Here is a 65,643-nt window from a genome sequence, read left to right on the forward strand (position 1 = left end):
CCTCATGAATGTCATCATCAATGTTAATTATGACAATCAAGTCATCAACATAAATGACCACTAGCATAATCCTCTTGTTCATATTTCTCACGTAAAATGAGGCATCAACATTTCTAGATATAATTTGGGAATGTTCCAGGAGAACCCATCACCTCTCTATCATATGAGGGTACCAGGGTGAGGTTAGAATTGACGGGGTCAGGGGTCTCATAATTGAGAATTCTCCTAAAAAGATTGGGATCCATGCTTGGGACAGAAGAGTTTTCATTTTCTTCCAAGAGGAAACTAGAAATGTCCAAAGATTTGTGGGTTTTGCATGGGTTTATGATTGTGAGGATGAATAGTGCCTGAGACTTGCACTAGTTTTGATTTCAGTTCTAACTCATCCTGAGTCTTTGTAACCATATCCTTGAGCTCATGAACTTGTTTAAATTCTTATATAGGGTGAGCGTATGCAAAACGTCTGAGTAGGTTGTTTGATTTTTTTATTGTTTGGGTCTTATCATTTTTGGTCTCCTTTGGTTTTGCTTGGGTTTTTCTACTTTACTCAGAGTTAGTCTATGTGCCAACTAAATCAGAATCCTCATCAATCTCATTCCTATAGACTGGTTCATCGGATGCTTCCAAGTTTACCCGTTCTATTTTCTTAGTAGGTTTACTCTTCTTTAAAGATTTCTTTCTTCCATGGCTCTTCTTCTTTTTGGATCCTACTACTGAGGTTGCTTGGGTTTCTGTGTTCATTTCTACAATCGATGTGTTTTGAGCCATGAGTCTCGTTATTACATTTACATATGGGTTGGGGTTCCTTAAGATTATTTTATAAGTTTGGTTTCTCACTCCAATCATGTTAAGGGGCGTGATGGTGGGGCTATTTTACTGATTTGCAATGAATGACCTCATTGCACAATCTTCGATCCAATGATCTATGCCACAACGATTACAGGTTCCAGGCGACATGCTAGAAGAGGCAACTTGAGTGATTATTGTGTGCTTATTGGAACATTGAGAAGCAGACTCAAACTCAACCTCGTACTCTAGATATAATCGACAAATCCCTCAAAACCTATTTGATTAAGCGATGTAATCCTTGGAAGTGGGGATTGAGATCTTAAAAGCAGTGGGAGTAACAACACATTTGGTGCATTGTAAATAAATTCCTTTGGAGATAGGTTGTGTCGGTAGGTTAAGATGTGGCAACAGCAACAAACACCATGGCTTATGGTTTTGGGGGTGCTCGTAAAGTCAATTAGGGCCTATAAGCATTACTAAGATCTTGTAGGCGTGTTCAGCATTATGAAGCTTTATGACCATTGAGTCCACCACAAAAAGTGTAGTTCCATTATATCGTGCCCACGCCACAGGACTAGACACTCACTTATTATATGCCTTTGTTGGTGCATTGAACACCATTGTAGCTCCCTCCTTGCGTACATATGTATGTTCTCAAGAAATTTGTTGACTTTCATTACCGCTTGGAGTGCTTTGATGAAATCTATGTTCATCTCCGCTAAAGTGTTACCTTTAGCTATGGGTTTAATAGTTGTCATGCTATGCCTAATACTTCAAAAGTAACAGATTTGGATTCAAAGGCTCTTACCCCTTTCATCATGAGGTTATCTTCAAGTTGGATGGCATTAGTTATAACTTCATCCCACGTGATGATTCCTCTAATGACTAAGCCCTTATAGATCTCCTCATGTTTTATCCCATGGATGAATTTGCCAGCAACAATTGATTATTCGAAAAGTATTCATGTGGGGTGCAACGAGTGTTTAAATTTAAGCTAGCTAATGAAATCTCTACCCAACTCCTCTCTCTCTCTCTCTCTCTCTCTCTCTCTCTCTCTCTCTCTCTCTCTCTCTCTCTCTCTCTCTCTCTCTCTCTCTCTCTCTCTCTTTGCTTTGTGTAGTTATGAAGGTTCACTACATAATTCCCCTTCAAGCATGAATTTCTTTAGGAACAATCTTATAAGAACTTTGAAGTTCACGCATTCCTCAACCCTAAGAGTTCTATACCATTCCCAACTTTACCATCTAATGTAAGGCTAAAGGCGTTGGTCTGTGATCTCATTTTGTTCTCCTAGGGCCTCACAAACTTGATCCAACACTTCAAGATGTCTCCTAGGGTCTCCATCCTCAGTAAATTTGTGAGTCAACTTGGCTATCTGTGTAGCCCTTCCATAATTTATTTGGTCGCTATCTCTCATTAATAGGTGCCATGCTTTCAACTACACTCTCCTTATTGCTTGTGCAAAGGAAACTAGGTTGGTAGAGTAGATGCTCATGCAATGGATGCAACAAAGGATGCTAGTATCGATGTGCACCATCGATGTGCACCATGTGCTATAGTATGAAGGTGTAGTGGTCTCTATCCTAGCGAGGGTGTAGTGGTATGTATCCTAGCAAGGGTAGATGCTAGCAACATATGGCGGTGGCATGGATCCCATTGGTGCTACTGCTAAGTGAGCATATGGTGGCATTGGTCTGGCTAGCGATGGTGTTATTCTCACCCTAGGATGTGAGTGTGGCATCTGTGTACTAACGTGAAACAAGGAAAATGAAGGTTGTGAAGTGGATGCTTCTCACATGCCTTGGTTAGCAATGGGGAAGCCATATTAGGAGCATAAACTATATGCATAGGGGTGGAAGAAATTGTGGTAGTGGCTACCATGGGCATGCAGCTAAGAGGCAATGATGTTACATTAGTCACACATGCCATAGTTCGTGGTCCATGGCACTAATCACTAGGTCAAGAAATGTGCTAGCATCGTCTCGTGTGGAGAGAACTCTAGGATCTAGGAAGGTGAAGCACATGGTATAGCTAGTTCTTGGATTCTTATATGGCCTTTAAGGATAGAGGGTGTAGTCTTGCTAGGTGAAAGTACAATAGTAGGATCTTATAGACTTACAAGAGGTGTTACATTTCTCTCATTGTGGGTGCTCTAGCCTTAGATGTCCCGATTTTTTCCATAGGTCTTTCGATCATTTCTCTCATTGTGGGGGCTCTAGCCTTAGATGTCCTGACTTGCTCCATAGGTCTTTCGATCCTTTCATGTTTAATGATCCTATATATGCATTCATAGATGCCCCGCAAATGTTCCTCCTTCATCGTGGCTCCAGAGACTATCTGGATAATCTCTTCCCAACTAACATCATACATTTGGATAGTCTCAAAATCTAAAGAGTTTTTGTTGCTATGCCGTACTCCCAGTCTTCTGTGAGTAGATGTTGGTCTAGGATTTGCACGCTTAGTTTTCTCTTGAAAGCATGTGCCGTGTCACCACTCATGTCTTAGCTCTGTTAGGTATTACCTACGTAATCCTAGCTTGGGATTGGTTTAGGTGGATTGAGCTACCTAGGCTACTAATAGTTGTTGTGCCAAACCGTAAAGTCTATTCTTCTTTTGCTCTAGTAGCCTAAATTAGTGCCTCTACTTCTTGCACTTCTTCCAATGTTCTAGCATCAAGCATAAGTAGTTGTGCAGGAGGAGGTGGGTCAATAGGTAGAGTGACAACACGTGCCATTAGAGCTACTTGGATAGGGATATCGACCTGGATGATTTCTTCTTAAAACAATGAGGCTACATCTGGGTGTTGCTCTCTCGATTCAACCTCAACTCCTCCAGTGATGGGCAAGTATGTGTTGTAGAGTGGTTCACATGCAGAGCCGAAGTCGACGAACCTCTAGGATAACTTGCCATATAACCAAACAGGCTGCTGGAAGAACCCAATCTGGATAACACGGTTAGGGCAAGGCTTCGTCTCCCTAGATCTTGAGAACCTTTTGTTGAGTCAAGTTCGCATGAGATGTCACTGGTGGTAGCAAGTCTAGGATCCTTACTATGCTAAATTGGGTTCCGACTAAAGGTCTAGAGCCTAGAGCAGGCTAGTACTAAGTCCCTAGCTCTAACGAATGTGATGTCCTCTAAATTAGACTCTTAAAACACATTCAGATTGTAAGTGCGTGTGACTTAAATGACTAATTTTTATTATTTTTATTATTACATTTTTAACATATTATTATTATTTTTGGGATGTTAAGAATTAAGAAAAATTATTCAAACTACGTTTCACATAGATCTAAACATTTTGGGAAGGGTTGTGTCTGCACTTTTTTGGGAAGGGTTATGCATGCACTTTTGTTGGGGCACCCAAGTGCCAGTTTGGTTATGCAAAATTTTAAATTTTTGGGATGTTATACAAGAAGTACCAATGTGGTCCCCCCACGGGAAAAAATGGATATCTAGAGAGTTTGCATACACTTCCAAATTTTCTTTTTTTGTGGCTACCCACCACGGGTGCAGCAACTTTCTTTTTTTTAATAATTTTTTTATTTTTTACTTTTTATTTTTTTTTCTTTTTTTTACAGCTTCGATTTCGGTTTTACAAATTACCCGAAAAGGGGTGTTATTAGGATTTTTGGATTTTTCTTAGAATCCCTCTTTGACTGAGGACCTAAAAGCTTGCATGTATTAAATGCGACCGGCCAATTCAAGCTAACAACTAGTGGCCTAAATTATAGAGGGATTAAGCCAAGTAATCTATGTTATTAACACTAATGTAAAGATATAAAAACATGCAAAACATAAAAATCAATCTCTTTTGCAAATCCTATCCAAATCATTGTTTTTATCCCAATTTCTCCGAGCAAGGAGTTAAAAATTGGGATCAACCCCATGCCTGGAAACCAATTTTCAAGTCTATTCAACTAAATTGATTCGATTTCATGTCCAAACTACTATTTTCTATGTGAAAAAGAAAACAAAACAAAAACATAAAAATTAACCAAAATAGGAATTGTAAAAATTAAGAGACACACAATTTTAAGGATAACAAGACAAATGAAACATACATTTCTTAAGATAACAATAAAATGCACAAAAAATAAGAACAATGCAGCAAAATAAAAGTTTTCTTTTGGGATCTCATTTCTACTCTATTTTTTAAAGAAAAAAACAGAAAGATAACAGAATTAAACCATTTACAAGGTGGGGCTATCCTGGTAATGGTGCTATTTATGGTAAGCATGGGAAAGGCATTGGAGTCACTCTTATCACGGGGAGTTCACCACACCACACTCGAGAGCACACAATGCTCAAATCAAAAACTAATATACCATAGCTAGCACACAAATGCACATGTAGGGTATGTCACTTACCTCATGATAGCTTAAGCTTGGGATTCTCATAGGTAGCACCATCGATAGAGCATGCAAGAGCTCACATCATCATCATCGCCACCACACACTCCTTGTAGCTCAATCGACGAGCACTCATGTAAAATATACAATACATAACCATTAACAAGCATTCAAAATGCATTGTTATGATGGGGCTATCCCGATAATGGCATCATTTATGGTAAGCCATTGTGCCATGGGAAAGGCATAGGAGTCACTCTTACCACACCACACTCGAGAGCACACAATGCTTCAATTGAGAACTAATATACCATAGCTAGCACACAAATGCATAGGTGGGCTATGTCACTTACCTCGTGATAGCTTGAGCTTGGGATTCTCAGAGGTAGCACCATCGATAGAGCACACGAGAGCTCACATTGTTGTCATCGCCCACACACTCCTTGTAGCTCTTACGAGAAGTTCACCACACCACACTTGAGAGCAAGAACTAATATACCATAGCTAGCACACAAATGCACAAACAAGGCGGCGGGGTATGTCACTTACCTCGTGATAGCTTGAGCTTGGGATTCTCATAGAGGTAGAACCGTCAATAGTGCACACGAGAGCTCACATCATCACCATCACCGCCACACACTCCTCCTAGCCCAATCGCCTCGTAGCTCGGGCTAGAAAGATCAAATCATGCATACAAGCAAGCAAGAGGCAAGAGGGAGACAGTAGAGAGCAAGACAACTCTTAGAATATACATAAGAGAATACAAGAGAATGAGGGGTTGGCCTTTTGCCTTATATCTCCTTCATTTCTAGGGTTTACACCATTTAGGCAGCCAGGTCCTAGCCTTCATTATGCTATCCCGTGGCACACCTTTCATAGACAATTGGAGAGCACTCATGTAAAAAATGCAATACATAACCATTTAAGGGAAATCCGGCCTTTCCAGCACCTATAACCAAATGATGTGAAAGTGAAGAGGTGGTCCACACCTCGATACCTAGTCTCTCCGGTAAGGGTTCACAAATTGCACTCTAAAGACCAAGGAATAATAGAGTCATGCTATAGAAATAGAGCTATTTGTTGCCATTAAAGAAGTGTGCAGTGAAACAGCTAATGTTGTAGCACATGTCAACAATGGGCCTTCTAGGCACATGACCAATCGTAAGGATTGGTATTCCTCCCTAAAGAAGGGTGTACAAAAAGTCTTTTAAATGTTCTTTGGGTTCTAAATATGAAGAGAAATCTCCTTTCTACCTCGGACTTATGGGTTTAGTTCCATAGCATGATGGAAGTAACACCAAAAGCCTTTTCCACACAACAAGAGGCCAATTTTAGGGCCGAGGCTCCTCTTCGTACACACTGATTTTTGTGTGAAAAGATGAGTATAATTGTACTTGGAGGTTCTTTCTATTTTTTCACATCAATAAATGATTACAATAGGAAGATTTTGGGATTTTTTCTTTAAGGAAAAGTCTCAGGCTTTTAGAAAGTTTGAGAAATGGCTTGCATTGGGGGTTAAAACTGAGACACGAAAAACATTGAAGAAATTTAGAATAGACTACGGAGGAGAATTCATATCTGATGAATTCTTAAGTTTTTTGCAAAGAAAGAGGCGTAAAGCAATGGCTCACTACCGCTCACACTTCACAGCAAAAAATGGTGTTACAAGGTGCAAGAATCATGATATTGTTGAGATGGTTGTTGAGATGGTAAGGAGTATAATATGCTTAATGGCATCATGAATCTACCTAGATCCTTTTGGGCTCACAAAGTTAACACAACGTTGTACATTCTTAACAGAAGTGTAACAAAGGCCATCAAAGGAATGACTCCATTACAAGCCTACTTGGGTAAGAAACTTTCAGCTACACACTTAAAAAATTTTTGGGAGTATTATGTACATGTTCCAGATTCTCAAAGGACCAAATTGGATGCCAAAAGCCAAAAATACATCTTCTTGGGTTGTAGGGATATCTTCTCTATGACCCTCAGGCAAAGAAGATCATAGTGAGTCGTGATATGGTATTCCAAGAATGATCATGTTGGATAGAGGAGGAGCTTCCTCTTTCTTCGTCATACAACAGGGAAATCACTAAAGCAACACACCTCCATATATAGCACATGCTTCCTTGCATTCAGATAAAGCACAGCCCACTATGGTCATGGATTTTGAAGATGAAGAAATCATGATGTGCCACAAAAAGGTAAGCCATCACCTAAGTGGTACATGCAACTTTTAGATGGAGCAGAACCTCCAACATCAAGGATGGGTCTAAAGGTGTTTACAGATCTAGAACGTTAGAGAAGCAAAATAAGACTCACAAGAATCTTGATAATTTTGCTCTTATAATAGAGGTACTCAAGCTTTAGGAGCCTACCGCCTTTGTTGAAGCACAAGAGGATCCAAAAAGTGGATGGCAACCATGCAAGAAGAATGTGACTCCATCCCTAAAAAACCACACTTGGAACCTTGTAGATCATCCTCTAAGGCATAAGGCATTTAGTAGGCTTACAACGCAAAATATAGATTTGATGGCACTTTGGAAAAGTATAAGGCATGACTAATCGCGTAAGGTTTTGCACAAGTTGAAGGTTTTGATTTTCATGAAACTTTTGCTCCTATAGCCAAGTTAGCCACAATACGTAACGTTTTTGCATCGGCAATGCAAGGGGGATACTTATTTTCAAAATGGATGTAAAATCTATTTTTCCTTAATGGAAATCTCAAGAAGGAGGTATATGTGGAACAGCCACATGGGTTCATGGTCCCTGATTCCGAAAGCAAAGTTTAGAGGTCATGGAAGGCACTCTAGGGACTAAAAATAGGCCCTAAGGGAATGTTACTAAAGGGTTAATGCCTTTTTTATGAGTATTGGTCTCTTACATAGCCCTTCAGATGCAAATTGGTCTCTTACATGCTCCTTTCGATGTAAATTTGTACGTCTTCTTTGAATAGGGGAAGTATATGGTCATTGTTAACTATGTAGATGACCTCATTTTGACATGGATCACCAAAAAAAGATCTCACAAACACAACAAATTCTTAGTACAAAGTTTGAGATGATAGATCTTAAGTTCATGCATTATTATTGTTTTTAGGGATTGAGATCTGGTACAAGGTAGATATCACTTTTATCTCTTAGCAAAAATATGCATGTGAGATAATCAAGGCATTTAACATGACTAAATGTAAGGAAGTTGGTACCCCATTGGAGGTTGATGTGAAGCTATCAATCGAAAAGACACCTTAGAGCTTGTGAATGAGACCTTATACAGGAAACTGGTAGTCTTATCTTTTTGTGTAATACTATACCAGACATCAATTTTACTGTTGGTGTTTTGAGCAAGCAAGCCTTGGGAGCATCATTAGAAAGAAGTTATGTGGGTGTTGTGATATATCTAAGGTACTCAAGATTACAACATCACCTAAGATCCTTAGTGGCTTTTGTGACTTAGATTGGGTGGGTGATTCTGACACCAGAGGTGCTTAGTAACTAGGTATTGTTTTTCTCTTAGTTCAAGATGCATTTCTTGGATTAGTAAGACACAGCCCACTTTTGCACTCTCCTCAATAAAGGATGAGTATAAAGTTGCATGTGATGCATTATGGCTGAGGAGGATTCTACAAGATATGGAAGTGGTATAGAACTACAATGCTACAATGTGACAACCAATCCAAATAGGCTACATGCAAATATCTACTATTCATGTTCTTGACTTTAATCTTGGTCCTTATTCCCCATGAAAAGTCATTTAATTTGGCCACTTCAAGGTGCTCTAGACTTTTCTTTTGAGATATAATTCTAGTATTTCTTAAGATAATCTCAATCTCTTTAAGGGTTAATCAAGACTTTCTTTTTCTAAAAATATGCTTTCCTTGGAAGAGATTGACTTAATCTAGCCATATTTTATACCACTTGATTTTTTAGAGTCAATTCATTCTAAGTTTTTAACCTAATCTTATACTTAGTCCTACTCACTTAGAAAGGTCAATCCTCTTTCTCTCTCTAGAATTATCCTTCTAAAGTTTTCGCACTCTATAATTCTTTTCACAAATTCTCAAAAGGAATTCTAAATATGAATCCTAAGAATTTCTAATTGAACTAAGGCATTTTCCTCCGTTTTAATGTTATTTTCTCTCTCTATAATCCTAGTATTATTTTCTCTCTCTAAGCCTAGGGCTAACCTTAAATTTTTAAATAATTTATAAACCTTCTAATTACATCCTTCACGCATAATTTAACCTAAGGGTTAATCTCGACTTCAGCTTATATTAAATTAATGCAATTAGACCATCTCTCTTTTGAAATAAATTTGGTCTAAGGTTTCTCCTATAATTTGATAAATTAATAAATTATCCTATATTTAGAAATAGACTATTCAACATAAATTTTTCTAAGGTCTAAGATATTAAAAGGGGTTTCACAACTTTCTAAGGGTTCTACTAATGTATGGACATTAAATTAAGGCAAAAAGGAACAAATGCTAGACCTTAGAGGTCTCTAGGCTAGGAAAAATGTGCAGAGAACATTCAATTATATTATTAATTTAAAATCAATCAAAAATTCTAGTTTTTTAATTAAAAAAAGTAAGAAAATTGTTATTTATGAGCATTTGAATATTGTACCTTGCAAAAAGGAGCTTGGGGATACTCTACGCTGCTTACTAGACAAAACAATCATCGTCTTCCTCCTTCAATGCACCATGAGTTTTCTTGCCCTTCCCAAGATTGTACAAATTCCAAATCCCCACCTCTTACACCTCAATTGACTACCTTAGTACTTGGAGCAATTTTACACTAAAATATGAGCAATGTATACTCTTCTAGCCTCCAAGAAAAATTCATGGATTTCTTCATGAAGAGGGAGTCATTTTATGCACTTAAAAATGTTAGCTACATATCTCACATACACCCTTTGTCATCTCAAATTGGTTTCCCACCATATCTCTAGACAACTCCATTTTAATCTTCATGTATCCATTGATTTTCTCAAGCACACAACCACTTCACATGAATCCACCCATACACCTAGTTAACTAATACATCCATGCATCACTAGAGTCTTCTATTAGTTCACTTTACTTATCTCTACATTAATTATTATATTCCTTCTAAAAATTAACCTTAAGATATTTACACTTACCTTAAACCTAGGACTTTAATCACTTACCCATTCACCCTTGCATTTAATTAAATATGCACACTATTTAACAACCTTTGCCAAGGGTAATGCACATATATCCCCTTGCACACATATTTAATAGCCTTTGCCAAGGATAATGCACACATATCCCCATGCATATTTTTACGAATAATTATCATTACTTAAATTCTGTTTTAAAAAAACCTTTTTAAATATTCTAATCTATTTGTATTAGTTTCTTTCTCTAATTTGCAAGAGCGGGGAGACGGGGGTGCACATGTGACACATAAGAACTCCCAACTTAATTTTTGCACATAACAAACTTAACTACTTTTATTAAATTTTATTTTCTAATTTCTCAACTTCTCAATCTTCCAAACTTCCATTAAATATGCTCATCTTATCAAATGTTTATATTCACTCACTAGAAATATACAACAAAATTTTAATTTCTCAGCTACACTAAGATAAGGGAAGAGGAATCTTACATTATCCACCACTTTAAGATCCAAGATGTCCTTATCTTGTAAATTAGAGATAATCTTTCCTTGACTCTTTCTCTTTCTCCCAAGTAACATCTTAGCTGAAAAACTTTCCCTTGATCAAATATTCCTTTAAGATTCTATTCCTTAGGAGTTTTTCTCTAACATCCAAAATTGTTTACGGTTCCAATTCCACTTAACCTTGAATAGGAAAAGCAATGTGCTCATCATCTTATATATGACTCAGATATAGAACATACTTCTTCAAATAATCTCACATGAAATGCATTGTGGATCTTTAGGTGTGGAGGAAGAAAAAGTTCATAAGCTTGATCTCCAACTCTCGTCGTAATCATATACGGTTCATAATATCTCGGTAATATACTTTTCTAAGGAAAGAGAACTTCTCTTGGGTCACACAAAAAGAATGACCATATCACCTTCATCAAATTCTCTCATAGTTGTTCAGTTTAAATCAGTATATTGCTTTTGTCTATCCTTAGTAGCTTTGATATCATTCTTTATAGTCTACATCTGATAATCCATTTTATCTAACATTTACTTTAACACATCCACTCTGATCCACTTTAGATCAGCACACTATTTTAATCTATCCTAAGAAGCTTTGATATCATTCTTTATATTCTACACCGGATGATCCATGTTATCTAACATTTGCTTCAACACTTTCACTCTAATTAGTGGAATCGGAGCAATTCAATGATATTACACAATTATATCTGTAAAGTGCCTTAAATGGACTCATCCCTATGCTTCAATGATGAGATGCATTATAAGCAAATTCTACCAAATATAGATAATTTATCCATGTTTTGGGTTCCTCCATAGATGCTCAAATATTATCTAGAGAGGTTCGCATAGATTCAAAGAATGCAATCCAAAAGTGAGATGTGAACTTTACATCTCGATCACTAACAACCCTTTTGGGCAATCCATGAAGAGTAAGTATTTCCTTCTAAAAAAACTTTAGCAACATTAAGAGCAAAATAAGCCTTTTTCATTGGAATCAAATAAGAGTCCTTTCTAAAGCAATCTACCATAGCTAAGATGGAATCATATCCTACATTATTCGAAGGTAATCCAATAATAAAATACATGCTTACACACTCCCAGTTCATCTGTAGAATATCTAAAGGATTAAACTTTTTAGGCATTTTAAGCCTATCGACCTTAATCTTGTGGTGGACTAAGCATTGACAAACATGATGTACATCATCCTTTAAGTCCAAGCTAAAAGAAACTCTTCTTTACAGCCACCATGAAAGTCTTCACATAGCTAGGGTGTCCTGCTATAAGAAAGCTATCATGAGCTTCATTTGAAATTCTTCTCTTAAGATCTCTACACAATGAATTATTAAAGTACAGTCATCTATCTAACATCTAATTTGAATCCTTGAAGTTTCTTTACTTTTGGAGCCATCTTACTTTCTTTCTTAAGTAATATAATAACAATGACTAAGAATTTATCTGATCCAATCTTCTCCTTGATCTCAACGGGCAAGGGATTTGAAATTACTGTCATCTCCTTAAGGAAGCCTTCCTTCTATGTGCAATCACCACATTCTCCTTGCTTGATCCGTATTTAGATTTCAAAATCAGACTCTTGAAGTGTTTGTATGTTGCAGTGCAAGAGTCACTTGGATAAGGAGCCCACCCCCACCAACTGTCCAGCCATAAAAGAATTCTATTTTATGGCGTTCCTTTCCAAAGATACAGTAGAAGATTTCGCAACCAACTTGAATTTAAATTAATGAATTGAAATTAACATCACGTCTGTCTACCAAACATGATACTTAAGAGGGAGGTAAATGTACGTACAGTTGAGCAGGTGTGCAGCCTACACTCTCTTTTGACAAACATGTAAACAGTTTCTTGCTGACAATCACTTACCAAGCAAACCATCTTTTCTCAAATTACTTTACATCTTTGAGAGAGTACTGTGTAGCCTCCGAAATTACTGCAAGAGGATGCCAAGAAATTGCTGCAAGAGGATACCAAGATGATATGTTAAGAACGCTTCAAAGGTTCTGTGGTGTAAACTTGTTGAGATTGTGCAGCATGTACATGTTGAAGTTGGCGATAGCTTTACTGCAGTAAGAATCAAAAAAATAAAACCTGCATTGCAACGGAAAGATCGGTGAGAGTTTGAGCAGCATGTGTTAAATTTGACAGAAACTAGTAAGAAAATTAAGAATGGCTTTTACAAGGTCTTGCACGCTACCCAAAAAACACAACACACAAATAAAGGCGAGCACATCTGGAAAAAAGCCTCACTGCATAGGAGGAGCATGAAAGGTTCCGGGCTGAACACAAACATCCCCTAGACAGAGGATGCTGCCCAGATGAAACGGCCAGCTACTACCCCTGTAAGGGAGCTGGCCAGTCCACCTAATTTGGGGAGCTCTCCTACTTCTCCACCTTCAATTGCATTGCAGAAACAGCCCTTCAATTCAGCATCCAGCTTCAGCAGTGTGTCACAGTTTCGAGAGGGGAAAGAAGGGTCTGGGTTGCTCAGGTTTAATCACTTCATTCTTTCAGGAAGTCTTTAGCCCCTTTTGTTTATTTCTTTTATGATATTGCTTCTCTTGTAGTCTCTTTCATTCTTTGAAGAAGCTCTTAGCCCCTTTTATTTATTTCTTTTATGATATTGCTTCTGTTGTAGTCTCTCAACATGTTCTGGCTACCTATATACTCCATGCCAGAGCTTTTGATTTGGCCTTCCTTTGCCTTGGTTTGTAGTTCTTCCAATGCCACCTCTTCCTCCCTAAAATGTTGCACTGGCTACCCCTGAGCTCTTCTCTTTTCTTAATAGAGCTTTGATATTTTGCTTGATAGCTTCCTGGTGAATATGATGAAATATGGACTCGTATAACTGACAAGGAGGTGAAACAATACAGTGTCCTTTCATTAGAGCTGATCACACAGCTTGCAGGGCTGAAATGAAAACAGGAGCTTAATAGCTGCATACGTACCTCAAAACTCATCATGGTAATACTCTTCGTAATCTTCGTAGGCATATGCAGTGCTGTAAAATATGTAACGGTTTTCCAGCATCTCCTCTATTGTCAAGTGTCCATCCTTGTTTTTATCTGCCTGAGATGGCCCCCCCCCCCCCCCCCCCCCCCCAAAAAAAAAAAAAAACAAAAACAAAGCAAAACAAAACAAAAAAAAAAACCAGTCAGTTGAGACATTTCAAGCTAAGCCATTGTGATTACAGATATTTCACCACCACATACAATTCACCTGTGACATTAAGTGCTCTGATTGCTGCTTGGCATAGTAAGCCTCTCCTGGATGCAACCTATCCATGATGGGTACAAGCTCAGCTTCATTCAGAAACCTGAAAAAATTAACATGTCATCAAAACCGAAACTTCTTGAAGCTTTTGTTTGTGGGCCCTTGTTTGCATGGCTATCGAACTACCCTGCCCGGAAGGGGACGTGAGTTCAAACAACAATACCATTTGTATGCTAACCAACCACCCCAAAAAAAAAACAGTCTTGAGTCTTTTGAAAGAGATTCTACGCTAGAACTTGCCCGTCCTTATCTTTATCCAACTCCAAAAACTTGTACTTAGCATGAGCTTCTCTTCTTGCAGCACTATCAAGATTATCGGTTGTAACCAAGGAATCTTCTTCATCATATAGTCTTATCAAATCAAACAAACCCTGTTTAAACTCGGCAAGGCTTATCTTTCCATCATTATCGTGATCACGATCTCTGAAACAAAAAAAAAAAAAACCCAAAGAGTGGAGTTTATAATTAGGTCAAATTTCGAGATCATAATAAAATTCTAAGTTAATAAATACTCATATAGATAGATGGATAAATAGATAGATAGATAGATGGATAGTAGATACACATTCATACACACATGCGTAAATTGAAAGAACATGGAACCGCAGAGTACCACACGCAAAGTGGAGAGAGAGCGCACGCACGGAGGCCAACAACCGGGCGGGTCCCTTCTCACTCGAAGATCCCGTGAACCACCATAAAGGTGGGGGAAGGGCTATTTAGCCCTATATAGAGGAGTCAATTAGACCCCAAACCACGATGTGGGATAATGCACTGCCACATGGCAACGTGAGGAGCGCGAGGACAAGAATTCACCCCCCCCCCCGGCCCGGCGGATGCAAAGCCCAATACCGAGCAGGAGCCGACGAGGCTCTGATACCATGAAAGAAAGCGGAACCGCAGAGTACCACACGCAGAGTGAAGGCTCAACACGCAGACAGAGGCCAACAACCGACCGGGTACCCATCACCCAAAGATCCCGTGAACCACCATAAAGGTGGGGGATGAGGGGAGACCAAGGGCATTTTTTCCCTATATAGAGGCCCACTATGTGGGATAACATACTGCCACATGGCAGCGTGAGAAGCGGAGGGCAAGAATGCGTTCCACCATAAATAAATAGGTAGATGGATAAACCAATGGATAGATGAATAAATAAATAATAAGATGGATGAATCGATGGATAGATAGATATACAGTTATATAGATAAGTAGATAGATAGATAGATTTTGAGGCCTTGCCTAGTTAGGTTGCTATCACAAAAACAAAAAAGAAAGGATTCATTACTTATTGCTTGTATTTTTTGTGACAGTTTTTTGTTTTTCTCCCAATATGACCATTTGAACAAACCCATTGAATTGAAAGGTGTCCTACTTCTCCAAAGAGCAGCCTTAAAAATCAACATGCAAGTGGGCCCATTGTCTCATCTATTATAGACCATAGCCCTTTTGCATTTAAAGAAGTGATGCGTATGACATAAAAGGCACCGGTCTGCCCTTTTGTAGGAGGATCGCTCCTACAACAAAGTGCTTGCATCTGTTTTACCCACTAACTTTTCATTCAGGTTTACTACCTCTAAGCCCATGTTCGCATCTGAATGAGCTTGCACAATATGAAAACTTTATCAAACATTTCGTTCAAATACATATTTTTTTCCCAAGTTTCTTTTAATCATAATTTTTTTGAAGCTTTAAACCTGATGTTTTAAAACCAGTCATCCATGCATCATAGGCCTTTCTCTGCATGTCCTCACACAATGATGTTGACCCTAAGTCCCCATGTCATTCCAAACCTCAGGTTTGTGAAATAAATTTTACATGAAAAAATGAGCTAGAATGTTGCAGCTTGCTTTAGCTATTTTTATTTTTTAATGGAAAATGGGCATAATTTTGTGTATGTTCCACAGGCCCCACAATTGGTACAAAACTATTACAAAATGTTTTGTGGAGTTACGAAACTTACAAAATGTTTCAAAAAGCCTCCTCTAATGAGGGACTTGTGACTGTAACCAGCCTTGATTTTGGTTCCGCGGTGAAAGATTTCCTTCTCTAGGATGTGGTTGATAAGCAAGAACAAATCTATGATGCACACACAAATTTCAAGGAAAGTTCACAACTCCTCTACATTCTTTAAATGCAATCACTTCAATATTAACTCCACCAAGGTCTGTTTGCTTCCTTTTAGCATATGATATCCACAATTGTGCAAAACTTCTGAAAAAAAAAAAGTATGGGTTTCATTGAGGTTTCAAAAGTTTCAAATCCCAAGAGGAAGATTCCGTGCACCTCTACAGGTGTACGTAAATTTTATTACGGCAAGCGGACATGGAAGGTCTCTGAAGAGCCTATGGTAATGTAAGAAACTTTAGAGAAGAGAACAGAAGTTTTACGATGCATGGGTGGTTACTCTACACCATGGGATATGTAATCTACGGACAAGAGAAGCATCAAGGAAATTGTGAGTACTTCCATCATCAAATAAAACATGCACATGAGGCTTGAGCTCCTATAACTTCACCCACTACTCAGATGTGTTAGGAATCTATCAAATTGCAGTAGGCTAAAGTACAAGAAGCATGTACTAGGCAAGCAAATAAGTTCATGTCAGTTGGCTAAAACCATATGCAGGTCCAATCCCGTCAAAGATTAAAGACAAAGCGGAACTAAAAATTGTTGACAAAGATGAAGTGATGGTTCCCGAGCAGATCCTTCTGCACCGCTTCAACTTTCAAGCATGGCTCCGGCCGAAGATAAAGACAGCTCCTCACGAAATTTCATGACCGAGGGACTCACGAAGCAGTTTGGCTTCACAAAGAATTCTTCTACAACTATCCAGCTTTATTGACAGATTATCTAGAGGCTATGCAGCTTCCGTCAAGTTCAACAGAAGGGGATGTCACGTGCATCCCGCACTTGGATGCCACGTGGACATATCTGTTCAGCACATGCAGGACCTAGAGTGGAAAACTGGTCCCATGTGAGCCCCAGTCCGAGACGAGTCAGCCAAGGTTCCACTCTAAGCGTCCGAGGTCAGGTGTACAAGTCCCATACATGGTCTTGGTCAAGTGTGCATTGTCCTGCACATGAAACATTGTTGACAAAGTGATGGTTCCCAAGCAGATCCTTCTCCACCGCTTCAAGCACGGCTCCAGCCGAAGACAAAGACAGTTCCTCACGAAATTTCATGATCGAGGGACTCACAAAACGGTTTGGCTTCACAAAGAATTCTTCTACAACTATCCAGCTTTATTGACGGACTATTTAGAGGCTATGTAGCTTCCGTCAAGTTCACCAGAAGGGTATGTCGCGTGCATCCCGCACTTGGATGCCACGTGGACGTATTTGTGCAGCACGTGCAAGACCTAGAGTGGAAAACTGGTCCGTGAGCCCCAGTCTGAGACGAGTCAAACAAGGTTCCACTCTAAGCGTCGAAGGTTAGGTGTACAAGTCCCATACATGGTCTTGGTCATGTGTGCATTGTCCTGCACATGAAGCAGTGCCAGTCCGTACTTTGAGTCTCCCTTTGGAATGATGTCAAGTGTTCCAGGTGTTCCGCTTGCAACCAGATACCAGGCACTTGGGTCTTAGGAAGCATGTAGTTGCATGTAGGAGAAGGGGGCAGCCCTTTGCGCTACCCCAGAAAGGGATTGGCATCCTTGGACTAGGAGACTCGGTAGGCCTTAAGCCATCAAGAGTCATATCAGAAGATCTACATATTTGCGTTATTTTCTCATCATTCTTATAAAGCAAATACACCATTTGTGGTGGGGGCCCTACAAAGGGTATTCGGGCCCTTATATTGTGTCCGACTGTCTCTCTCTCTCAGGACGGGCTCACCCAAGGTTATGTTGCCCTTGCATTGATGGAGCGAGTGTCATCAGGCTCACTTCCAAGCGCCTCACACCAAAGGATGGCTATTTGACACATTAGTCACCCCAGCTATGATGTATGCAACACCGGTATGGGCCCCTAACCTCTCCACATATGATTGGCGTCGGATGGAAAGACCGCAGATCCTCATGATCTCTAGGATGATTCGCAGCAAACCATCAGTACCACATGAGATCGTGAGAGCAGAGCTTACAATGCCCCCCATGATGGTAGAGGCACTATTTCGAACCATAGCCTACATCAGACACATCAGAGGCATGGGTCCAAAGAGACTACCCCGCTTGGCCATGGAGTCCTCACAGAGTATTGCTACAGAGGGCCATCACCCATCATGATATGCTACAGTAGATGAGTGGTTCTCAGCACATGGGCTTGACATGGATAGATTACCACCCTTCCAGTATGATGATGACTCCCATACTTTACACTCTCCTGAGAGGAGAGGAATAGAGTTCTGAGACAGGATTTGATCTAGATGCACAACAGGGAGACTTGGTCGGGTCCCCTTCCCACCAAGATGTAGTACTACAGAGATCATTTCCTTAGATTCACAGAGGATGGATTCGTTAGACGCCCAGGCTATATGGATGTACACATGTCTCACGCTATGAGGGTGACTATTGGTCAAATCAGAGTTTCCTCTCACACTCTGGAGATCGAGGCAAGGAGAGCAACACGGACCCCTAGAGAGGTGTAACATGCAGCGGAAGTATTCGTAATTAACAATCCTATCACACAAGTCTCACACCGCCTTCTGTATCCTGAGTTTCGTGAGTTTAGCCATCCACTTTTATGCCGTATGGGGTGCCGAATTACTCACTAAAGGGCCCCCTGTCCCGTTACCGGAATAGTATTTGCTTTATTACTTTGAAGAGAATGACTTTGGACTGACGATAAGCCAAACGCAAGATCTCGGAGAACCAAGAGTCAGGCTGAATTGTGTACACAGTTGTAGAAGCACCAATAATGACCAATCTCGAGCCTATGCACTGTTCCCAATGGAATGAGGGAAGGCTGCAAATCTGAGGCTGAGGTATGGGACTGTTTCTAGGCTGTGTTATGCATCATGAATGAATGAGAATGCTGAGTTTTACCTTCACCAAAGTGGCTGGAGCAAAACGATGAGTTGTATGCAGGCTGAATGCTGCTAGTTGCTGAAAACGCAAGGAAGATGAAGCATGTATGCTGGCCGGCTGCTGTGTATGCTGAAAAACGTAAGGTTGATGGAGCACTGAGGCTGGCCGGCTACAAGGGATGCTGCGTTTTGCTGATGCATGGCTGAGACTGTAAGCGATGATGCTCCAAGGCTGAGGACTACAACGCTTGATGCTTTGATTGTTGAATTATGTGATGATGGATGGAATGTTGCAAAAGCAAGGCTATTTATACTAACTATGGGCTGGTCGGTTGGCATTTAATGCTGGCCGACTGTAACACAAAGTGCTACACGACTTGTTCATGATAGATCATGGTATTAAATGCTAAAAAATATGGGAAAAATGCCAGATAAATGCTAATAAATATCCTAAAAATACCCTATGTGCAATGGATGAATGATATGCAATATGCAGAGTGCTTTCTAATGCAAACCCTAAGGTTTCTACTGACTCTACATGCATGAATGATTCTCTCCAAGTGGGTTAGCGGACTTGACTGACTCACTCACTCACTCACTATGGTTGAGGAATGACCTACGTAGCTCGTGCCTGATATATCCTGGAATGAGGATTACAATGGGATCACGGTGTACGACAAATATCATCCTAAAGGGTACTAATATTGTACAATGCTGCACTGATATATCCTGGAATGAGGATTACAATGGGATCACGGTGTACGACAAATATCATCCTAAAGGGTACTAATATTGTACTAATATTGTACAATGATGATGAGCCATCTTGTCACCATGCACTACAGTGCAGAGTGCATGTGACAAGAGGACAGAGTACGCAAATTATGCCACAGTGAGGTAGAGACAAAGGTGCATTACACATGCAGATGCCCTGTATATTATGAGATCAGAGAGAGATACCACTACTTGAGAGAGGGTTTTGGCCCACTTAGCCGGGTGATGGAGTATCCTGATCAGAGATGCTTAGGCCTTTTCCTCCTTGAGCTACACCAACATAGAGAGAGGCTTCTACGAGTGCAGAGCTAGAGATCCCAGCCACAGATCACCAGCTTCTTCAAGCCTATCAACGAGCCACATCCCCCTCCCCCTGTATCATCTACCTCCCGACGAGGGCTCACACTTTAGAGAGCCTCAGAGATCAGAGCTACCAGGAGATCGCAACTACCCGGACGCAAACCACCACTACTCCATCAGGCCCAGTCTGCCCAGATCCAAGCACGATACCACAAAGCTATGGAGGAGAGAGTCCAAAGGCTACACCAAGGCACAACAAATGTGAGAGTACTCCTCGCCCCATGCCCCATGTATGATGTACTACACCTCACCATCTCCACTAGGTGGAATTGGTAGTATACCACCTATCATGATTGTACATCTGTAGCATGCTAGACAGTGACTACATAGTGAGCTGCATACGACTTAGAAAATCGCTTTACATTTCAGTTTTTCTTTCCATGATACTCAGGACATGGACTTGTATACAGATTTGTCTCATAGGCCAATCTGGCCTTCCATAGACGTTAATATATCTTTTCTTTTCTTCTTCTTCTTCTTCTTCTTCTTCTCTCTCTCTCTCCACATATCTATCTATCTTGTGCGTTATCTTCATCATGAAAGATTGCTGAATTCTGTCCATTGAAGAACCGATTCTATTCAACAAGCTTCCGCATGTTATACTTCCTCCCTGAGGGAGACTTGGGCAATTGTTGCATTGATTTCTTCGATCGGCCTCTTCTTCAACTAATAGATTTGCATGGTTCTTCTCTTGCTCTTTCTAAAGCTTTTTAAAACATTGTGACTCCTTGTGTCCCAAATGTTGACAGTATCTGCACTTTATCTTTTTGTTGGATCTCCAAATTCTATGCTCCAGCAAATGCCTTATCATCCTCGAGGTTGCTTGCAATGATTTCTTCAATCGGCCTCTCCTTCTACTAATAGATTTGCATGGTTCTTCTCTTGTTCTTTCTCAAGCTTTTTAAAACATTGTGACTCCTTGTGTCCCAAATGTTGACAATATCTGCACTTTATCTTTTTGTTGGATCTCCAATTCTGTGCTCCAGCAAATGCCTTATCGTCCTCGAGGCTGTTTGGCCATCTTTGATTCTCCAATCTATTTCAATAAGCATTGCTACCATGTCCTCAAATGTCATTAAAGCTAGGCGCAATACTTCGAGGGATGGTTGGAATCGAGTAATATCTTGCATACTTTTTGTAAGAATAGCCATTTTATCTTCATCATCATGCTCACACTTCAAGCTAGTGAGCTGCTGAACTAATGAGTAGAACTTTGCAAGATGGTCAATTAAGAGTAATTGCATCTTGGTCTACCATGTCAGAATCCCAGTTCCTGAGAACTTGTCCATAAGGTAGATGCTTGGTGAAGTGGCCCGATCCATTTTGTAGAGTGTACAAGAGCTATAAGCAGAGCAAGTGGGAAAAGACTTTGCAGGTTAGCTCATAGCGAGATGAAGCAAAGGAGAAGCATTAGAAGGTGTCCATGGAAGAGATTCTCAGGGCTATCCTTTGTGCTGGAGAAGCCCTTCTCTGCAGCAAGGGTAAACAAGGTGGGGCAATGGTGGCGTGTAGGAAACTCTAAGCGGAGGTGGCTGAGCAAGGTGGGCGGAGCGGGCTGAACAACTGGCAGTTATGGAGCGCTTGGCACTAGTGCCGCCAACAAAACGGGCAGCAGCGGTGCGCCCAGCACTAGTGCCGTCTAGAAATGGTGGTGAAGAGGAGGTAAGCGTGGCTCTGTACCACTTGTGGGCTGTTAGGGTTAGCAGAGCATTTTCTATGGAGGCTTAAAAGGATACATGGTGATGAGTGTAGTAGAGAGAGAGAGAGAGAAATGAAATGAAATGTTATATTAACGTCTTCAAAAGGCCATAATGACCTATGAGACCAAAAGTTACATCATGGTGGATCTGATACAATGTCTGGATAAAAAAACCCAGAAAATGAAAAATAAAGATGATACTACTGGCACCTAGAAAATGAAACTGGAACTGGAAGGTACACTATGGAGGTACCTCCATCTCATAATATGTGCCGCATCGGACACTGGCGGATCTCCTCAATATCCTCTGTGGTCAGCACCCTGACTGGGTGTCTCGCATGCCTCGCAAGAATAATCCGAATCTGCCGCTGCAACCTCCGTCTATGCTGGGATGCCCTCCTCCGTGGTCGTGGGCGTCTGGACCACCCAAGCTCAATCGCACGATCAATCAGTGTACCCCTGGTGTGGGCGGTATCCATGTCCTGCTGCTGCTGTGGTCCATCTGGCGCAGTGATGGCCGGACTAAAGAAGTCTGTAATATGCCTCTGAGTCTGGCTCTCTGTGCGCCTAAGCAGGCTATCTCTATGTCTCCGCAGCTCAAGCAAGAACAATCCCAAACACCTCTGGTCCTGGTACCCCATGACTCTGGAAAGTGGTCCAAAACCCTCTCTGAATAAACAGTGGAAACGACCACGTATCTCATAGTATGCAGTACAATGGCATATATAATGCAGCTCTGTCTCTGGCTCCCCATGGCATACTCGGCATATCCTGGCCTCAGCTGGTATACCTCTATATCGGCCAATCTCAATCTCAAGCTGGTGTGAGGATGTGCGAATCTGACCAATAGCACATCGTACTGCATGAGACAAGTGTACATCCATGTAACTGGGTCTGATCACAAAACCATCTGCTGTGAGCTGAAGAAAATGTTCTCTGTAGAAAGCCATCTTCGTGCCCAGCTCCTCAGTCGGCTGTATCCATGTCCTCCTAATGTCCAGCTGAACTAAATCCTGACGGATGAGTCTGGTAATCTCTGTCCGTGTAAGAGTGAGAGAGGGTGCCTCCAGAGAATACTGGAAGGGAGGCAATCTGTCCATGCTAAAACCATGTGCCTGGAACCAAGAGAGAGAATGTGTGCTATGACAAACTAAAATGAGAGGGGCTCAATGATTGCACGATTCAATGGTACTTTGATTAAGGATATTGAAGCTTCAAAGCGTACAATGCTTTTATAAGGTCTTAGAGCCTTATCTTTTGACACACCACACACTAGGGCAATGACACACGGCAAGTCCCCATGACATCATTGCTTATCACATACACACTTAAGTGGCTTCAAGAGGTTGCTCACACACTCTTACATACTTACTCACATAAGTGAGTGTTCACACTCATACAAGGGCTTTTTCACACACGTGAGACTCTGAATACCCAAGACTTAGGGCATCGCTTACCCACTTGCTTGAGTCATTGGTTCATAATTCTGAGGAAGACTCGATCCCCTTTTGAGAACTTGATGGTTACATCTGATTGGGCCATGGTGGGAGGCAAGTAGAGGAAGCATAAAAGAGATTAAGCAAGATCAAACATGAACTAAAGCAGGATGCACGAGAGGCTACATCTTGTCAAGCTTATTATTTACATTAAGGCGGGGTCCTTTAAATAGGGGAGGCACCCTTTAAAAAACTAGGCACGTGCTACCACCACACATGCCACATGTCCACCAACACAGTTACAAGTGTCCCCTAAGGTGTCACTGTAACGTGCAGAAGCTTGATGGGTAGAATCGATAACTTCAATGGACAGAATTCAGCAATCTTTCATGACGAAGATGGAGAAGAGGTGGAAGTGGATGCGAAGACCTATCCATGGTCTAGCCACCTTATCCCTCCTCAGCGACGTGGAGTTCTTCAAGACAGTGATGCTTTCTTGCCGAAAGCATTGCCAAAGAAGCATCATGGAAGTTCCTAGAGGAACTCATTAGCTACAACCACCAAAGGGGGGGAGCCGCAATTGTATCTCCCACTTGAAGGAAGAGGGAATCAATGGTGAAGCCTCTCTTTTGGTGGGAGACATTCGGCTATGTGCATGGCTGCCTCCAAAAGGTGTCTTTGAGGCTCTTAGCACATGATTGCTCTTCGGGTGCATGTGAGAGCAACTGGAGTTCCTTTTCACTTATACACACAAGGATACACAATCGCTTGAGCACGCGACAATTAGAGCAGCTAGTGTATTGCCGTGCTAACTTGCGCATGGAGCATGAAGATGGAATCGGCAAGGCAAGTATAAGGCTTGTCAAGTTGCATGTTGAAGACCTGCGAGCTCCCCGAACCTCCGCCTCTGTCGTCCGTGTCGCCCCCCCTCCTTCCTCCCCCGTTATTCGCCCCTGCTTTTGCCCGCCCCTCTTCCTCCCACTGCGCGGCTGCTGTCTCAAGTCTGCGCCCCATCCCCTCCTGCTCTCCTTGTTCGCCTCCCCTCCTCTCTCAGCTCCCCTCCTTCCTCTGCCTCCTCCATTCTACGCAGCCTTTGATGTGATGCCCTTCCCCAGCCCTTCTTCGCCTGCCGCCTCCCCTCCTTCCTCTGCCTCCTCCATTCTACGCAGCCTTTGCTGCGCTGCCCTTCCCCCGCCCTTCTTCACCTGGGTTTTTCTTCTTATTATTATTCTTTTTCTCTTCTCTTTTCTCTTTTCTCTTTTCTCTTTCTTTCTTCTTCTTCTTCTTCTTCTTTTTATTTTCTTTCTTTCTTCTTTTTTCTTCCTTTTTATTTTATTTTATTTTTTTCTTTTTCTTTTTTTGCCCTTTTCCACCCTCCCTTCCTTTCCTCCACCTCCTTGCCTGCCTCTTCCCCTTGGTTCGGATTGCTCCTCATCTGGGTTCAAGTCGGCCTTTTTCTTCGATTAGCATCATGGCTAATCAATCTCCCTCGGCCGGGCGAACCACTGTTTTTTTTGAAAAGCTGAGCTCGCGGTCCTCTACGCCGAAATAGAGAAAGACTCCAAAACGACCCTCATTGCCAGAATCTTTGGATCTCACATGTCCCATCTCCAAGCAGCGGCTCTACCCTCCTCTGACCTCGCTCCACACTTTCGAGATGTCAAGTTGCTTGGAAGAGGTTTCTTCCAAGTGGATTTTGATTCTGAGGACGCAGCCTAAGAGGTTTTGAAGGGCAGCCCTTTGCCATTGGGCCCGAGGAAGATATTCTTTCTTCCCTACTCCAGCTATTTTGACCTTGTTGAGGAAGACCGGAACCGTTTCCCGATTACTCTCAGATTCCCAGGTCTTCCTCACGCATTTTGGCCTATGTTAGAGGCCATCGGGTCTGCCTTTGGGCTGGTTCTTCAAGTGCCCCCCCTCCACGCCTTGCCGACATCTTCTGCCCAGGTGGTCACTGCCTCGGCAGATGCTGTCCCCAGGGTCATGGTTCTTGCCCGTGACATTGAGCTCTTTGAGGACTATGTTTTGCTTCCGGGCCCTTGTGGCCCTTTGAAGCAACGTATGGAGATTGCAGGTAAACCCGATCAGTCAGGTTTGTCACCAACAGGGTCACTTTGCTCGAGATTGCCCTCGGGCTCGGGGTCGCAGGAGGCCTCGTAAGCGTGCTTCTCATGCGCCACCTCCCTTGGTTCCTTCCCGTCCTTCGGTCCGCCACATGTGATTGATGGGAAGGCCTCCTCGGATCATGTACAGATAGATGATGTTTCTCGTCAGAGGGATGTGTCAACTGATGCATCTTTGCAGAGAAATGATATCTCAGATCAAGATGATTTTGTTGAGTCCTCTCTACTTGGAGGGGGCGATATGCAGGATGTTCAGCGCAATGGGGATCATGTATTGTAGGATTTTCAGCATGATGCCATTGCCCGATGCCCCGCAGGGCGAAAAGGTTTCTCGTACATATGCAGGTACTGTGCAGGGCCTCGGACAAGGACATGTCAATGGACTTTGCCCCGTGGATTTTCCCGTCCTCCAACATTATGAGAGGCGTCCTCAGGCTGCCCATCGTCTTCTTAGATCGGGGGTCAAACCCACTTCTCTTCCATGAGAATCGTCTCATGGAATGTTCAAGGCCTTGGAGGGCTTCCCACCCGTAGTAGGAAGTGCCTTCTAAAGGACCAGCTTCACCCTACTGTTACAGGAGGGTCTATGGATGTACTTTTGTTGCAGGAACACAAATTGGATAGATCTCAGTGTGGCAAAACTGGTAAGATGCCTTCTGGCCACACCTTCTAGTCCTTGCCAGTTGGGACTAGAAGGGGTGTTTGCATTTCAATGGCAGCATCTGTTATGCCTCATGTTATTGGGCACGGTGTTATCATCCCTACTAGAGCGCAGTGGATCTTGATCATGCATGAGGGTCAGAAATTGGGAATCTTGAATATCTATGCACCTAATGTGAGAGGTGAAAGGGTGGCCTTTTGGGACACCATTACAAATGTCATTCCCCAAGCTGATCATTGGATAGTGGGAGGAGACTTTAATATGGTTGAGTAACCTTCTGACAAGAAGGATGGACGCGAAGGGGGTTTACACCCTTTGGAGCGAGCCTCATGGGAGAGGTTCACGCTTTCCTTTTTTGGCAGGGATTGCTAGACCGAGGATGACTTCCAGAGAAGGCCAAATTCCTTATCTTTCTCTTGGCATAACCGCAAGAGCGGGGATGAGAGCATCTTTGCACGTCTGGACAAGTTTTATGTGGATGATTGGTCCTTGGACAAAGGAGGCACCATTGCTATTATGCCTAGCACCACCAAATCCGATCATTGCCCCGTCGTTTTGTGTCTCATGGAGGTTGGGGCTCGCTCGGCCTCTCCCCGTGTCCGTACCCCTTACTCTCTTTATCTAGATGCTGACATCTCCCTTGAGATCAAAGAGATATGTAGATCTTGTGACGGTCCTGATCCTCGTCATAATATTGCGCTAGCTCTTGAGAGGACCAGCCATCATTATCATAGCACTGCCTTGTCCAAGAAGGAGGAGGCTCTGGACAAGGGGAGAGCTATTAGGCATAGGATTGCTGCTCTTCAGAGGGAACACGAAAAGCATCCACATGCGTCTTGGATTACAGACCTCTTGACCACAGTTAGCGCAAAGCTGCAGTTGGCCATGGACAGGAGGGCTGAGTTCGCGTTTCATGCGAACGAGGCTTTTTGGACTCAGATGGGTGGCAGATACAACAAAGAGTTTTTTTCAACACACAAGCCTTCCCATAGCAGGGGTTCTGTGAGGTACTTGCAAGATTCACAGGGTGAGGTTCAGATTGAGCCTGATAAGGTGAGGGGTATTGCTTCAGATTTTTATCGGTCTTTGTTGACTGCAGAGGTGCCCTCTCCTCAGAGAGATGTGGCACGGCAAAAAGTTTGGGAGTGCATGCCCAGGCCCATTACAGATGCTGTGTGTTCTTCCCTAGATGCCCCTTTCTCGAAGGATGAATTTCTTCACGCACTGCATGCTCTTTCCAGTGGTTCATGCCCAGGGGATGATGGTCTTTCTCCCGCCTTCTTTATTCTTTTTTGGGATCGTATTGGAGATGCTATCACTGTTGCCCTTTAGGAAATGTGGTTGTCGGGTATGATGCTGCTATACCTCACGGAGGGGCTGATTCACCTTATCCCCAATAGCAGGGACAAGACTGACATCAAGCAATGGAGGCCCATCACCCTCCTTGGATCTGCATATAAAATCTTAGCTAAAGCCTTGAGTATAAGGTTGCAGCGGATTCTCTAAAGGACTATCCATGATACACAGAATGGACTCCTCCAAGGAAGGAGTATATTTGGTAACATCTTTTCTTTCTGGGAAGCTGTCAAGTGGGCAAAGTCTAGTCAACAGCCTCTTACCATTATTTTGCTTGATTTTGAAAAAGCTTAAGACAGAGTGGATTGCGATTTTTTCGAGGGCACTATGGCACACATGGGGTTTTCCCAAAATTGGATCAGAGGGTGTCCTGTCTATACAGGGAGGCTCATAGCACTGTTTTAGCTTGGGGGGGGTGCGGTGAGTGTTTTCAAATTTCCCGTTCAGTGAGGCAGGGCTCTCCCCTCGCCCCTTTACTGTACCTCATTGTAGCTGAGGCTATGAGCAAGTTTCTTCGGGCTGTGTAATTTGTAAATTGTAGGTGAATGTGGATGCATTTAAGCTGACAGGAGACACTCTTGAGAGTGTCCATAGAGAGCAGGATGATGAGGCCAAGATCTATGCAGAGATCTATAGAGAGCTCGAGGCGGTTGATCAATGACTTACTAGTACTCATCATGGGCGTGCCTCTAGTGGCAGAGGAGTACGAGTAGGCTCCCGCGGATACACCTTTCATCACGGTTCGAGGGGGATGGTGCAAACCTACATGCGGCGCGGTTCCAGTAGCTCTTCAGCCGCTCTTGAAGATGAGGATGCTCCCCTTGGCTTCTCACATGAGATCAGAGAGCCCAGTTTGACGAGGGCGGCGACCTCCTTAGCGATGGTGACTTCAGCGAGGGCTGAGAAGTGACCTCTTCTCTTATAGATGATCTTAGGGAGAGTTTCGATAGTGATGCAGCGATGCCTTCTCCATCTAGGTCCTAGGATTTAGATTTTAGCCTCCACTCTCTTATCCATTTTTTTGTACTCACTTTTTTGTACTTGCGCCTAGCGCGCACTGCACCACTCATACGGTCTAGCTGGCGGCCGCCCTTAGTACTATGCTTTGTAATTTTGTTTGTAGCTTGTTTTTAATGGAATTTTGGCTTGTGACAACATGTGAGCTCTCTATCCTTTCAAATTGATGATCTATAAATTTATAATTGTTTTTTTAAATCGTACTTTACCGTATCATATTCCAAAATTTCGTACAACACGGTAAATTCCCATACAATATCACACCGTTTCATATTGTACGACCGTACACCAACAACTATGCACATTGGGCTGGCTAGGGCAGCCCATGGGCCATAGATGTGGCCCATAAAGACCCTCAGCATGTGAGGCCAGCCCTTATAGGGCATAGGCCTGATGGCCAGCCTATAAGAGGCAAGAGGCCAGCCAGCCAGCCCCTAAGGGGGCAAGGACTCGCTGTCGGCCAAGCCTAAATGGCCTGGGCAGCCAGTCGGCCTGCCCCAATGGCCTAGCCAGCCAGTCGGCCAGCCTCAAAAGCAGTATGGCCAAGACACAAAGGCTGCTCGGCAACTTGGCCAGCAAAAGAGCAAAGACACCCAGCTCTTAACGCAAAGAAGCACATCAGGAGCCTGTAGGGCTGCAAAATCCACTCTAAATCTGCCCCCCCTAAAGAGCATTCGGATGCACATAACATCCCCTCCTGCTAAGCTTGAAGCGCTGGGGTAATCCATACTTCTTTGATCCGATTCCATTCCAGTCCAATCGAAGATTGCACTTCATATCCATCGACTCAATCCTCAAGCTCTTTGACTTGGACTTCAACTTCTCTGGCTCGGTCTCTGGATCTTCTAAATTACATGTAGTCACTTCCTCCTCACAAGATTCAGAGAGATTTTCTGGAAGCTCCTCTGAAACTATCAGGACGACCTCATCCTCCTCCAAATAGGATTTGGAGAGATCTACTTGCTCTAAAATCTGCTCTTCGAGTTCAAGATCAAGTTCGGTTGTTCTGGTTCTGGTTCCTTTGCCGATGGATGCTCTTTCAATACAAGAGAATCCTCTACTCTTGGAAATTCTTGTGGCACTAATCTCATCGTCCTCTGCTGTTTTGGATTCGGTAAGATCCTCGGGCACTGGCACTTGTAACTCATCAATCAATTCGAACTCGAGCAATGACATCTCAAACAATGGTTGGTCCTGTACTTGAATCTCCCCATTTGTGATAGCATCTTCGTGAAACTTCTCTGTGGAAGTTCTCCTTCACTCGGATTAATGCTCTCAATCTTGGGTTGCTCCACAACCCTGGGTGATTCCTTTTCCACCTGCAACTTATCCACCATGGGCATTGTCATCTCCTCAGAATCCTTCACCGGTCCACACTCCTTTCTCGAGGAAAAGCTCTCCGCTATTCTTGGAAACTTCCTCCTGCTGAGTGTCAACCACTAGTTAATTTTCCTATGCTAGCATCCTTGCTTCCTGTCGGGTTTGGATCTCAAGTCGAACTACTGCCAAGTGTCTCTTTACCTTCTGCCTTTTAGGATTATCGGGCTTTGCCCCACCGTTTGCTAACAATTGGATGAATCTGGCTACCAACTTCTTAAATTCCCTCAACTCTTTGTTGGAGAAAGTCGTCGTCCATTGCCTCTGAACTCATGATATTGTTTTGCTGTTTTTTCTGTTATAATCAGCCCAAAAACCCTAACCCTAGAGTCCTACATGCTTTCTAAACTCCCTAGGATCATGCTAGGCTGAAATCTAGACTTTCTAGCACTACACTATGTTGAAAATGAATAAAAAGCTCATGCAAAAACGCAAATTTAACGCAAAAACGCAAGCCCTAATTTTTCTTGCAAATCCTAAAACACAAACCTAATTCAGTATGCACAAAACGTAAGCTAAGGACTGTCCTAGGATGACCTAAGCTCTCATACCAATGTAACATGCATTGTGGAAGCGTACTAAGCAAAAAAGATTAACACTAATCTTATGTTTAGCAAAGACACAAAAGGGAAGGAGAGAGAGACCTGATCTACTATATATTGCCAAAACATGATATATATACAATGATCTTGTTGATTCACACCTTCATGATGCATACCAAAGATCCTTGCGGCCCTCTACTTGCAATTGGACAAGAGAAGCTCTTGCTAATTCACCACTGTGTCCTTGCTGCCTTGCAGACTCTGACAAATGGATCCTCTTGATCTTTGAATGATGATCCTAATGAATGCCTAATGATCCTATTTATAGGAAAAAGGTACGAATTCGTAATCAAGTCGGTTTTGTCTATTTTTTCCAAAAAATATTGTCCAAAAAGTTATATTTTGTGTCCAAACTATGCCCAAAAGATGTCCCAACCATTGGGCTATGTCTTGGGCACTTCCAGGAGCCTGTAGGGCTGCGACATCCACTCTAAATCTGCCCATATATTTGCTAATGAGAATATACATGTCTATGAGCATCGGGATTATCGGATGCACATGACATGTTCACACAACCTCTCCCTTGCAATGTCAAAAACCGCTTCTCTCCACTCTTTGCTAGGAAGTTTGATGCCTTTTCAATTCTCTTAAATGTGTGATGACAGCCTTTCTTCTCTCTAATCTCAATGGCAACAATAAGGAAAAGCTATGAGGAATCCTAATGAAAAATAGCAAAGGACTTTTAATCATCAAGCACTAAACACCTATTAATCACTTGCTAATACTAAAGAACTAGGCTAGAAGAGCTAGACTTAAGCTCTGATATTATGTTAAAATTGTAGATCAAGCTCTCCTAATGACAATCACCTATCTAATTAGTTTCTAATCCTACTCTTAAAGACAACACAATTAGCATGACTAATTATCTAAGGTGGGTGATACCTAAGTGAACTGATGACAATGAGTGTGTGCTTATTAAGATGCACTCAAGTACAATTAGACACCAAGATGAATTAGCTTGGATACATAAAGAGACTTGAGATAAGTGCAAGCGATATGATTCATTGCTTGAAATGGCCCCCTTTTATATGAGAAGGTACACCCTTAGGCTTGTACATCAAACTGGAATAATTCCCTTTGTTCATGTGACTTCATGCTAGACTTTGCTCTTGTTTGGCTTACTCAACTCACTCCCTATCTCTTCCTTGTGCTCTTTGGCACCACATTTCTCAACATGAATGGAGCCAAGGTCATAGTTGCAATGAAACGTGTTTCATTGCATCTGAATGAAACGAAACATTTCATAAACGTTTCATTGCAATGAAACACATTTCTTTCATGGCAACTGGAGAAACCTACGAATTTCAGCGTTTTTTATCCATAAGAGCACGATTTTCAGGAAAAAAAAACATCTATAGGCGACTGTGAAACAAATTGAAGGAGCTCCTGCCTAGCACAAATCAGCCCCTACCAGCTCCTCCCGCACTTCCCAAGTTCCGTGCCCGCCATCTCTCAGGTTAGTTGGGCTGATTTGTGCTTTTTTTCTTCAATTTCGCAAAAAACACACAGATTTTGAAGTTTGGGGGTTTTCATGCCGAGTGCCAATCCAGCCCTGCCTTTGTCAAGCTGCCTCACACTAAGGAGGCAATGTGGGCCCATGTCACTCCTATATCTAAATATGGTGGTTCAGGCACACAAAAGTGGAAATGCAATTTTTGCGCGGTTTGCTCAGGAGGGTCCATAATTCGTGTTAAGGCCCATTTCACAGGTTTAATCGGGGAAGGCATTGGTGCATGCAAACTTGTGCCTGTGAACATCAAAGCCGAGCTACAAGAATGAAAAAGACAGCAACTGGCAGGACGCAGTTGTAGGCCCGTGCCTGAGGATATTGGGGCTAGTGAGGATACAGGTGATGCATCAAAGAGAACACAGTTGGGCTCAGAGGAAGATGCACAGAGCCAAGAAGGATTCGGGGGTGATGGTAGTTCCACTCCCACTGTAACTTGGTTGAACACAATGCTAATCAATACACTTAAATACACTAAGATTTGAAGGACACTTGCTCAAATACAAGAAGTAAAATTGCTGAATTTGACAAGAGACACACAATGAGCCGGAACGGCCGACCCCTCCCTTGAGTAAATTGTATTACTATTGGAGAAATTCAATACATAGCTTCACGGGCATCCATTGCCAAATCCTCCATGCCAATGCATATGAAATTCAGCATTTAGAAAACAATGGTATGTCGATGTAGATCACCAAGGAGCTGCCTTGATGCCCGGCCCGACTTCAGTGCCCATATTCTCTACCATTGGCTCTATGTTCTACCAAGCAAGGTAGCAACATCTTCAAGAGCACATAGGACAAGAGAAATACTACACAGGGCGGCTAAACAAGGAGTCCTGCCCTTCTACTGAGTAAGTAATGACAACACATTGTCCAATTAGCTTACCAGTCTTCATAGAAGTTGTTGCAAGCGGAAGCCTTCGCGTTGGAAGCTTTAGAAGTGTTGAAATCTTCGATTTGCCGCAATCCTTCGCGACAAAAGTCTTCAAGAGGATGAAGGGAACCTTGGGAAAGCTTCCCCTATGGTTCAACTTGAGAAAGGAAGGCTGAAATTAGGGTTTTCAGCAAAAAGACCAGAAATTACAGCAAAAATGAGAGCTGTTTTGCTGAATTTCAGTCATTGGGAGTGAGTAGGAGAGTGATTAGCACTTGGAAACACTCTTGGAAGCTTGGAAAACACCCTAGCAAGTTGGGTATGGCTATGGAGAGCTTGGAAAAGGAGAGAAATGGTGGAAAAACAGAGTTTTCAGCCTCCAAAAATCCTCATGAAGAGAAAACACGAATTTCTCTTAATAAGTAAGTGAATTGGGGTCCAATCAGGTGAAGGGACATGGGGAGATGCCCATTTATGAGTAAAAAGGGAGGATCAGGTCCTGGACATTGAGTCTTGTCCGCCTCGGGACTTCAGTGAGTGTGAACTTGGAAGCGGTCATAATTTATAAGTGACTTTTGGACGCCCAAACTTTAATGAAGTGGGAACGCACTCACTTATAAATATTGGCTAAGTCCTAAGGGCTATTTGAGCCTAGATTGGGTAATACTTACCACCTGTTCACATGCCACACAACCATGTCAGCAGACAGTTTCACACGCACGGTTCACGGGCGGGCGTCCCCTAGCCCGGAACTACACATAGGTCATGCAGGCATGAAAACAGCATGCAACTTCATTTGCAGGCAAGCACATAAAGATGCTATGCAATGCAGCATTGGCATGAGCAATTTCCGTTCATGAAACCATATAAGACCAGGCGTTTCCAGGCAAGTATACGCAATACCAGACCCAGTGGAAAGCCAATCCTCCAGGCGTTTCCGGGCATGTACACAAAGACATAAGTCCCAGCGGAAAGCCAAGTCCTCCAGATATTCCGGGCATGATAACATCAAGTCCCAGCGGAATATCATATCCAACTATACAGCATGACACGTGTCAATCACCTGCATAGGCATATTCCATAAGCCATGGACACCAATCCAATATGTACATAGTGTGAAAGCAAGAGTGAACCATTTGGGTGGCCAAATGGTGACATTCCCCCCCGCTTCTAAACAGTTGTCCGCAACTGAAATGCATCCAAATATGTCTAAAGCACATGCGGGCAATCTTTGAAGAACTCTTCATCTACCCATTTAGCATCAATGGGAAGATAGTTCTTAAACTTCACAAGGTAACGCCTCACAACTTTGCCTGCAGCAAGCTTGCGTTCCTTGTGATACACAATCTGCTCTGGCTACAAGATCTCCTCAAGCTCATCCACTTCTGGTGGATCCTCAATGACCATTTCATTGGGCTCCGGCCCTACATACTTACGAAGGAGACTCACATGAAAAGCATTGTGTATGTGCCAATGACTAGGTAATGCCAATCTGAAAGCCACTTCATTGATCTTCTCGATCACTCAAAAAGGTCCATAGTACCTAGTTGCAAGCTTAGGATATGCACCCTCTTTGCCAGGCCTCTTTGCAAGTCTTGCTTTCTCAAATTTCAGCAATACCCAATCATTCTCTTTAACATCCAATTGCCTTCTATGCTTGTCGGCAGCCTTTTTATACTTGTCTTGTGACCTTGCAATGGCTGTCCGCACCTGAGCAAAAGCAATATCCAAGTCTCTTACATACTCATCAGCTGCAAATATCTCATCCTTTGTGCGAAGGATGGGTGGCAAAACCACCTTACCATAAACAATCTCAAACAGGGCCTTTCCCGTAGATGCATGCACCGTGTTGTTGTATGCAAATTCCACAAGCGGTAAGTACTTCTCCCAAGAAGACTTCTGATCCGCCACATAACATTTCAAGAGATCCAACACGGCTGAATTTGCAGCCTCACTTTGCCCATCCGTTTGAGGGTGATAAGCTGATGAGAAGTCCAATTTGGTACCCATATTATCAAATAAGGCCCGCCAAAAGAGACTTGTAGTCCTGGGATCTCTATCCCCCACAATGGACTTCGGCATTCCATGATGTTTGAACACTTGTGCAAGATATATTTTAACCATATGCTCAGCTTTGATGGTCTTTTTGACCGGCAAGAAATGAGCTTGCTTGCTAAACCTGTCCACAATTGTCCAAATTGCATCATTACCCTGTTGGGTACGTGGCAAGTCCATAATGAAATCCATTGTAATACTTTCCCATGGCTGCGTGGGAATAGGCAATGGCTGAAGCAAACCTGGTGCCTTTTGCCTATCAAATTTGACCTTTTGACAAGTGATACATGCACGTACATGTGTCTCTGTGTCCTTCCGCATACCTGGCCAAAAGAAATACCGCTCAATCATGTGCGTAGTAGGCATTATGCCTCTATGACCAGCATATGGAGGAGCATGGCACTCATCCAAAACCTTTTGCCTCATGTCAAACACCACACATAGGCAATTATCTTTCATGAGATAACCCTCTTTGATCACATATGAGGCATGTGCATGACCAGCCATCAAATCAGCCCAAACAGTGGCAAAATCAGCATCCGTATGATACAAATCACGCATGGTAGACAAGTCCCCATGAGAGGCAACCGAGATAGCTGCTACATACGGCTTTCGTGACAATGCATCGGCCACTACATTCTTCTTTCCCGGGGTGTGCAAGATCTGAAAATGAAACATAGAGAGGAAATTGGCCGTCCTCATATGCTTCTCTGACAATTTAGTTTGAGTAAGAAAATATCTCAAACTCTGGTGATCTGTCTTCACAGTGAAATCAGCCCCAAGAAGGTAATGTTTCCATATAGTAAGTGCATGAATTACAGCCAAGAGCTCTTTCTCATAAATGCCGAGAGATAGCTCTGCATCATGCAATCTACGACTCTCATAAGCCACGGCATGTCCCTCTTGATTAAGGACAGCCCCTATGCAATTTCCAGATGCATCACATTCCACACAAAAAGGCTTTTGCAAATCCGGAACGATCAACACTGGACCATGAGTAGTTGCATCTTTCAATTTGAGGAATGCATCTCTCTCTACATTAGTCCATTTGAACACGGCCTTCTTCTTTGTCAAATCATGTAAAGGAGAAGCAATCCATGCAAAGTGCCGAATGAACCTGCGGTAGTAAGAGCATAATCCAAGAAAACTACGGATCTCATGCACCGAACTCAATTCGGGCCAATTCCGAATTGCATCAATCTTTGCAGGATCCATCCGCACTCCATCTTTGGACACAATATGCCCAAGATAATGTATCTCTGACAAGAAGAACTCACTCTTCTTTGAATTTATGAAGAGTTTATGCTTATGGAGCTCTTCAAAAACAATAGCCAAATGAGCTTTATGCTCTTCTTCGGTCTTCGAGAAGACTAGGATGTCATCAAAGAAGACACCTGTAAATTTCCTGTACCCACGGAATATGCGATCCATCATTCTATTGAATGTAGCCGGGGCATTTGTAAGACCAAAAGGCATAACAAGATACTCATAAAGCCCAAATGCTGTCCTGAAAGCAATTTTGTGTACATCCTCAGGCACTACACGCACTTGATGATATCCACTCTTGAGATCAATTCGGCTAAAGCATGCCGATCCATCCAACTTGTCAAGGATGTCGTCTATGCGTGGAATTGGAAACCGATTCTTGATGGTAAGCTTATTCAAAGCTCTATAATCCACACACATACGAAAGGATCCATCCTTCTTTTGAACCAAGAGGACGGGTGAACAATATGGAGAAGAGCTTGGCTGAACCAAACCCTTCTCAAGAAGCTCATTCACTTGCTTCATGATCTCCTCTTTTTGGGATGCACTTACACGATAGGCTGGCCTATTAGGTGGTGAGCTACCCGGCACAAGATCGATGCGATGATCTTCCGGTCGTACAGGTGGTAACTCATTTGGTAACTCATCAGCAAAACAATCATTGTGCTCTTGCAAAAATTTCAGCCTATCATTACAAAGAGTGTTTACATGTACATTAGTTTTCTCAATAGGATCTCGTACAAAAATCAAGTACGCAAAAATACTCTTTTTCATTACTTTCTTAATTTGTACATGAGATACAAGGGGAATGGTATCACCCTCTTCACCAGCATCAATTACATGTTCTCGGCCTTTATGTATGAAGGTGATCCTGTTAGTCTTGTAAGCCTTGGACGGATCAATACGTGTATGCCAAGGCTTTCCAAGCAATACATCACAGCCATTCAAAGACGCCACAAGAAAATCCTCATGATCCACATAGCCTTGAATGTGTATGCGCAACTTGCCAAAAATAGGCATGACCTGCACTTCTCTACCAACAAAGGCAGCCCCTGCTTCAATTTGAGGATCCATGTCCTCCACTTCAATACCCAAAGCAGCTGCCATCTGAGTGGATATGAAATTCTCCGATGCACAATCATCAAACATGAACAAAGCAGGTTGATCTTTGAGCTGTCCCCAAGCTTTACATACAACCCTATCTTTGCTATCATGTGAAGTGTTGCCCTGCACATCCGGAACCATATGCACATTAGGCTTCGGTACATTAGCATTTTCAGCTTTGTTCTTCTTATTTGGGCATGCTCTTGCCATGTGCTCAGTGCTGCCACAAGTAAAGCATTTGCCTTCACGCATATATTGCTCCTTCTTCTCAGCACTAAGACCAAAGTTTGCCGGCTTATAAGGGCGCTTATTAGCAAACTTATTTTCAGCTTTTGGACCTAATTTGGCTTGGTTTTGGTCCCTTTTAGGTGGCTGTGCATCATTTTGCAGGTTTTGGACAGCCCTCTCTTTGCCTTGAAATGAGGGTTTAGCCTTATTGGATCGACTCAATTTGAGTTCCAATTGCTCGGTGGCGGTGGCGGTGGCGGTGGCGGCTGCGATTAATTGGTGTAAGGTATGACCAGGATACATTTGTAATCCCGCTTTGTACATGGGTTGCAATCCCGATTGAAACCTTCTCTTCCTTTCCGCCTCGGTGACATGCATAAATGGAGACACCTCCAAAAGCACTTTCCAAAACTTTTGTACATATGCATTTACCGATTCCCCCTCATTTTGCTTTACCCAATCCCACTTCATTGTTATCTCATTCAATGCATTGGGAGGCAAGAATTGAGCATAGAACCTCTCCTTGAACTCTTTCCATGATCTAATAGGATTCGGTGAGAGCTTCTCCGTGAGCCACCAATGGGCAGCAGTGCCTTTCATGAACATGCTTACATGCCGGATCATGGATTTCTGAGTGAAATCCTCATCACTGAAAGCAATATCAAACTGGGCAATAAAAGCAAGTGCCTTTGATGCATCATATTCTCCATGATATGTGTCAAACTTCACAGATTTGTCTCCGGCTTTGAAGTCACGAGACTTTGATGCATGTGTGTGCATCTCAACATGTTTTCCCCCATGTTTGTCCATTGGGACAGTCCCTGTAATTGGCATCATTTTTGGACCAAAAGGTGATGCATAAGACATAGATACATGTGCCCTGTAAGCATGAGGCATGGTTGGCCCCTCAACATGCATTGATACATTTTCAGCCATAGCTTCTCCCTCACGAGCACACTCGAAGGCATGAGTGGCATGAGAGATACGCGGAATACCTGCACCAACAGAAAATTGCAGCCCATGTTGCATGTGTTGTGCATGTACATTTTCAGCCGGCAATGGCATTTGACATACATTTTGACCATTGCCATAAACATTGTATCCTTCACGGGCTACATGAGATATTCCTGCATGGCGTGAAGTCACTGATTGTTCCTCTCCCATAGCATGGAGATTCATCCTCTTAGACATAACTTCTTGTTCGGGCACTTGTGGGGATTCCAAGACATGTGGGATGGTTGCCCTTTCTGCATAGGCATCCTCGGTACGAGCCAAGTATGCACGTGCTGCATCCCTTGGTTGCATGTGCAACTCTTGAGCAATCATTGCCATTGCATGATCCATATAAGATTCAGCTTTCTTGGTCTTCAAACTGTCATGTACCAATGGATCCTCGCGGCGATAGAGATTCAATTCTTCTTGTTGTGCTTGGAGAAGAGCCTGCATACGAGTAAGTTCAGCCCTCAAGACTATCGACTCTTCTTCTTGCATCTTCTCTTTGCCACGAGACGGCTGTCCCACATATTCACGTTCCCTATTGTGCACCACATGAGTTTGCTCATCCTGTAAAGCATTGGAGGCATGCATTTCATTGTCCCTGCCTCTTGTATTAGCATCTCCAACATTCATTGTATGGCTGTCCATAATGTTCTAAGTGTAGAGATAGCTAGTGTTCACGGTGATCGTCTCTCACGATAGAAGTGAAAGAGAACCGTATGCTCTGATACCAATGTAACTTGGTTGAACACAATGCTAATCAATACACTTAAATACACTAAGATTTGAAGGACACTTGCTCAAATACAAGAAGTAAAATTGCTGAATTTGACAAGAGACACACAATGAGCCGGAACGGCCGACCCCTCCCTTGAGTAAATTGTATTACTATTGGAGAAATTCAATACATAGCTTCACGGGCATCCATTGCCAAATCCTCCATGCCAATGCATATGAAATTCAGCATTTAGAAAACAATGGTATGTCGATGTAGATCACCAAGGAGCTGCCTTGATGCCCGGCCCGACTTCAGTGCCCATATTCTCTACCATTGGCTCTATGTTCTACCAAGCAAGGTAGCAACATCTTCAAGAGCACATAGGACAAGAGAAATACTATACAGGGCGGCTAAACAAGGAGTCCTGCCCTTCTACTGAGTAAGTAATGACAACACATTGTCCAATTAGCTTACCAGAGAGTTTTCAGCCTCCAAAAATCCTCATGAAGAGAAAACACGAATTTCTCTTAATAAGTAAGTGAATTGGGGTCCAATCAGGTGAAGGGACATGGGGAGATGCCCATTTATGAGTAAAAAGGGAGGATCAGGTCCTGGACATTGAGTCTTGTCCGCCTCGGGACTTCAGTGAGTGTGAACTTGGAAGCGGTCATAATTTATAAGTGACTTTTGGACACCCAAACTTTAATGAAGTGGGAACGCACTCACTTATAAATATTGGCTAAGTCCTAAGGGCTATTTGAGCCTAGATTGGGTAATACTTACCACCTGTTCACATGCCACACAACCATGTCAGCAGACAGTTTCACACGCACGGTTCACGGACGGGCGTCCCCTAGCCCGGAACTACACATAGGTCATGCAGCATGAAAACAGCATGCAATTTCATTTGCACGCAAGCACATAAAGATGCTATGCAATGCAGCATTGGCATGAGCAATTTCCGTTCATGAAACCATATAAGACCAGGCGTTTCCAGGCAAGTATACGGAATACCAGACCCAGTGGAAAGCCAATCCTCCAGGCGTTTCCGGGCATGTACACAAAGGCACAAGTCCCAGCGGAAAGCCAAGTCCTCCAGATATTCCGGGCATGATAACATCAAGTCCCAGCGGAATATCATATCCAACTATACAGCATGACACGTGTCAATCACCTGCATAGGCATATTCCATAAGCCATGGACACCAATCCAATATGTACATAGTGTGAAAGCAAGAGTGAACCATTTGGATGGCCAAATGGTGACACCCACAGCAACACGAACCCCTTTGCCCGTAGCACCCAAAGCCTCTCTAAAAAGAGCAAGTATGCAAAAGCAGGCAATTAAAGATGCAACTAGGAAACTCACTAGGCTTTTCATCCAATGCGCTTTGTCTTTTCACATTGTGCGCACACCACAATGGAAAAAGGCCATGAGGACAATCAGCCACATTGGATGTGAGTGGGAGGGACCCTCCTATGAGACCTTGCGCACTAAAGAGCTCAAAAGAGAGTAACAAGCAGTGGAGGTGGAGATGGAGCCATTAAAAGCCACTTGAAGCAAGTATGGTTGCACATTGTTATGTGATGGGTGGTCAGATATACGCAAGAGGAATGTGTACAATATTTTGGTGTCCTCTTGCAAGGGCACTATGTTTTTGCATGCCATTGATGCATCTATGCCTGGGATAGTGGTGACAAGAGAGTTTATATGGTCAGACCTCCACGAAGCTATCATGGAGATAGGCCCACAAAACATAGTGCAATTGGTCACTGACAATGGTAGCAACGTGCAGCAGTCGAGACGAATGCGGCAACTGAGGCAGCATCGTCCTCTTCTGAGAGTGACGTTGAGTCTACGGAGAAGACTTCTGATGAGGACATCAAGGATGTTGAGGATTGAGTGCCCAGACTCCAGATTAAGGACTCTAGTCTTTGGGGCTATCAAGCTCCTCTAGTTTACTATTTGTCATGCATGATTGCATCTATCAGCATGCTTTGCTTTGTGTATTTCAAACTTCAGTTTAATTTTTTTGTATCAACTCAGGATTCAAACTTTTTGTGATCATTTTGAGTGCCATTATTGAGTAGTTGCCATTATTCATGATGGAATCCAGATATTGATTCTTGATATTGCCAGTTTATTTATGCCAATTGATCAGTGACTCAATTGGGTGCCCATTGTAACTGGGTCACCCACTGCCCAGATTCTTTAGTTTTAGCTTGTAAACATGTTTTAATGATGCATGTTTAATATTGTTTTGCAGGGAAGGTAACATGTTTTTATCATATTATAAACTTGTATATAAATTTTGGAGCCTGTACCCCCTGTTTGTATGAAACGTTTTTGAAACTTCTAGGAAATGAATGAAACGTTTTTGAAATGTTTCTGACACATTTCATGAAACGCTTGGCAACTATGGGGCCCAAGGTGTTCTCGAAACTAGACTTGAGGAGTGGGTACCACAAGGTCAAGATTGTTGATGGGGACATCCCCAGGACAGCCTTCCGTACGGAATGGACTCATTATGAATTTGTGGTCATGCCTTTTGGCTTGACGAACGCCCCAACCACATTCAACCGCATGATGATGCGGGTTTTCAGGGACTTTATTGGACTATGCGTGTTCATATTTTTGGATGACATACTGGTGTTTTCAGCTATGGTTGAGTAGCATGACATTGATGTGAAGAAAGCCTTGAAGTTGCTAGAAAGCCCCAACCACATTCAACCGCATGTTGATGCAAGTTTTTAGGGACTTGATTGGACAGTGTATGTTCATATTTTTGGATAACATACTAGTATTTTCAACTACAGTTGAGCAGCATCAAATTGATGTGGAGAAAGTCTTGAAGTTAATGGAAAGCAACGAGCTCTACGTCAATGAAAAGAAGTTGGAATTTTATTTGTTTGAGGTTCACTACCTTATCAGTGCTAAGGACATCCGACTTGATCCGGCCAAGGTGGCCGAGATTGTCAATTGGGAAATACCACATATGACATTAGATCCTTTGTGGGTATATGCCAGGCATACTCCACCCACATAGACAGATTCTCTCACCTCTCGACGGATCTCACCGATCTGCTAAAGTATGTCAATACTAGAAGGCAATGGATCCGAATAACTCCACCAGCGTTGGAGGTATTACAAAACCTTAAGGTGGCTTTGTCGGAAGCGCCTTGTCTAGCGCTTGCCTCGTGGGACAAGCCGTTCCAAGTAATCACTGATGCGAGTAACATCGCGATTGGAGGTGTGTTACAACAGAATGGCCTTCCAGTAGCTTACAAGTCTCGTGAGTTACTGTCCACCGAAAAGAAATGCTTGATCTACGATCGAGAACTCCTAGTAGTTATTTAACCCTTGAAACATTGGAAGCATTTCCTTCATGGCCGTGAATTTGAGATTCGCACTGACCATCAAGCACTACATTGGATTCAGACAATGCCAAGTGCACAGTGGAGTGACCATCAGCACCGCTGGAGCCAAATCTTCTAGCAATTTGGTGGTATGCTTGAGTACCTTCAAGGAAAGGCCAACCCAATGGCCGATGCTTTGAGTAGGAAGGGAATAGTGACATTGATTCACACCACTAGACTCGACCTTGTTGGTACGGACTAGAAGACATGAAGCACATGTACGCGGATTCCGACGAATTCGGTACACAGTGGGAGCAATTGGATGCCACAAGACCATGCCACTTTTTGATACGCGAGGGTTGGCTTTTCTACAAAGGCCGACTTTGTGTCATGAGTCGTTCAGGGAAGCTCTTCTCCATGACGCTATCACTGGTGGTCACCGGGGCATGAATCAACTTTAGAGAAGCTAGAAAGGCAATATTATTGGCGAAGAATGAGGCGCGATGTGTCACTCATGTGCAACATTGTGACATTTGTCAGAAAGTGAAAGCTCCTCGTGGGAAGAAGCTAGGGTTGTTACGGCCTTTACCCATTCCCGAAGGACCTTTACAAAGATATATCGATGGACTTTGTCACAAATCTACCTCCCAATCCGGATAAGCATAATACTTAGTGCTTAACTATTGTTGATAGATTTAGCAAATTTATTATGCTTATTCCATGCAGGAGCAATGTGACCGCCGAAGACGTTGCCCATTTGTTCATTCGGCATTGGTACCCGATTGGCAAGATCCCTACGACCATAGTGTCAGACCGAGATGCCAAGTTCACCACTCATTTCTGGAGGGCATTGTTTGATAACTTTGGTACTAAATTGAGTTTTTTCAATGCTTTTCACCCACAAACTGATGGCCAAACAGAAATCTACAACCAGTTGGCCTTTGATGTGTTGAAGTGTTATGTCCACAATCGACAAGGTAAGCACAGTAGCAACGAAACTCGTTTCAATCCATTTGAAATGGACTAAAACGTTTCACAAAAGTTTCATTCTTTGAAACACGTTTTTTATCTATCAAAAAAAAGGTCTTATCACATATTCGCCCGCCCGACATGTACTTCGTGTACTTTCACATAGCCGCACACGTTTCGGCGTCGACTCTCGCTGCCACCGCCTGCGCTGACTAAAGACTGTTGTCCACGACTCCACCCGTGACCCGACTGCTTGGAGACTCCCGACTACTGTGACATGTCCGCCCTGTTCACGATTGCTGGCCGAGTCCCGAGGACTGCTATGACCTGTCCATTCGTGGCCGGCCGCTGAGGAGCCTGTGGCTGACTACTGCAGTGTTATGGCCGACTGTTGTGTGTAACGTGTTCACCTTCACCCAACCGAGTGCTGTAGCCTATGACCTATCCACCACCCACCGTGACTCACGAGTCACGACTGCTGTCCAAACTCCAAGCTTGCTACCCAGTGCCAAGTCTCAAGGTAAGCTTAGCTGCCTAGGTGTTTTATGTTTCTAGAATCTATACTATTGTGTTTTATGTTTCTATACAGTATACTATTAACTATACATAATATAGGCTGCTCTAGCCTACTGTGCCTGTAGCCTATATCAAGCTTTTTTTCCCATAATTAAAATGGGGATTTTACCACAACCTATGCAGGCATCAGGTTACAGGGTATTTCTCTTGCTGCTTGCAACTTTGCAAGATGCCTCGCGCACAAGATCCCTTGTGGAGCAATGTCACATGGGAGAGCAAGTATGTAGGCTCAGGCTCGAGAAAATGGAGGTGCAATTTTTGTGCAGTAGTGCATCATGGCAGCATTACACGGTTGAAGGCACACTTCACACATACAAAGGGCCATGGGGTGGGACCTTGTAAGGCGTACCAAGGCACATTTATGAAATCCTTAACAGTAGTTTGGTACCAAAACAGGACGCTACAGCGTCCTTTTTAAGCCTAAAACCAAAAAATACCATGATTCATAGAATTGTCCAATGAAAATTTCCTTCATAGGGCTTGTCAAGGATAACACTAGCTAGGAAGAAAAACTGTTATGCATGAGATTGAAAGATTTTTCATTTGTCAAATTAGCACAACAAGACACTATGGTATGAAAAGACATGCTTATTTTCTTTTCTTGCATCATTATGAGAGGAAAAACAAAATCAAACATATCCAAACTAAATTTAAATTCCTCATTTCACACCTAAGGATCTATGGTGCAAAGTCATTTTTCAAAGCAAAAATCATCTTAGCAAATATAAAATTGCATGAAGTTATGGATGCATAGCTAAAACAGCAAGGTGGAAATGGTGATATAAGCACAATAAATGGAAACGAGAGTACATGGCATGGAAGATACTCGGCCATGCAATAGGCAATAAGATGCCATGTATAGATAACTAGCTCCATGTGAGAAAGCATGGAGATGATGAATGTTGAGTAAAAGCATGCATTTCTAGTTCACTTCTTACCCAACTTATGTCAGTACAGGACGATTTGCAAATCTCACAATCCTCTTTGCACTAGTACCAATCCGCTCGTATCCTGCCATGGAATGGTACTTATAGAAGCATGGATCTATGCATAAAAACTTCTTGCATTTTCCACAACCCCATACTGTCCTTGATGGCTTGCTTCCTTTGACAGGTTTTCCCTCACGTGTCAACCTCTTACGCTCATCAGCGCATACGACACAGAACTTACTTGATTGGGAGCTCAACCTCACCAACATGTGACCACCCATAGGGCCCTCGGTGTATATGTGTGATCTACATGATAGCATCCCACCAAAATGATTATCAACCAACTGTTCTTGGAGTCTCAACATAAACTTGAAGCGATTAGTGTCCTTCTTGCCATGCAAGCTTCTCCAGATTATGTAAGCATTCACAAATACAGAATCTAGAAGACCCCAAAACAAGGCATGCCACCATTTCCACCCATGGATACTCATTTCCATACAATATCTAGATCCCAACTCCATGCTATCAAACACATCACAACCTGCCTTGAACTTATTGTATTGGACAGCAATCTCTGGACATGGAACTACAACTTTTCGTCCATTACCAATTTGTCTTTGGACCTCTCCTTCATGCATACCATATACATTTGATGCAAACAAAATAGGCTTCTTATCCATCCAACTACATGCCAACAAGCCATGGTCACGACAGTATGCAAACTTTGAAGTTCCTCTTTCCATGCGCTCAATATTCAACATGTCCTTGCCAGGGAAATGCTTTCGATTAGATATGTATGTTCCTGTTGCACCATATCCCTCATTTGACAAATGCATCAAAAGTTTTACGGAGTTGAACCATCTATCAAAGAATACATGGTGCCCCTTTGGCTTTAAATCCTTGGCAAGTAACGATACAACATGCAATGATAGCTCAGGACAAGGAAGCTTATCATATATACGAAAAGAGTAATTATAACCGGTCACAGAATCACATAGATTCCACAATTGAATCCCAAATTTGTGCGGCTTTTTGGGATTGTAAACTCGGCAAGGATTTAGTTTACATTTTGAGGGAATGATCCTCTCATCAATGGTTACATGCTTTCCACAATTATAATGCAATTGAAAAGTTGCATTCAGTCTTTCCTCCAGAGGTAGTATTTGCCACAACTTGTACTCCTTTATGCCTCTTGTAAGAGGTCTTTGCGCATTATCACGTATATGCAAAAAGCGTTTAATCTGTTGGTATTCAGTTTGGCCCATCTTCTCAGCATAGTCAGGATATCTCATGACCCCACATCTATCTCCTCGCCAATAGTACGTCTTGTCAGGCATAAATTGCAAAGCCATGCCAAGAGAAACGCCTAAAAAGCGTAAGAACGAGTGTCTATCAAGAGGTACCCATCTATTTGCATAGCGATTAGTCTCATCCACAATCATATCTACCAAATCAAGCGGGAAGAGAGACAAAAATAACTGAATTTCTGTGAACTCGCGAGGTATTTGTCCCAAATCTGGTCCTGCATTATCCAACCATCTTGGCAAGGGCTTGAATGTGCTGGCAGGCTCTTCATGAAGGCCATTGCCACTTACCCAAGAGGGAAAACGTATAGCCACCTCACTTGCATCATCACTTTCATGCAAAACCGGACCTTCAGCCTCAAGTAGCTCATCTTCCACAACATCACCCTCACCAACTGACGCATGTTCATCACCTGAATCCTCTTGCATTGAGTCTTGACGAGGTGGCCGACCTCTCACACTAGTATTCTCATTCTTCTTTGCTCTTCTAGGAGTTTTCTTGCTCCTTGACGCATCAGCTTCTTGACTGTGTGTGCCATCCTCATGTCGTCGTGGCCTACCTCGTCCAAGGATCACCTTCTTTGGTGGTCTCCCTCGCTTTTGCGAGATGATTTGGGAATTTCGCATGTCATTTGTTGGCATATCAGCATATACTATAGCCTCAGGACAAAGACTATGCATAACTGAGTTATCAATGTTCACTGCATTTCTGTCTACATCTTCCAACAACCTGTCACGCATAGATTGCAAACCCACCATCACATCCATATTACATGTTGCATATCATCAGCATCCACATCAAGAATTGCATCAGATACTGGCAAACTGTTTTGCATCATTGCATCTCTCTTTAGCCTCTTTTGGGCGTCCAAATAGTCTGCTAAAGAGGTGTTGCAATCATCAAATATGGCTCTATCATGCGAGCAATCATTGCAGCTGTCTGATTCTTCTATCAAAACATCTCGTATGCCTTGCCATGTGAGGAAGTATGCATTGGCATCTCCATCAAAAATACATTTGAATAGGTGCTTTCGTGCATTGTACCTGCAAATCTTACCCTTATACTTCTTATGCATCCAATCCTGAGGGTGAGCTTGTTGTGCCCATTGTACCCCGAATTCGAGGGCTGGATACACGAGTTCTCGGCCCTCTAAACCTCTGCAAAATTCATGGCTAGGCTCTCCTTGTAGTGTAGATGAGGGGGGAGGAGCATTAGGCACAGCAGAGACGCACAAACTTGCCATATCTTTGCGTTTTTGCTGACCTGCAATGGCACACAGTGGAAGCGCAACAGAGCTATGCAATGCAAAAAATGTGTTCGTGAACTTTTTCGACACTGGCTGTTCGTGAACGTAGAGAGCCTACGTTCAGCACGATCACATCGTCGCCACTTCAATCGCTACAGTACTTTCACGCTCGAACAGCCGGCCACGACTTCATACGCTATGGATAGCTTTTGCAGAGCAGGATATTAAAAGTTTAATAATCCATTTTAAACTTTTTACAAGTGGGTAAAGCTAATGATGAAATTTTTAGGGAAACAAAAATTGAGATTTTTTTTTGCATCTTAGAGCATGTCTCTGAGCCATTAGAGTTGGGAATTGGGATTGAGAGGGTTTCAAATTAAATCAATGAATTGGACTCACTTTCAGGACGTTTTTCTGTCCTTGGACGAACTAGTGTTAAGGCTTGGAAGGCTAAGGAAGTAGGCCTTCCTATTGAGGAGATCGTGGATCCTGAGCATTTAAGAGAGGCTACCATGACTGTGGAAGAGCAAGATTCTACAGTAGGTGACATGCAAAGTCAATATCATGGGACTTTTAATGTTGGGGGTAGCTCTAGTTCACAACCTCAGGCAAAGAGGACAGCTTTACCTTTGTTGAAGAAAGGGCATGTAAAGGCAGGGTTTCAAAAGGCTGCCATGAAGGAGGCAACAAGGGAGATAACCAAGCTTTTTGTGCAGTGTGCATTGTCCTTCAATATTTTGCGGACTCCTCGATGGAGGACAACAATTAGAGCAATCTCACACATAGGTTGTGTGGGGGATGGTCCCTCATATGAGGCCTTATGTACTACAGAGCTTCGGAGAGAGAAGCTAGCAGTTGAGACAGAGATGGAGCCTCTTAAGGCTACTTGGGTAAAGTATGGGTATGCTTTGATGTGTGATGGCTGGTCAGATGTGAAGAAGAGGAGTGTTTATAACATTCTGGTCTCCTCATGCAAAGGCACTATGTTTATTCATGCCATTGATGCCTATGTGGAGGGGACAGTGGTGACAGGGGAGTTCATCTTCAGGCATATACGCCAGGCTATACAGGAGATTGGCCCAGACAACATTGTGCAGGTGATAACAGACAATGCGTCGAATTGTGTTTCCATGGGAAGGATGCTTGAAGAAGAGTTTCCCAAGATTGTATGGACACCTTGTGCTGCACATAGCCTTGATTTGATGATAGAAGATGTGGGAAAGCTGGATTGGGTAAGGAACATTTTTTCTGTAGCCTCTAGTATGGTGAACTTTGTCACCAAAAGGCCGAAAGTGCTGAGCATGTATAGAGCCAATTCTGATCTAGAGCTCTTGAAGCCATCCAAAACCCGCTTTGCCTACATGTTCATTGTGGTGGAGAGGCTCGTGAGGGTGAACCATGGCCTAATGCGCACAGTGGTATCCATAGAAGGGGGCTGAGCTGCTGGCTGTTCCACATGTTCTACATGAGGATATTCTTGTGTAGGGGCTGGCTGATCTGAATCCCCCCTAATTGCATGGGTAACAGCCCATTAAACATGTCCTGTATGCATGTATCATTACTTTCATACAAGCTGTACATGGGCTGAACTGAATTTTCAGCAAATACCCCATCTCTACTGACAAAAATCTAGCGTGTTGCTGGATTATAAAGACGGTATCCTTTGCTCTCATTGTTGTAACCCACAAAAATACATGTTATTGCCTTATCATCTAGCTTTGTTCGGAGTTGTTCTGGCACATGTGCATATGCCAAACACCCAAATGTACGCATATAATCCACTTTTGGCTTTCGGCTATACCAAGCCTCAAATGGTTATGGTTTTCAAAACTTTTGTTGGACACCTATTCAGCACGTGAGTTGCACACATTATAGCTTCCATCCAAAAATTGTGAGACAACTTTTGTGCTTTCACCATGCATCTTGCCATCTCCATGAGAGCTATTTTTCCTCTCAACTACACCAGTCTGTTGTGGTGTATAAGGCACAGTACATTAGTGTTTGATGCCCTTTTGAAGCATATAATCCTTGAATGCATTTGACATGTATTCTCCACCTCTATCTGAGCGGAGTGTTTGGACTTTACATCCACACATATTTTCAGCCATTGCTACAAAGTGTCGAAAGCATGTAAACACCTCTCCTTTCGCTTTCAAGGGGTAAACCCAAGCAAACCTGGTGTAGTCATCAATGAATGTGACGAAATAAAGATACCCCCCTATGGACGGTGTCCGCATTGGACCACATACATCACTATGTATGAGCTGTAATTTACTTTCAGCTCTAACAGCTCCATCTTTGGGGAATGGTTTGAGATGCATCTTTCCCAAAATACACCCCTCACATACATGTGTTGTTGCAGATGCAATGCAAGACATATCATTGACTGAAGCACTTGGTGTGTCACTAGTGCATGTGACCAAAAAAGTGTACTCTTCCTAAATTACAATAGCCGATTGCTCTGCTTTGTCATCAAAGGAGTCTGCTACTGCATTGCCTGCATCTTTCTTCTTCTCTTTGGCAATCCACTTTCTACATTCATTGATGTAGTGGCCAGGCTTATGGCAGTAGTGACATTTGCCCTTCTTTTTAGGCTTGTTTGCATCCCCTTGTCAAACTTTTCACCACCATAAGAGGGCTGTCCACCCATGACCAGCCTTACTAGACTGTTGTCCCCCATGCTTAAAGCTCTTTGCTTTACCCTTATCCTTGGCTGTAAATGCTCTGTCTCCACCATGGTTGCTAGATAGGTTTGCTCTTGTTTGCTCTTTCTGCAAGATTAAACCCACCGGCTCTTCAAAAGTGACGGGATCAGCACCTCCTCTCATAGAGAGATTGAGAGAGGTGTGAAAGCCCAAATAGGAAGGTGGTAAAGAATGAAGAGTGTTGGTGACCAGCTGTCTATCTAGGATATCCTCATCATGTTGAGCAATTGTTCCTGCAAATCTTTCACTTTGGTGAGATGATTTGACATGGATTGCTTCCAATGTGTCCCATGCAAGCTTCGATGTCTTGCAAGACCGAATGTGTGGAATAATAGACCTTTTCACTGAAAGGGCTATCAAGGACATAGCCTGTGCATCCTTGGAGTCCCATCTCTTCTGCTCTTATGTGGGAGCAAGTTCTACTTCAGGAGCTCTTTGAGCACCTCCCCTTTGAGGCATTGTTGGCTGTATGGTAAGGGGACGTGTGTCGTCACCACACACGATGCCCCAAATCCCTTTGTCTACCAGCAAATTACGGATCACGAAACTCTAGAGGGAGTAGTTTGATCCATCAAACTTGTTCTCCTGGGTGAACACACCAAATACATCTGTAGCATTTTGAGCCATGTAGACAAAATACACCTGCAAGCAAACCAAGCACCAATGTGCACTGCCAGGCAACCACATGTCCTGTGCAAATTTTTGCCTGCAACTTCAAGCAAGTATGAACCTGCACCAAATTGTCCAATTACACTCAATGTGTATACACATGTGACAAATCACCACTGTAATCCCCTATTACATGCTCCAAACTGAAAAGCCCCACTTTTTATGCACTGCAATTGCTTCAATGTGCGTTTTATTGCTTGATTTTCACAAAAGCCCCAAATTTCTGCAACTGAAAGAGACTTAATTGAGTGATTTTGACCTCAATTTGAAAAACCCCCAAATTCTAAGCAAAACAACATGTTCAATTTTTCGCAATTTTGCATCAAATTGAAGAATCCTCCAAATTTTCCCTAAATTTTGCAACCAAATGTTGCCTTGCCCTGTTGCGTACACCTCGTTTTTTGCAATGAAGAAAAAACCAAGTGTAAGCAATGAGCAATCAACACTTTATGACACAAAGGAGCCTTTATATAGAGAGCTTGAAGCGGATGAAGTGGGCATACAAAGGACATTACAGGATATGTTTTACATGCTGGAATAACAAGAAGGGCGCTCGTACAGTGTACTGCAAGATGGGATCCCCTACTTTGATGCCAGATATCCAGAGTTTCTATATTTCTGACAGGCCGATTGGGATGGCGGCAGATCATGCATACTTATGCTTCACAGTGGTATGCACAAACCAAAGATGGTTATCGCCATTACCTCTCTCTCGCCACCCTAGATACCATTTTACACGAGAGACTGCTGGAGTTTATTGCAGTGCAGTCTACGATGGCCTTTTCACTCTTGACCCAAATAGCCCTTTAGAGAAGCTTACGAGAGGCTTTACAGAGGTACTACATACCTCGGCAGCATATGCTTTCCCATATACTATAGCTGCCTCTAAGCCCTTGAGCAGTACTATTCCGCAGAATAGCTGGTATGATGATGAATGCCGAGAGACCCGAGCTCAACTACAAAGAGATGTCACCCTTGGGGCACGTATACACAGACAGGCCAAGACGCTCTTCCGACGCTTTGTGCAAAAAAGAAGAAGCGGGATTACCTGGCAAAGCTCGAGGCAAAGTTGTACCAATTATTCTTGAGTCAGGACAGTAAGAGGGCTTGAAAAATGTTCCAGGAGAGGCAGCCACCTCCGATCACGGCACCTAAGACTTGGCACGAGTATACGATGTCCCTATATGATGTACCTCGACAGCCTCCCATTCCGCGCCACCATCACCTCGACCGGATCATTGCGTTTTCTTCACTTTGCGGATGGTGCTAGATGCGATTGATAGACTACACATAGGGAGGGCGCAAGATCATGAAGGTCTAGCAGCTGAACATTTCTCATATGCACGGGATATTCTGGCCCCGATCCTTGCACACATGTTTAATAGAGCTACGTGTGAAGGTTTCCCAGCTAGTTGGACAGATAACACTATTGTGCCGTTGCTTAAGAGCGGGGATCCCATGATCCCCAGTACCTATTGTACGATCATGATTGGCCATTATCTGGCTAAGGTACACGGATCCATCTTGGAGCATGAGATGAGCCGATGGGCAAAGAGGCAAGGACATAGAGCAACTAGACAGGCTGGTTTTAGGAGGGGATACACCACACTGGATCATATACTCACCCTCAGAGCTCTTATGAAGGAGGGACGAGCACGATGACAGAGGATATATTGTTGTTTTGTGGACTTCCGCAAAGCATTTGATACGGTACCACGTGCCAGGCTTATGAGGAGACTACAGGATATTGGTGTCCCTGAGGAGATGCAGTGGGGAGTATACACTTTGTATGAGTCAGTGATGATAGGCAAAGTACATGCCCCAGGGGGCTTGTCGGATGCAGTGAACAGTACTATTGGGGTGAAGCAGGGCTGCCTGCTTTCACCCACGCTCTTTGGGCTATACATTGATGAGGTCTCAGACTATGTGGATAGATTGGGTGGCCCAGGGGCGACGAGCCTAGCTAGGGTGTTGATACCCATCCTACTATATGCAGATGACATTGTGCTTATCTCAGACACTCCTCAGGGACTACAGAGACACTTGGAAGCATTGCAGTCTTTTTGTGTGGACAAAGATCTCACAGTGAACCTTAGTAAAACCAAGGTTATGACATTTAATACCACACAAGCATGGGTGACTAAAGCATGGGTGACTAGAACACAGACGTAGTTTACGTTTAGAGGAGAGCCAGTTGAGTATGTCCGATCCTATGTGTACCTGGGGATGACCTTCAGAGGGCCGCGGTTTTCTATGAGGGAGGCAGCAGAGGCTAGACTAGCACGAGGATTTGCAGCTTTGGGGGCACTTGAGAGACAGTGCACAGACATACAATTTCAGGAGCCACGCACGAAACTATGGCTATTTGACACTCTAGTTACATTGACACTTCTCTATGGAGCAGAGATATGGGGGCCTAGTCTTTTCCATAAGAGGAGGGAGCCATTGGCAGGACAGGACAGACCAGAGAGAGACTATTACGATGGATGGCAGCATATAGAGAGGCCATTAGTGATGATGATTGCACGCATGATTCAGAGCAAGTCATCTGTACCACATGAGATCATCAAGGCAGACATGGGGGCTGCCCCAGTGGTTACTGAGGCTTTGTGCCATGCAGTTACTTTTCTCCATAGAATATGGGAGCTCCCTCAGCAGAAATACCCTCGCCTAGCACTCACTTCCTCCAAACAGCTTGCAGATGAGGGAGACACCCAGTGTTGGTATGCCCAGATGCGCACATGGCTGGCCTTGCATGGCATGAGTATTGATGCACTCCCGCCTTTTTGCTTACAGCCTGGACTGCCCGTTCTTAGATCTCAGCCGTTCAGAGCTGAATCGGGTGATCAGGATGGACATTGTGAGACTAGATACAGAGAGGACATGGGTCAAGCCCCCGCAGCCGTTGGGCACGAAAATAGCACACTACCAGTCATTTTCTACACACCTCTTATTATGCGCCATGCTTACATGGACACACACCTCTCACATGGTATTCGGAGTGCTATTGGACAGATTCGCACCTCTTCACACCGGCTGAGGATAGAGACAGGTCGATATGAGGATATATCACTAGAGGACCACATATGCCAGCTTTGCCATCACGAGGTGGAGTCGGAGGAACACTATATATGTCATTGTACTATCTACTATGAGATCCGAGGGAGGTACCACTACCTGTTTTGTGAAGGCTTTGGACCTTTGCGTCGGATCATGGACTTTGAGGACCAAAGGTGCTTAGGGCTCTTCATACTTGAGCTTAGGCGCCACAGAGAGAGCCTATTGAGGGACAGAAGGGCAGTGGGACTAGAGCCGCCTAGACAAAGAGCCCTCACATATTTTTTCAGAGCCAGCACTGTAACCCCACCAGCCTCTACTCCCCCATCTACAGGCCTACCTGGCAGACCACCCTCCAGAGGAGTCACCCTGGACAGAGCCACTGCCATCTGTAAAGCGAGACGCCCACGACCACGAGGATCGCGTCCACGACTCCCTCACCATCAGCAAATTCGAGCCATCATTGCAAATGGCTTTACAAGATAAAGTACAATTCCGATGGAAGTGTGAGCAGGTACAAGGCCAGGCTAGTGGCAAAAGGCTATGCACAGCAGTATGGTGTTGATTACGATGAGACTTTCAGCCCGGTTGCTAAGATGGCTACTATACGCACTATGGTTGCTTTGGCTACCGCTAATAAATGGAAGTTGCATCAGATGGATGTAAAAAATGCATTCCTCAATGGAGAGTTAACAGAGGAAGTGTATATGCAGCAACCGCCAAGTTATGAGGATACACAGAATCCAAATCTGGTATGTCAATTACATAAGGCAATCTATGGTCTTAAACAAGCACCTAGAGCTTGGCATGGTCGCAATAACCACATTCTTGCAGGATATAGGATTTTAGACATGCCCAGCGGATTCATCCTTATTTGCCTTGGTACAAGATGGTCATAGGGTGCTACTCATCTTGTATGTGGATGATTTGATATTGACTAGTAGGAGTGAGCAGGTGATTGCTCAAGTGAAGCAGAGATTACATAATGTGTTTGAGATGAAAGATCTTGGGGAGTTACGGTATTTTCTTGGCATAGAGGTTATGAAAGATGGTCATGACACATGGATGCTTCAGCACCAGTATGCCTCAAACATGCTTACAAAGTATGGTATGTTGGGTTGTAAGCCTATCCATACACCTTTTGATCAAAATGCCAAGTTGACAGCAGATATGGGTGCAGAGATTTGAGGATGTCAACATGTTACGGACAATGGTGGGTAGCCTTATCTATCTCACCATTACTCGCCCTGATCTCAATTATGCAGTTGGTGTAGTCAGTCAGTTTATGCAGGCACCCAAGAAGCCTCATTTGGATGCTGTTAGACAGATCCTGCGTTATGTGAAGCATACGCTCAACTATGGTTTGCATTATGTGGCTGATTCTGAGCCTACTTTATACGTGTATACGGATGCCGATTGGGCAGGCAATGCGAATGATAGGAGATCTACTTCTAGGTATGTATTCAGCCTGGGATCTACAGCTATTACTTGGTCATCCAAGAAGCAACCGACAGTGGCCTTATCTTCTACAGAGGCTGAGTACAGAGGGGCAGCGATAGCCACGTGTGAGGCGGTGCGGATCTATATGCTCTCGGCACAGGTTGGGTATGAGGTTGTTGATGCAGTACCTCTTATGTGTAATAACATTAGCAGTATCATGCTTGCTAATAATCCAGCCTTTCATGCTCGCACCAAACACAGAGGTTCACCATCATTTCATATGGGAGAAAGTTCTCAGTGGAGAGATCGACTTGAAGTACGAGCCAACTAAGGAGCAAGTTGCAGATGTATTTACAAAAGCACTGCCAAAGGACAAGTTAAGAGTACTTCCGATCATACATGGGAGTACACAGCTTGAGTGAGGCAAGCTCAAGCACTCGTCCTTCTCGTGACTTGAGCTTGAGGGGGGAGTGTTGAGATATATGGTGATTAGGACGCCAGACTTTATGCGCTAGCTTAACACAGATAGATGGAGCACATGTGTGTGATGAATAAGCAGGACATGTAGCATACCGCTACCCACATAGATAAGATGTGTGTGTGTTCAGTGCCAGAGTATATAAGGCACAGTTGGGTTTTCTTCACATAGTTTTTAGATAAGACATAAGTCAACCCAAGAGGCTCCCTTCCAGCTTTCTCTGTGCGTGCGTGTGTGTGTGTATGATGCCTATCAAGTTTTGACACATGTGACATAGGTATCAGAGCATCACGCTCAGCAAGGCTAACTATTGAAAGTGTCCCAAGAAGGTGCACAAGTCCAAGGAGAGTAACACAGCTAGGGTAGAAATCCCATGGGGCTGGTCATTGTCAGCAAAACCCAAGCGAATGGCAGCTCTAAGAGTCGAATGCCATTTGGGGCATACCAAGGAAGGCTTTCGAGAAAATGGTCCCAAAGGGGGTGGAGCAAGGATGCCATGTTCAACCTCAAGAAGAACACCATTGAAGTGTTGAAGGACAAGGCATGAAGGCAAGGGGACAAAGTGGAACAGATGCATAGGTCTCAACACCAGATCTAGAGTGGAGTTAGAAACATGGCAAGGTTTTCAGTGAAAAGGTTGCCACAAAGGAAGGATGACAAATTTGGGAGTCCGGGAGGAGACAAAGGGATGATGACAGTCATCAAAGGTCAAAGGTTGGAATCTCATCATCAAGTTTAGTAGGAGGGGATGTCATGTGCACACATGGACGTGGCTGATTTCCATGTACTAGCAAATAAACATTACGATTTCAGCATTAGCAGCTGTAACAGGCATGTGAGCCTAGGCTTATCTGTGGACAAGGACCTTGTCGGCCAGGCAAGGGATGGTGACATACTTCTAGTCGACAACATATATAATATTTCATGTCCATGGAACTGGCCGACCAGCAGTCGAATAGTTGAATAAAGCTTCAAAAAGCCTATAAAAGGCAAGGCTTGTGTTCATTGTAATTGATCTACTCCCTTTTGGGGCAGGTCATAGGTAGGCATTAGGTTACCCTTTTGGGAAGGCCAAAGGCCACAGATTTGTATAGAATATATACAACTTTTGGTAGCATATGAATATACTGAAAATACAGCTATCTCTCTCTCTCTTATCTCTGTTTTTGTTGGTTATTTGCATTCATGGTTCCTATTCAGTTGCTTAGGGCTGAAAATAGACACACGGAGCTTCCATGTGACAATCAATCAACTCCTCTGCAGTCAAACTAGACTTGATTGAAAGGACCAAGCAATCAGACAAGTTTTTGCTAGTTCAGGGTGCCAGAAAACCACAACTTCTTTTTCAATTCTCCAATACACTCAATCTAGAAAGTAAAGGCAAGCTGAAGTTTTAGTCAGGCTTACTTGATTTCTTGCCTCCGTAACCATAGATGCAACTTCTCGTTGTGACTGTCTTGTGGATGCAAAAAGCTGCCAATTGAACACCAAAAAAACTTACCCTGTGAATACAAGTTGATTATAGACATGGACAAAAAAAATGTTTCTCAATGTTGCTAGCCTACTTGTTAAATTCTGTGGCATTAAGAAGGGCATCTCCATTCTCATCTGCAGCATCAAATTGCTCCTTCCACCAACCCACTCCACCATGTTCCATGGTATCATTTGCTTTGAACGTCACACAAGCAAACAGGTCAATCGACTCAAGCTTCAGACTGCAACTTAAAGACCTATGTTTATGGTGGAACTAACTTGAAACAAGACTGTTCCAAATTTTGTCTTTGAGTTAACACTAGCAATACCACATACTTGAGTTTTCTGAGGATGCTTGAGGTAAATACTCAGAGAAGCTGACCATGCCATCATGATTTTTGTCATACTTCTCCATCTCCCGGGCTGTACGATGTTCAGCTTCGGTTAAGGCTGCCTGGAGATGCCAATCCTGCAGTTCAGCCAGGCTAATAGTTCCATCCAGTGGGTGGTTGTCAATCAAGGGGAACAGAGTGACAATGCGGGAAGAAACGTTGAATTGATCCTCATCATTTAAGAACTCCTCGGGATCATGATAATCCCAGTCTTCTGGTTCAGGCTGAGACTCCGGGTGGAGGGCAGCATCATGGGCATTTGCTTCATCCGAGCCTTGAGACCATTGCTTGTACTGCTGTTGAAAATGCTCCCTCTCCCAGGTTCGGTCCTCCCGCTTGCGTTCCAAGACTGCCACAATTGGATCAAAAGCCACATTCTCATGCTTGGAATCCTCAGAAACGTGCAGTTTACGCACAATGAGGCGGCGTCCTGGATGCAGATTGCGGTGCACTTTGGACTTCAAACGGTGAGGCTGGTTGGAGAAGAGGACAAGAGCTATGAAACTGAGGGAAACAAGCAAGTATACAACAGTAGCCTTCATCTTTCCGATGTTGAAAGCATGTGATGTAGAGGGAGACAAAGCCGCATCTAGTCAATGGTTCGGATAACAGAAGATGGAAATCTGCAAGAAGATTCAAGCATAAGTCGCACCTCTGAGTTTTCACCTTTCCAGTGAAACTCCAGCAGAGGAAGGTGAAGCAAGCTGATATGCAAAAAGTGTCAATAGTTCAGACAGAGGACGAATACTTCCAAAGTACAAGGCAAATTTCCAGCTTCTTTTCTGTGTTATGCAGAAAAATCTTTTTAGGGTACGAACGCAAGTAGTCTCTGTGTCTAGAGTTGTGATGCGGGCAGATGAAGCATTCTTGATTGAGAAGCAAGCAAAAAAAACTGCGTAGGGTTGCAATGCAAGCAGAAGAAGCTCTAGAGGGTTAAGATACGGGCAAAAAAACTATGCAGGAATGCAGGGTCTCAATGCAGGCGGATGGAGCTTTCTAGGGTTGCAATCCAAGCAGGTGCTCATTTTTTGGGTTAAAATTTAGCAGAGGAGACTTGCTGGGGTTGCGATGCAAGCGTGTAAAGCTTTCGAGGGTTCAACTCTTCCAACCCTAGAAGGCTTCACCCAACCCTATCTTCCAACCCTGAAATGCTTGCTTGCAGTGCAAGTTTTTTTCCCGGTTTTCAATGCAAGTAGATGAAGACCATACACAGCAAGTACCTCAGATATTTGCGCAGAAGACGCTTCTCTGAGACCTGGCTTGCTGGAATGCAGAAGCCTTCAGCTTTGTGTGTTTGTGCGTGTTAAGTCTCCTTGCTTGGCCTCCCACCTCCTGGCACTGTTTTGTTGATCTCGTTGGCTTGGACCGTGAAGATGGTGCACAAAAGCGCTTCCTCCAGCCCGCACGGCGCCGTGCTTCTTGTAGGAGGATTTACGAAATTTAACCTTTCCGACTCTCGAGGTTGTGAAAGTATCACTTTTTGAGCAGGGCTGACGCAGCAGTCTCTGATGTAGTCTTAACATGGTTCGAATCGGGTGATGTGGTAGGTTCAATCGAACTAACTACACGCTCTGGTCTTACGAGTTGTGGGAAACAGCTAATGTGAAGTCAGATCATCCAAGTCAGCAGGACCCAGGCAAACCCCGCTCTTGCTTTGGCATTGAGAGAAAGAAATGCAGATACTCTGTATGCCATTGTCACTAGCATCAATGATATGATCTAGTGCAAATCCCACTATTGTTATGGTGCAGAGGAAGAGGAACGCGGATCATCGTCAAACTAGCATCACTGATATGATGACTCTAATTCACCATACACAACTATCATGGCAAAGGCTTGGGTGATTATACAAAACCAGTATAAAACGACAAACCTGACAAGCATACAAAACCTTGAGAATTAGTTAGCGTAAGAGAAGCTTTTTGATGAAGAAGCAGCCAAGTAATTTATGACGCGGATCAAGGATCTGCGAGATCATGGTGGTGATTGGGTCAGCAAGTCAAGTGAAGATTTGACACACGTAGGTGCATTAGGATCTTGCCCTAGAAGTACGATAGCTTGCTCACCTCATTGAACACGCACGTGAAGATCCTCCTCTAGCTTTCAAGAGTTTAGCACCATGCTCAAAGGAGATGCGCCAAAAGAGTAGGGATGGTGGTGATTATGCTTTCTTTGCTAGCACAACGAAAGGTAAGAGGAAGGACTCCGGTAACCCCTCTTCTTCTTGAAAGAAAAGAAAAAGATGGTGAAATGCTTCTATTTCGACAAGCTCGGCCATATGTAGAAAGCATGGTGAAATGCTTCTATTGCGACAAGCTGCCATATGTAGAAAAAAGCATGCAAGGCAATGGGAGGCAAATGAGAAGAATGGTATTTTGAAGCCATCAAAGAAGGAGTCGAGTAATAGTGTTGAAGTAGAATTGGAGCTCTCTGTGGCAGTTAAAGAAGTATGTGCAAAGGTATAGCATTCTACAACACTAGATGAGAAGAATGGTATTTTGAAGCCGTCAAAGAAGGAGTCAAGTAATAGTGCTGGAAGTAGAATTGAATCTCTTTATAGCAATTGAAGAAATTTGGGTAAAGGCATAGCATTCTACAGCACCCAATGTTTCGTGGATCATCTACACAAATGGAGTGTCCCGAGACATGAGGACTAGTATAGTTCCCTACAACCACTAGGGAAGTCCATCATCTTGGTAGCAATCGGTGATGCCAAATTTCTAGCAAAAGGCACAAGTACTATCTCTTTTTGTGTCAAAAGAAGTTATTAGTAGATATCCTCTATGTATCAAATATCGAAAGGAACCTGCTCTCTATTGCAACATGTTCATGTCAAGAAACTTCTTTCTTTTTAGCAAGGAACCATAGTGTTAGTGATTAGACCTCTTTGTCTTGGATTGTGAAAGTCCCTATTGGAGAGGCCAAATCCCTCTTGTTTGAGTCCTTCCTCTACTCTCTCTCTCTCTACTAAGAAATCCTTATAAAAGAGAATGATTAAGCTAGAAAGCTTAAAGCATTGGCTTCTATACTTATGCTAGTAAGCTTGAAGCACTCTCTTCTTTACTCATGCACACTTAAGCTATCAAGCATGTACACTCAAGACATTCTATCCGAACACCACGAGCATGCATCCTACAACCAAGCAAGATAGTACAAGCATAAGAGAAGCTAGCAAGCATGTACACTCAACACATTCCATCCACACACACAAGCATGCACCCTACAACCAAGTAAGCAAGATAGTAAGAGCTCAAGAGAAGAAGAAAGCTTCGCACTTGAGAAATGATTAAATTTCCCTATTCACATTATTAAAAGGTGCATATATACAAGTAGGCTTTGCATGACCGCCCAATTTAAGTGGATGCCATTGCCTATCTCTACTCATATATACAAGGCTTATGGCTAGCATTTAATATATCATTGTAAAAAGGATGCGTGGGAGAGAATGAGGTTGAGCTCCTTACAAGCAATACACACATACACACAAGAGTAGACAAGCACATAAGAGAGATGGATGACTAAATTTTCTTCTATTCTCTTCTCTTCTCTATAACTAGAGTACATACAAAGGTCGGTCCATAGTGTGCACACGACTACATGAGCTGGCGCCATAACTATGACATAACTCTAGTACACCAAAGTGGTTGCCACACAATTTGTAAACCACTAGCGGTATATCAATCATAATCTCACCAACTCGCGGTATATCAAATTGTAAACCACTAGCGATATATCAATCATAATCTCACCAACCATGCCAATGGCATAAGTGCAGAAGCTATCACGCATGTAGGTCATCAAATGTCCGCAAGCTCGATATCTCAAGACCCCCCCTTGAGCTCAACTCCACACACTGCACTCCAAGTAAGCTCCTAAACTTGTCGAGCTTCTATGTACCCACCACCAGTGCCTTCATGAAAATGTCAGCCATGTGAGATTCCAGCCCTTTCTGCTCATCGAACTCTGGAGTGCTGGCAGCGGAAGTAGCAACCTCATGCACAAGGCAGAGCTTCCCACTCGAGGCCTCGCCCATGAATATCCGGACAAGAGACTAATCTCTCGCTTCTTCCAAAACCGAACCCGGAAAAATCTTCCCTCGTCCAAAAAGCATAGGCGATTCTTCCAGGAAAATCTTCTAGCGTAGTCAAGAGTCTTAACTATCCTTTGTATTCCGACCGAACCCGTGGGTCACATGGCCGAATCAAAGGAGGAACTTGCACTTGGTTCATAGAGACCAACACTTTTTTCCCCATCAAAAGAGGCACAGCCGTTGATTCTTTTCCATAAAATAAGGATTATTATGTGACTTACTTCAACTATCATAACTTGAACAGAATTGAATTTTATTATAGAAATCCTTCGATCCAACCTAACCCCATCCAATCCCATTGGTTAGCCAACCGCCCAACCACTGTTTTGATAGGATCCATTATAAAAATTTGGTTATGTTTTGTTACGGGTACCAGGGAAAAGAGTTCCCAGGCTCCCTAGCCAGCACTCATGCAAAAATTAAATAGGCACACCACTTACACACCCATATATGAAATTGCCTTTTCTTAGACTCAACTATTTCCAAATAGAATTGCAATGAAACCACAGTGTTTCCATCATAATCCTCGGTATTCCATTTCCAAGGTCCAATTTTCAACTTTTCCACTTTCCAACCATAAAATCCAATTTCCAGTCGTTCCTTCCTCAGTGTACCTATGGCATCATTGGCAACCAGAACGCTCACCACCTGGTCAGTCCCTATAGGCTCACCTAGTACTTCACTCAGGGGTCTTTTCAATAGTTCCTAGCCCATAGTACCTAGGAGTATAATCTCATAAAATCTATATGGACTCTCCGTTGAAGATCAACCAGATCAACCAACAAGATCCATTTATCAAAAAGAGCCATGAACTCATCTGTTGAAGACCAACAAGGCCAATCAACTAGATCCATGCCCGTGTTCAGAAAAAACTCCAACTCATTTTCTTCCTCAACGCACACGTGGGTATCTTGGGCGACCCATGAGCACTGTATGGTCAGCACCCTCTAGGCTCCTTCGCAGGTGACCTAGTGCTTCACTCATAGGCCGCTTCCTTGGTCCCTCATCCACCGTACCGGAAGCTCACCATTTTAATCGAACCGAGGCTGGTCAAGACCTCGGCCCACCTTGCCACGCGAGACGTCCTTCTTTGACTCTCCATCAACTGTTGCAACATTTTCCACTTTACCACGACCTCATTCCATAAGATAGTCAAAATGCTTCCCGAGCATTCTTAACGTAAAGCAATCTTTAAAAAACAGGTTTCACATACAAAATAAAGTTTCCAAATGAAATTCCCATCTTTCCATATCATTCCATCATTTCACTCATTCCTCGTCATTTCTCATTATTTCACTTCATTCCTCATCATTTCTCATCATCCTTATCATTCGACATTATTCCACATCATTCACAACATCATTCAACATCATTCCACATCAATTCACATCACCCCACATCATTCCACATTCATTCACATCAACCTACATCATTTTCACATTCATTCACATCATCCCTCATCATTTCCACATTCATTCACATCATCCCGCATCATTTCAACATTCATTCACATCATCCCACATCATTCCCACATTCATTCACATCATCCCACATTCATTTTCACATTCATTCACATCATCCCTCATTCATTTTCACATTCATTCACATCATCCCTCATCATTTCCACATTCATTCACATCATCCCGCATCATTTCAACATTCATTCACATCATCCCACATCATTCCCACATTCATTCACATCATCCCACATTCATTCACATCATCCCGCATCATTTTCACATTCATTCACATCATCCTGCATCATTTTCACATTCATTCACATCATCCCACATCATTCCACATCCATTCACATCATTCCCACATTCATTCACATCATCCCACATCATTTTCACATTCATTCACATCATCCCACATCATTCCACATCAATCCACATCAATCCATATCAACCACATCAATTCACATCAATCCACATCAATCCACATCAATCCACATCACTTCACATCAATCCACATCACTCGACATCAATCCACATCACTCCACATCATTCCACACATCCCACACATTATTCCACACATCACTACACATCACTCCACATCAATCCACATCACTCGACATCAATCCACATCTCAATCCACATCACTCTGTATCATTCCACACATCTCACACATTATTCCACACACCACTACACATCTCCACATGAATCCCAATTTCTACAAACGAGATGGTCTCTTTTCGCTTTGAGAGCGAATCAGGTTTAATTATCAACTTTCCTTGATCTAGTGATCAGAATTTTTGTTCCACAATCAACCAGGTTAAAAGTACAATTACTCTACTTTTCATACTGATAGAACTTTCTAAGTCTCGACTAATTACTTAGTTAAAGGCAACTTTTTCTTGACTCAATTCAATTAAGTCTAGTTTCCATTCACTTTTGGATCCTCGATCCTTTCAAGAATTCTAGTTTCCTTTCCCAGGGAATCTAGGAATAAGTCAGTCACAAGTATTTACGTTCATCCAACTAAGCATGTTTTTGTATCCTCGATCCTTTCAAGAATTCTAGTTTCCTTTCCCAGGAAATCTAGGAATAAGTCAGTCACAAGTATTTATGTTCATCCAACTAAGCATGTTTTTGGTCTTTTTCTGGGAAATCCTTTTCCCGTTAGAATGTACCTAAGATTCTATTTTTCGAGAGTCTAGATATATACTTCATAATTCCAAAAGTTAAATATGTTCGTGATTCCTCTTTCAGATTAAAGTTTATCCATGTTTTCTCGATGCGTTCTTATAAATATTTTCACATTCTTCTCTCTATTTTTCCAATTTAAAATATCATGAAAATCCCTCTTTTAGCATAAAATACTTATGCACACCTACTAATTCATTTTTATCTAAATGAGTTATATTCATAATCATTTCCATAATTCTCATAAATTGAATGAATCTTGAAAATTTGTGCATAACCTTCTTTATTTTTCTAGTAAATGAATGATGCTCAAAACTCCACTTTTAGCATAAATTAATTATGCATAAAATTCATTTTCTAATGATAAGAATTCTGCCATAATTTTCCTGCATTTACTATGAAATGAGAATGCTCAACATTACACTTTTAGCATAAATTTTAGTTTATTCATAAACCTTCATTTTCTAATGATAAAATTTTACCATAACTTCCCCACATTTACTACTAAATGAGAATGCTCAAAATTACACTTTTAGCATAAAATTTAGTTTATGCATAAACCTTCATTTTCTAATGACCATAACTTCCCTGTATTTTCTATGAATTGAGAATGCTTAAAATTTAACTTTTAATATAAAAATTAGTTTATGTATAAACCTAAACATAAACATAAACATTAATTCATCTAAACAATAACATAAATCAAGAAAAGCATAGTTTTAAGAGGAAAATCATAAAATAAAATGCTTCCCAAGCATGAGGGAGGTTAGGAAGAAGATTAACATTAAAAAAGAGAGTAAACATCATTGTTTAGGCTTACCCTTGGTTTGCTTGATTCTTTACCTTACAAAAGAGTGTAGCCCTCAAGGAAGAGGCTTGGCCACCAAGGGAAGATGGTAATCTTCAAGAGAAGAAGAGGTTTAGTGAAGCACCAAAGTTTCACAATGGAGAGGGAAGGAAGAGGGATAAAGGATTTACACTAAAATGAAAATTACACTAGCATGTAAATACACTAAGATGAAAATACAAAGAAATAGGGGACTATTTATAGGTGAAGGAGGCCACCAACCAAGTCCAACTAGGATGTAGAGGCTTCCAGCTTCAGTTTG

The 65,643-nt window shown here is 42.8% G+C and overlaps 1 protein-coding gene across 4 annotated transcripts; it reads right to left on the reverse strand.

The window, feature by feature from the left end:
- Nucleotides 1–11,828: 11,828 nt before the first annotated feature.
- On the reverse strand, nt 11,829–59,210 carry LOC147635070 (uncharacterized). Of its 4 annotated transcripts, XR_015266831.1 has the most exons (10): nt 59,020–59,210; nt 57,744–58,422; nt 57,500–57,602; nt 57,342–57,407; nt 14,323–14,505; nt 14,029–14,125; nt 13,758–13,878; nt 12,850–12,900; nt 12,676–12,766; nt 12,313–12,448 (listed from the first exon to the last, which is right to left on the reverse strand). XR_015266831.1 is itself a non-coding variant. In XM_086804347.1 (8 exons), the coding sequence occupies exons 2-7, from the start codon at nt 58,339–58,341 to the stop codon at nt 13,759–13,761; spliced, it is 1,167 nt and encodes a 388-aa protein (XP_086660473.1). In that variant the 5' UTR covers nt 58,342–58,422; nt 59,020–59,210; the 3' UTR covers nt 12,511–12,900; nt 13,758. The 4 variants fall into 4 exon arrangements, 1 of the variants encoding a protein (XP_086660473.1); XR_015266830.1 differs by having other exon boundaries at nt 11,829–12,448; nt 12,676–12,900; XR_015266832.1 differs by lacking the exon at nt 12,313–12,448 and having other exon boundaries at nt 12,511–12,900; nt 13,758–13,874.
- Between the last annotated feature and the right edge of the window lie 6,433 nt (nt 59,211–65,643).

The sequence above is a fragment of the Cibotium barometz genome, chromosome 10, assembly GCF_041138505.1.
Source record: "Cibotium barometz isolate CiBa-2024 chromosome 10, ASM4113850v1, whole genome shotgun sequence".
Lineage (NCBI taxonomy): Eukaryota > Viridiplantae > Streptophyta > Polypodiopsida > Cyatheales > Cibotiaceae > Cibotium > Cibotium barometz.

What these genes read in the sequence shown, in the direction of transcription:
- LOC147635070 (XM_086804347.1), bottom strand. Translation starts at nt 58,341, where the DNA reads ATGAAGGCTACTGTTGTATACTTGCTTGTTTCCCTCAGTTTCATAGCT. An exon ending in AATGCCACAGAATTTAACAA is followed by an intron (nt 57,408 to 57,499) that starts GTAGGCTAGCAA and finishes TTCAATTGGCAG; the next exon opens with CTTTTTGCATCCACAAGACA. An exon ending in TTACGGAGGCAAGAAATCAA is followed by an intron (nt 14,506 to 57,341) that starts GTAAGCCTGACT and finishes TTTTTGTTTCAG; the next exon opens with AGATCGTGATCACGATAATG.